The sequence below is a fragment of the Zingiber officinale genome, chromosome 7A (assembly GCF_018446385.1).
Source record: "Zingiber officinale cultivar Zhangliang chromosome 7A, Zo_v1.1, whole genome shotgun sequence".
Classification (NCBI taxonomy): domain Eukaryota; kingdom Viridiplantae; phylum Streptophyta; class Magnoliopsida; order Zingiberales; family Zingiberaceae; genus Zingiber; species Zingiber officinale.
Window position 1 is genome coordinate 112,196,431 of NC_055998.1, and position 60,262 is coordinate 112,256,692.

General features: G+C 40.5%; 4 protein-coding genes across 7 annotated transcripts; all 4 read left to right on the forward strand.

Moving 5' to 3' along the window:
• The first annotated feature begins 27,917 nt into the window (after positions 1-27,917).
• Positions 27,918-29,694, forward strand: LOC122002029 (benzyl alcohol O-benzoyltransferase-like). Its single transcript, XM_042557053.1, has one exon. The coding sequence runs from the start codon at positions 27,965-27,967 to the stop codon at positions 29,324-29,326; it is 1,362 nt and encodes a 453-aa protein (XP_042412987.1). The 5' UTR covers positions 27,918-27,964; the 3' UTR covers positions 29,327-29,694.
• Positions 29,695-30,133: 439 nt separating this feature from the next.
• On the forward strand, positions 30,134-36,378 carry LOC122002030 (CTD small phosphatase-like protein 2). Of its 3 annotated transcripts, XM_042557054.1 has the most exons (8): positions 30,134-30,268; positions 31,230-31,355; positions 32,266-32,465; positions 33,037-33,176; positions 34,401-34,503; positions 34,606-35,407; positions 35,523-35,860; positions 35,951-36,378. In XM_042557054.1, the coding sequence occupies exons 6-8, from the start codon at positions 35,122-35,124 to the stop codon at positions 36,107-36,109; spliced, it is 783 nt and encodes a 260-aa protein (XP_042412988.1). In that variant the 5' UTR covers positions 30,134-30,268; positions 31,230-31,355; positions 32,266-32,465; positions 33,037-33,176; positions 34,401-34,503; positions 34,606-35,121; the 3' UTR covers positions 36,110-36,378. The 3 variants fall into 3 exon arrangements, with proteins under 3 accessions (XP_042412988.1, XP_042412990.1, XP_042412989.1); XM_042557055.1 differs by lacking the exon at positions 31,230-31,355 and having other exon boundaries at positions 30,183-30,268; XM_042557056.1 differs by lacking the exons at positions 31,230-31,355; positions 35,523-35,860; positions 35,951-36,378 and having other exon boundaries at positions 30,174-30,268; positions 34,606-35,284.
• A 116-nt stretch (positions 36,379-36,494) lies between these two features.
• Positions 36,495-38,366, forward strand: LOC122002032 (major pollen allergen Ole e 10-like). Of its 2 annotated transcripts, none has more exons than XM_042557057.1 (4): positions 36,495-37,234; positions 37,310-37,747; positions 37,819-37,849; positions 37,929-38,366. In XM_042557057.1, exons 1-4 carry the CDS (start codon positions 37,177-37,179, stop codon positions 38,152-38,154), a joined length of 753 nt encoding a protein of 250 aa, XP_042412991.1. In that variant the 5' UTR covers positions 36,495-37,176; the 3' UTR covers positions 38,155-38,366. The 2 variants fall into 2 exon arrangements, with proteins under 2 accessions (XP_042412991.1, XP_042412992.1); XM_042557058.1 differs by having other exon boundaries at positions 37,336-37,747.
• Positions 38,367-43,434: 5,068 nt separating this feature from the next.
• LOC122002034 (chlorophyll a-b binding protein of LHCII type 1-like) lies at positions 43,435-51,069 on the forward strand. The gene is made up of 2 exons (XM_042557061.1): positions 43,435-43,806; positions 50,535-51,069. Exons 1-2 carry the CDS (start codon positions 43,450-43,452, stop codon positions 50,979-50,981), a joined length of 804 nt encoding a protein of 267 aa, XP_042412995.1. The 5' UTR covers positions 43,435-43,449; the 3' UTR covers positions 50,982-51,069.
• The last annotated feature ends 9,193 nt before the right edge of the window (positions 51,070-60,262 follow it).

Here is a 60,262-nt window from a genome sequence, read left to right on the forward strand (position 1 = left end):
GAGACTCGTTAGTGCGTGTGACCCAATATGTTCCTGGTTTATCTTGGTAGTCCATAATTAATTACTTAATTATAGAACGATCATGAGTGACACCTAGTAGTACATTATGATCCCCAATTAGCCGAAAAATCATAGTTGATCTTAGATTTAATTCTAAACCCTTCAATAGCTACAGTGATTCGTGCCTTGTTCCTTTCACTCGTCTTATACCCACTTGGTTCAGGACATGGTTTATGTATCTTATCCCCACTAGGCTGACTATGTCACACCTAGCCCAAGTAATACTTCTTCGTTCTGCGGATTCAAAATACTCGTACATGTGTACAAGAGTCTCGCACTCTTAACATGTGATGCTTTGGCCAAAGATTTTGAGTAATAATCCTAACGAGTGGCCATAGGGTATACGTCTTCTCGCAAGGAGCGGTGAATCCTTTATGGACTATCCAAACACCTTCGGGCACTTTAACTTATACCCAATCATCCCGAGTCCATACCTCAATGAGATGCTTGCTTAAGATGTCAAAGTATAAATCTCCATGACCAAGATGACTTGTATACCTCAAGTTGAAAGAAACTTGCATTCGTGCTGCAGTAAGAACTATATATATATCTATATATATATATATATATATATATATATAGAGAGAGAGAGAGAGAGAGAGAGAGAGAGAGAGAGAGAAAACCATATGAAGTCTTATAGCGAGCCACTCCAATGAACTAGTTACCATAAGCAACATCCACGTTTAACTCTCGACATCCCAATGTCTCTAGCCAGTGAGAAAATAGCTGCTTAGCCGAACTAAAGAGTATAACCCGTGCTAGTCTTATAGAATTGATAGTGTCCGAATACATCAATTCAACGACTAGGAAAATTTCAATATTTTCATAATTACACATGTAGAGATAATCATTAGTTGCGATCCAATCACAAATTCTCTCATGCCATAAATTATATTACGGACATTCAATAAATGAGTTTAAGACAATCAAACATATAATATACACTCAAATAGTGAATCTATACTTATTAAATAAATAGGAAAAAAATATAATGTGATTACCTTAGGATATCCCTCAAATTTTAACATGTAGTTGAAAAGAAGAAGTGAATGCATACCACCACTTGGAGTGGTCCTTAGAGCGAGAATAAGGAGATGGTGCATCTGAAGATGGCCGAGCCAAAGATGTGGGAGGCAGAGTTGGTGTAGAACTCGTGGACCGATCCCTTGGTCGTGAGGGTGCCTGTTCTTTGACCCGAGCAGGAGGTGGAGAGGAGGCTACGACCTTCAAGGAGGCTAGAGTGCTTGCCCGAGAAGGAGTTCTGGCCAGTACAGGCACCCGCCTCAAAGTTGGTCTCTTGGGGGAAGATTGGATAGAAGGACTAACGCGTTGCCTTTTGCGCTGAAGACGTAAGGGGTGCTCAGGGGCTGGAGTAGAGGTCTTCTCACTAGTAGCAGCGGCAGCGTGAGGTTCCACCGAAGGGTGGGATTCATCTTCGAGGGCCTCTTGTTCTCCCGTCTGATGGGAGGAGGTCCTGGCTGAGGCATTGGCTTGAGGAATCTCCTGGTCGGACATAATCTCGTTCTCGCGATTCCACAGAATGTCATTGGCCATTATGGAAGAGTCGAGGGTGAAAGCTCTGAACATGATGACTTCTGCAGATAGAAGAAGATACTTCAGTTAGTGAAGATAGGAGAGAAGAGTTGTTTTGATCTTACCAAAGAGCGCAACCAAGGACGTCTGGATAGGACTCAACCCAAAGGTATACAATGTTGGATTGATTACACACGTGAGAGGGGGGTGAATCATGTGGTTTTCAAAAACTCATTTTTCATGTTTTGAAATCAAAGTAAAGTACGCAGCAGAAAACTTAAAAATGAAAATTCAATCACCAAAAAATGAAGGCGATTTTACTTGGTTCGGAGCCTTCGGTGACTCCTACTCCAAGATCCAAGTCTCACAGATCTATCGATGGATAATTCACTAAAAGTCTCTTCCAGTACCTCTAGAAGAGGGAATCGAGTACAGAGAGAGTTTGGAGAAGTGTAACAGACTACACTTTCCGTTTGCAGAATTTAAGTACAAATAGAAATCTCGTTACCGACACTTTAGGAATTTATGTGAAGGCGCTCGTGTGTCGGAGTTGGTCTACTGGTTACGATCGAAAGTCCTCAGAGCAGTCGTCAGACACAACATCTTCGTAGCAAAGTCATAGTAGGAGTCCAGAGCAGTTGGAGCCTCAAATGGACACAGCGGGAGCCCGGAGTAGTTGGAGCCTCAAATGGACGCGTAGTAGTTCGTATGTGTGTTGTTGAAGAAGTGTTGAGCGAGCAACCTTAAATAAAGCATGGAAGGCACCTTCTATTGGATCGTGGAAGTCGCTAGAAGGGGGGGGGGGTGAATAGTGATCAAAAAGTTTGAATCGAGCACGCAGCGGAAATACGAAAGACAACGCTAATATAAACCAGTTTTACTTGGTTCGGAGCTTTCGTCGACTCCTACTCCAAGGCCTGCACTCGTTGAGTGCTTTAGTTAGACAATTCACTAGCAGTTCGTAAAATGATTACAGAAATAAGTACAGGAATTCTTTAAAGGAAATACCGATAACAATTGAAAATAAACTTGAGCCACAAGTTGTCAGAGAAGCTTCACAGTGTAGCAAGAGCGTCTTGGAAGCAGCGCGCATGAGAGCAGTCATAGCAAGAAGTGTTGTTCGTAGCTCTGGAGGAAGGCTCCTTTTATAGGAGTGCTCCGGCACCCGGATCCCTTCCGAGCGTCTGGACCGTGACGTTGGCCCAGCCAATCAGCGTGCTCTACGTTGCGACGAGGATGAGTTTTACCTTCCGGGCGCTCAGACCAGTTCTGGGCACCTGGACCAACTCTGGGCGCTCAGATCCCTTTCGGGTGCCCGAACCACCATTTTCTAGAAAATCATTTTCCTACAAGAAAATGTTAGTCCAAGGAAAAAATACAATTTATACTACCCTGCAAAACAAAGTGTTAGCACAATTATATTCAAACAGAGTAGTAATTAGATTATGTCTCTTCGAGACCAGAATCTAGTCAAGATCTCAACTTAGACTTCCGAAATAGATCTAAGTTGGATTGACGCCTACTGTTCCCTCGAACGAGGAATACATCCTCACCAAGTCACTCCCCTCCGGTGACTTACCTTAACTTACCTGCCAGACATCCGGTCAGCCCGTTGATCTGTCTGGTCTTCGTGCCAGCTACCTGGTCAGCCCGTCGACCTAGTTGAATTCCCCTGAAACACTGAGTTAGCATAATAGATAAGGCAAAATAGTGTTAACAGAATTCAAGTATAACCTAGGGTTATCTCATCATAGGGTTGCCTAGCTTCACTCACTAGGACTTCCATTACCTGACTTTACTCACCAGGATTTCCTCCACCTAGCTTCACTCACTAGGGTCTGGCTTCACTCACTAGGACTTCTACCACCTAGTTGTTGGAACCAAATATGTAGCTAGAGGGGGGGGGGGTGAATAGCTCGGTGCGCTCGTCGTGCTCTTCATTGCTTGTTTCTTCAAAGATATGAGGTGACTTGGTATCCACCTCATAAGAGGTGACTAATCCAAGGATCCACACACTCACGCACCCTCCACTAATAAAACACTCCTTTACGGTAACTACCGAAAGCGGAAAAGCCCTACAAGTTCACACTACACGAAGAAAGGGAAAAGGAACAAAATACAAGCAAAAGCTTACAAGTTTGCACAAGAAAACCCTAACCCTAGATTTCTTCGTCTTGCTGTTGATCCGCCTTTTAACTTGGAAATGCCTCCAAGAACCCTCAAGATCTGGCGGTGAGAACTTTGTGGAGTTGCTGTGAAGATCGCTGAAGAAAAGAATCAAAGCCGTGGAAGTTCTGCCGAGAGAACAGCTCGCCAACAACTAAATACGACGCCAACGGTCGGATCCCAATCGATTGGATTGCTCCCAATCGATTGGGGAGGCTTTGGATCGATCGGCTGATCGATCCAGAGTGCCTCTGTGCTCTTAGGAATGGCCTGGATCGATCAGCTGATCGATCTAGGGCTTATCGCGCAGAATCAGACTTCCCAATCGATCCACTGATTGATTGGGGGCTCTGGATCGATCGGTTGATCGATCCAGAGCTGTTCTATGTGATCGTGCACTTCTCCCAATCGATCCACTGATCGATTGGGAGGAGGCTTGTCGCGAAGACTTTCCCAATCGATCAGCCGATCGATTGGGCATGAGCCAATCGATCGGCTGATCGATCCAGCTGATGATTTCTCCCAAAATCAAGTCTAAAGTCTCTTAAACCAACATCCGGTCAACCATGATCTGTTGGTTCATCGTGCCTAGCATCCGGTCACCCTTGACCTGCTAGAACTTGCTCACCAAGTGTCCGGTCAATCCCTTTGACCCACTTGGACTTTCCTCCTCGTGCCAAGTATCCAGCCAATCTCTTTGACCTACTTGGACTTTCCACCTCGTGCCAAGTATCCGGTCAATCCCTTTGACCTACTTGGTCTTTCCAACACCAGATGTCTGATCAGCCTTGATCCATCTGGATTTCCTCGTGCCTGGCTTCACTCACCAGGACTTCCTTTTGCCTAGCTTCACTCACTAGGTCTTTCACCTAGCTTCACTCACCAGGATTTCCAATCTGCTTGGCTTCACTCACCAGGACTTTCCTTCTGCCTGGCTTCACTCACCAGGACTTTCTAGTCAAGTATCCAGTCACTCTTGACCTACTTGATGTAAGTGCAGCGGAGGTCGGCAAGAGGGGGGTGAATTGCTGAAAACAGAAATAAAATATACCCTCCTCGTACTTTCAACTCAATTAGTGCAATAGTGATAAATTAATAAAGCAATAAAAACTAAATAAAGAAATACAGAGAAGATCAGGATTTTAACCTAGTTACAACCAAGAAGGTTGTTAATCCAGGGCAGTAGAAAAAGCGCAGTAGAAAAATTCTCCTTCTCTGAAGGCGGAGAAGCCTTTTACACTTTGGAAGCTCAGAACTATTGCTAGGAAACACTACATAGTTGATTGCTTGAGTTGTTGTTGAATTCCTAGCTCCAGGGGCCTTTATATAGGCCCTGGAAATCTTATCCCGAGTGCAAACGGTCAAACTGGCCTGCTCAAGGTGCCTTAAACAATCCATTCAAGGCACCTTCAATGTGTTTAAGGCCCCTTCAATGTGTTTAAGGCGCCTTCAAGGTTCCTGCTACAGTAATTTCTGCTACAGTAACTTCCAGCCTCTTTTGACTCCTTTTCTTTCTTCACTTTGTCTTCGGAAGCTCCGTTTGTTTGGGTGATTTCGGCCAACCGAAATAGGGCTCACCCGAACCCAATTTCCGGCCTTCTCCTCGAGCAGCCTTCCGTCCCGGCTTCACGTCCCTCGAACGCCGCGCACGCTCTTCACGCCGACCGGAGTACTCTTTCGCAGCTCTCTCGTCCTTCGGACGCACCGAGCCCGTCGGCTCCCTTCCCGTGCCGTCCTTCTCGCTAGCTGCGTCTTCCGCTCGACTTCCTGTGTTCCTAAGCTCCTGCACACTCAGACACAGGGATCAAATACAGCAGGATCTAACCAACTTGGTTGATCACATCAAAACTACCACGGGGTCCAACAATCTCCCCCTTTTTGATGTGCATCAACCCAAATTCAAATTAGGGTTAAAAATGGACATAAACAGTAATTTTAAAGAAAAATTACTAAACTAACAAGTTAAGAATAATTTTTGCAATTAGTAAAATTGTAACACTTTTTATAAAAAAAGATTTAAGTTTTCTCTAACTCCCCCTAAACTTGTACTTTTCTCTCCCCCTTTGATCACAGCAAAAAATGGGGTCTTAAAAATCTTCAAGTAAGATTAAAGTTTTTGAAAATTTTCTAAGTTAAAAATAAATTTTTGAAAAAATTTCTAAGTAAAAAAAATCCTAAGTAAATGTTCAAATGTTCCCCAAAAAAATTTCTAAGTCAAGTGAATGAACTATTAGAATTTTCCAGAAGAAAATTTCTAATTAAAAAAAAAAATTAAGTTAGAATTTTTTTTAAAAAAAAAATTTCTAAGGAATTTTTATTTATTTTAACAAATATTTGATAAAATTTCAAAGCATTATTTAATTCTTGTTTAATGCTTTTTCAGAAAGTTAATTAAACATTTTCTTTCAATATTTTAGCTTCCAGGTCGTGGCGAGGCACTAGGCCTTCTTGGTTATTGGAGCAACAACCACTTTCTTAGACAAAGCTTCCATAAAGAATTTCAATGTTTAATTTTCTCACTGTAAGCTTTTATTTTTTTTTAAAAAAAAAAAATTAATTAAGCACAGATTTTGGAACCCAATAGAGGTTCCTTCCTACAGGATTATTCAAAAATCTAGGGGGTACATAGTTTCTTGGTATTTTTCTAAGTTGACCTTGATGCTTCCTTATATACCAATTTAATTTACCATAAATTCTTAATTTTGAATTTGGAAATTGATTTAAGCATGCATCAGATTTCAGTTTTTCAATTTCTAATTTGAAATTTTCATTTTCTGATTTTAGATGATCATACGTTTCTAACGGGCATGCTCTTGCTAGGTTCAACTTTAGTTCAACATTCTCTTTTTCTAATTGATCTAACTCTTTAGAAAGAGACTTGATAAATTTAAAAGATTGAGTTGAGGTTAGATTGCGTACCTTACTTACCTGGTCTAGTGACGCTCCCCCTTCACTGCTGCTTTCTTCTTCTGATGTTCCTCCCCCTTCATCGATGCTCATCTCTGAGCTGAGTCTTCTTCCGGTTGATGGTTGGCCAATAGCGCTAACCCTGAGAATTCTTCGATGTCCGACTCAGAGGTTGACGAATCTGACCAAGTAGCCTTCAGATTCTTGTACTTGGAGGGTTCTGGTTTCTTGTATTTTGGCTTTTCCTTTTCTTTCTCCTTTCTCTTCAATTTTGGGCAGTCCTCCTTGATGTGCCCTTCTTCGTTGCAGTTGTAGCAACGAACCGTCCTCTTCTTTCGATGATGCCTCTGCGATTTAAATTTATTAGAACTGAAAAACTTATTGAAGCGTCTTACCAGTAGTGCCGCTTCGGATTCATCGACTGAGGCTTCAGAGTCAGAATTGTTCATCTTTGCCTTTAAGGCAATGTTCTAACTTGTCTTCTCTGCTCCGTTGGGTTCTGAAACTCGAGATTTGTGAAGTTCAAAAGTCGAAAATAATTGTTCTAATGTACTTACCTCGAGGTCCTTAGAGATGTAGTATGCATCTACTAAGGAGGCCCACTCTGGAGTTCTCGGGAAGGCATTGAGCGCGTATCAGATAGAATCCTGGTTGGTTACCTCTTCTCCAAGGTTCGTTAGTTGCGTTATCAACTCCTTGATTCTCGCTTGGAGTTGCGCTACCTTCTCGCCTTGGTTCATTCGGAGGTTCGTTAACTGGTTCCGGAGGATGTCGCGCTTCGGAAGTACCTTCGTGAAGCTCCAGGAATTTCTCCCAGAGATCTTTCGCTGAGTCGTAGCTTCCGATCCGATTTACCTCTTGCGGCGGCAGCACACTGAGCAGGTGGAACTCTGCCTTTCCGTTGGCGACAAAATCGGCTTGCTCCTTCTTGCTCCATGTATTTTCTTCTTTGTCTTTCGGCGCTGCAAAACCATATTTCATTGTAATAAGAATATCAAAATCGGTTTTAAAAAATACCTCCATTTTGCGCTTCCAAGTGGCGAAGTCTCCGTCGAACTTCGGGGGATGGATGTTCGCTCCGGCCATCGTCTTGATCGTAGTGCTTCGGTTGGCAGTTAGTCCTTCTGAGGCGATCATGCTCTGATACCACTTGAAAGTGCAGCGGAAGCCGGCAAGAGGGGGGTGAATTGCTGAAAACAGAAATAAAATATACACTCCTCGTACTTTCAACTCAATTAGTGCAATAGTAATAAATTAATAAAGAAATAAAAACTAAATAAAGAAATACAGAGAAGATCAGGATTTTAACCTGGTTACAACCAAGAAGGTTGTTAATCCAGGGCAGTAGAAAAAGCACAGTAGAAAAATTCTCCTTCTCTGAAGGCGGAGAAGTCTTTTATACTTTGGAAGCTCAGAACTATTGCTAGGAAACACTACACAATTGATTGCTTGAGTTGTTGTTGAATTCCTAGCTCTAAGGGCCTTTATATAGGCCCTAGAAATCTTATCCCGAGAGTCCAAGGTGCCTCCAACAGGGTTCAAGGCGCCTCCAACTCGATCTACGGATAAAACTTTATCCGCAGCGCAAACGGTCAAACTGGCCTGCTCAAGGCGCCTTAAACAATCCATTTAAGGTGCCTTCAATGTGTTTAAGGCGCCTTCAAGGTTCCTGCTACAGTAATTTCTGCTACAGTAACTTCCAGCCTCTTTTGACTCCTTTTCTTCTTCACTTTGTCTTCCGAAGCTCCGTTTGTTTGGGTGATTTCGGCCAACCGAAATAGGGCTCACCCGAACCCAATTTCCGGCCTTCTCCTCGAGCAGTCTTCCGTCCCGGCTTCACGTCCCTCGAACGTCGTGCACGCTCTTCACGCCCACCGGAGTACTCTTCCGCAGCTCTCTCGTCCTTCGGACCCACTGAGCCCGTCGGCTCCCTTCCCGTGCCGTCCTTCTCGCTAGCTGCGTCTTCCGCTCGACTTCCTGTGTTCCTAAGCTCCTGGACACTCTGACACAGGGATCAAATACAGCAGGACCTAACCAACTTGGTTGATCACATCAAAACTACCACGGGGTCCAACACTTGACTCTTCTTTACATTCTCCCCACATGAACAATTGCACCTGCAATCTCCATGTGTTATTTATATGTATTGTCAAACATCGAAACCCAAACATTAAAACTCGAGCTTGACTCAATCCAAGCTCAGTCAACTTGGTCAATCTTGACCTGGGGAATATTGCACCAACACTAGCTTCACTCACCAGGACTTCCACCACCTAACTTCACTCACTAGGGCATGTCTTCACTCACTAGGGTCTAACTTCACTCACCAGGGCTTCCACCACCTAGCTTCACTCACTAGGGTCTGACTTCACTCACCAGGGCTTCCACCTTGCCTAACCTCCAGTTAAGACTAATCACTCAGTAGACTTCTCACCTACCTATCCTTTGGTTAGGATTTACATTTTCTAGTCATCTAGTCTTGACTAGACTTCTCTCTTCCAGACATCAAGTCTTGTTTGGATCAACCCTTGGTCAAACTAACCAGACTTAGATATATTGTCAAACATCGAAACCCCAGAGGTCGATTACACCAACTCCTTCCATAGCCATGGAAGACACCTCCAATGAGGCAAGTTTGATCCTGAATAGTCCGGGACTTATCTACTGCGACACTAAAATTTTATCCTGTGGAAAGTGCCTTTTATGAACAGTACGAAGATGCCTTCAACAGTGAAGGCGCCTTCAGACATTATTCATCCGAAGATAATTTTCTTCTTTTCTTCTTTTGCCCTGTAAAATAATGTTAGTCTAAAAATACTTTGCAAAACAAGTATTAGAAAAATTTAATAATAATGCAGAGTAGTAATTAGTTCCTGTTCTTCCAGGACCAGGAACTATTCAAGGTCTAAGCTTAGGAATCCTAAATGGACCTAAACTAGACCGACGCCTACTGTCCATTCAATCGGGACGCGTCCTCACTTGGTCACTCTCCTCAGTGACTTACCTTAACTTACTACTTTGCCATACATCTGGTTAGTCCGTCGACCTGTCTGGATTTTGTGCCAGCTATCCGGTCAGTCCGTTGACCTAGCTGGACTTCGTGTCAGCTATTGGATCAACCCGTCGACCTAGCTGGACTTCGTACCAACTATTCGATCTGCCCGTCGACCTAGCTATATTTCATACCAGCTATTTGGTTGGCTCGTCGACCTAGCTAGATTTCATATTAACTATCCAATCGGCCCGTCGACCTAGCTGGATTTCATACCAGCTATCCGATCAGCTTATTAACCTAGCTGGATTTCATAGCAACTATCTGGTCGGCTCGTCTACTTAGCTAGATTTCGTACCAGCTATCTGGTAGGCCCGTTGACCTAGCCGAATTTCTTGCATACTCAATCATGTGGTTAGATCACAATAAAGCCTAACTTAACTTACTTGTTATTCATCAAAACCCGAGTTAGACCATTAGTGCAAAACTGCACCAACGATCTCCCCTTTTTTGATGCAATGACAACCTGGATTAAGTGAGGGAAAAAATACAAGCATAAATAAACACATGAATATGGTTTAAGTTGTTCAGATTTCGATTATTTCAACTTAACCCCTTAACCCTCCCCCTTTCACATTCATAAAAAAAAACATGAATAGAAAAAAAAAATCGCAAGAGAAAGTAAGAAATATTTTTACAATAACTCTCAGGATTTCTTTTGAGGGAGGAAAAAAATGTTAACCATAAAAACTTGTTAAAACATATATTTTACAAAAATATGTTTAAAGATAGTTTTGAAACCACTTAACCTTTCAAACACAACTTAAAATTTTCAAAGTTAAAAAAATAAGTTTTGAAAAGAACCTTTTCAAAAACTTTTTCAAAGTGTTTTTAAAAAATCTTGTAAAGCAGATTTTAAAGATTTCTCAGGACTACTTTGAGGGAGGAAAGAAGAAAAATATATAACCATAAATATTTTACAAGATATGTTAAAATATGTTCCAAGATAGTTTTGAAATCACTTTAGCGTTTTAAAATGATAAAGAAAACTAATTATTTAGGAATTGCAAAAAAATTTTTTGAAAAGAACCTTTTCAAAAACTTTTTCTAAGTGTTTCAATACATCTTGTAAAGCAAAAAAAAAAAAAAATTAAAGACAATTTTCAAAATAAATTTTAAAACACTGGATATTAGTGTTGGTGCAAGTTGCACCAGAATCAAACCCAAGTTTTGATGTTGGCAAAGGTTCAAATTAAGTCTTATTGTGATCTAACAAGTTGACTGAGTGTGCAGACTGTTTACTCAACCGGGAAAGACCTAGTTGGAGGCTAGGCAAGAGAAATCTTAGCAGATCGTGGAACCCAGGTGAAAGTCCAAGTGGGTCGAGGGGACCCGACGCTTGGTGGTGTGATTGAATGGTCTGGAGGACCGAAGATCAAGAGAAAAGTCCTGGCGAGCCGATCAAAGCTAAGTGAAAAGTCCAAACTAGATCTGGAGGATCTAAGTTTGGCAGGTAGGTTGAGGTAAACAACTGGAGGAGCGACAGTGAGGTCGGGTTCCCGAAGGGAACAATCTTAGGTCGCTGATCGAACTGATGAAACTGGGAAGGTTTCCAAGTTGAGATCAAGATAGTTCTACTGTCTTTTATATTACTCATGCATTATAATATTATTGTGCTAACATCTATTTTGCAGGATGTTTTGTCTAACATTGTTTTGTAGGTCCGGCTGGATCGGTCGACCGAATAGGTGAATCGATCGACCGAAACAAGGAGAAATCAAAGGAGTGTTCAGATCAGACCAGAACAGACCAGAGTCCGATCATAGCTTGATCGGTTAACTGAATAGTAAGATTGGTCAACCGAACCCTGATGACTCAACACAGACAGCACCGATCAGAAGCAGAAGGAAATAGAGGTGCTCGGTCGACCGAACCAATCAACATTAAAGCACCATTAAATGAGGATCTTGGCAAATCTCGATGAACAGGGAAGGAGCCTGTTCGGTCAACCGAAAAGAGGGATCGGTCGACCGAACCCTTAATGACCAGTTAATGAAAAAGATCGAGCCAGCGTCAGACTTAAGCCAGGAAGGAAGTGAGCTGGTTCAGTCGATCAAACCACAAAAATACTTATAAAAAGGGGCTCAAAATATGAGGCTGTACAATACTGTTTTCTGATCATCACAAAGCTCATCTCTACAAGCGGACCGTGCTACAAGTCTTCTACGACTCTTCAAGCTACTCCGTTCGGAAGTACCGACTGCGCTTCAATCTTCATTTACTATTGTCGGTAAAACTTTATTTGTATTGCACTTAAATTCATATAAGATAGTAGGATTGTTACTATCTTATATCTTTGTATCTGTACGATCTGCTTCTTTCCGAGGATTTCAGAAAGAAGGGTTATAGTGGATTGCCCATTGGTGCGATCAAGGATTGCGGGCCTTTGAGTAGGAGTTGACCTAGACTCCGAATGAAGTAAACGAACTTGTCTTTCATTTTACTTTCCGCTGCATGATTCTATTTTCTAAAGAAAAAGAAAAGATTTGAAAAGCGCGATATTCACCCCCCCCCCCTTATCGCACTCATCCGATCTAACAATTGGTATCAGAGCCTCGTAAGCTATGAAATTACTTAACCATTTTTCAAAGCACCTTTTTAAAACTTCTTCTTTTTATTAATTATTTTATAATTTTTTATTGTTTGTATTTTTCAAGCACTACTAATCCCAAGATGAGAGTCTTGGAAATCTGTTTGTTATTCTTTTAAGGATGTTAAACTCTTATCAAGAGGGATACAACACTATCTGACCTCCACTATTCAAAGAAGAAAATTTCAGTTATTGGAAGAATAGAATGGAGTGTTACTTGAAGTCTGATATCGAACTTTGGTTCATGATCTTGAAAGGCTACACTCCCCCGACGAAAGACGGAACACCATTAGAACTAGAAGATTGGACTCCTCCAATGATCAACAAGGCACAACTAAACTACAAGGCGATCAACACCATTCAGTCCGGGCTCACAATGGAGGAGTTGAACTGAGTCGGTCCCTACGACAATGTTAAAGAACTGTGGGACTCCCTAGTCAAACTACATGAAGGGACTGACGAATCTAAGGTAAATAAAAGAGATTTGCTTTTAAATAACTTATTCAATATTAAAATGTTCCCCGGAGAGACGGCTTCGCAACTCCACGCTCGACTGAAGGACATCCTCAACGGTCTTCATCTGATTGGACATAATCTTGAAAATTGTGACACAATAAGGTACGTGTTAAACGCTTTTCCAAGGAATGCTTTATGGGCATTAATTGTAGATGCGTACAAAGTTTCTAAGGATCTTTCAATTCTCAAGTTAGATGAATTATTCTGTGAATTGGAATTGCACGAACAATCTAACGTAAGCTATGTCAAGAAAGGAGTAGCTTTGTATGCAGGTCTAAGCAAGGAAACTAAAACAAAAATGAAGATCGAGCCTGAAAGCGAGTCAGATGCTGACTCAACAAATGAAGAAGAGTTAGTTAACATGGTCCAGAGATTACTGACCAAGAAATTTAGAAAAAGTGCCAAGAAGACACCACTCAACCATACCCAAAACAAATCAGAAGTGATTTGTTACGGATGCAACAAAAAGGGGCATTTCAAAACCGAATGCCGAAATCGGAAGGAAGAAAGACCTAAATCGATAAGATGAAAGAAAGACCTCCAAGCAACATGGGACGAGACCTCTTCTGACGAATCTGACACGGAGCAGACAAAGCATTCGAGCCATCTTGTATTTATGGCAAGAAACGAAGATTCTGACTTCGGATCCGATGAAGAGTACGAGTTCGAGATCGACATCGAGTCCGAAAGAAGCCACGGATCGGAAGATCCAAATATGGTAACGATTTATTCTAAGTCTAATTTGCTTAAAGTAGTTAAATGCTTGTTGAAAAAATTGTCAAAATATGAAAAACAAAATAACTTGTTACTTAAGGAAATTGACCACCTTAAGCAGCAAGTTAACTTGAGTGACTCGACTAACCAAGTTCAAGTCAGAACTCCAACTCAAGCTGAAAAACTTGAGGAAGAAAATTTTGACTTGAAAGGTCAAGTCAAGCGACTCAAGAAAACGTTGGAAAAGTTCGAACTGGGGTCCAAATGTCTAAACATGGTACTTGGATGACAACGAGCAATGTACAACAAATCTGGACTTGGTTACAATCCTAAACAAACAAACAAATCATACTTGTCATTAATTAGTCAAAATGTTAGAAGTCAAGTCCAAGCATGGGTCCAAACAAAACATTTAACCAAATCAATTAAACCAAACCTATACTTAATCCCTAAGAGTCAAATTCATTACTTAGATAGACCTTATCTAAGCTATGACTCAGGGGGAGCAACTAGAAAGACAATTCAACCAACATGATTAATCAAACTCATACACTTAGGATTAGGTTTACTTTCTGCTTATACCAAACCCTACAACATACCATCGGAATAGATTGGGATGATAGTACGTCAAGGAAGCTTTGTCGAAGACATGTCTAGGCTGAATTTTGTGTATTCTACCTGGTGCACTAGACTTAGTGGATATGACTGAAGCTACACCAGTCAAACATGGGCTAGTTAGACCAAAATTTAGTATTAAGTTTTTTGAGCGAGAACAGTTTGGAAAGTCTTCAGCAAGTGGTCCACCGTTGATACACAAGAAGGCCATATGCCTCGCCACTGAACTGAAAACTTATCCTTAGGAAGCTTGCTTGATTAACCCAAAGCTAAGTTTGAATCTAACATGGGTTCAATAACTTTTTTCAATATTTCAAATTAACCTTAAACCTAATTAATATCGAAACCTAATAAAAGCTTAATTAAAGCTATTTTAAAAAACTTAATTAAAATTATTTTAAAAACTTAATTAAAATTATTTTAAAAACTTAATTAAAATTATTTTAAAACATTTAATTAAAATTATATTAAAAACTTAATTAAAATTATTTTAAAAACTTAATTAAATTATTTTAAAAAACTTAATTAAAATTATATTTTTTAAAATAAAAATCGGTTATTCCGTTGATCGAAAACCAGGTTCGGCCGACCTAACGAAAATATAATTTTTAATTTATCGGTCGACCGAATACTTTTATCGGTCGACGATATAGTAAATCGTAATACATTTTTGACCGTTCACCTAACTTGTTTCTCTGCTAGCGTAAATTCATCGGTCGACCGAATAAGTGTCCGGTCGACCGAACATCGAAAACCTGGTCACCGTGTTAAAGGGATCGGTCGACCAAACCTTGGATCGGTCGACCGATCAGCCTCTATATATACGTGTTCGAGCAGAACACAAGCCTCACACCAACTCCTTCTATCCTCTTTTCCTCCTTACCTTCAAAGCCATTTCGCCAGTCCTAGCATCCTTTGGTGTGCGACAATGCCTTGGTATTCTCCTCTTATAATTTTCTTCTTTATTTACATATTGCTCATTTTTTTTATTTTTTATTTTATGATAGTGAAAAAAGTAGAGCAATTGCGCAACGAGAAGCTAGCTCTCCTAATCCCAGTCAGGACCCTAGGTTTTCATCTGAGAAATTGCGCCAATCTTTTCCAAATAAAAAATTTAAGGTGATAGGTACTTGTTGTCTTGATCTTCAATTCTATCAAAGTTACTATCCAAAAGCCATAGAGATCAACCAATACTTTTAGCTAGATAGCATTGTCTTTTGTCGACATGCTTACAAACCCATTCTCTGTTCTGAATTTTATAACAACCTGTGTGAACTTGACCACCATCACTATAGGACTAGAGTAGCCACCAGAGAGATGGTGTTTGATCTAGATATGTTTCTTCGATTTTTATAGATTCGACCTTTGATGAACCGTATATTTTTCAGTGCTTCTCTTCCAGACCTATTACCTGCTCCTTTTGCTCATCTTACTCTTGATCTTATGTATGCCGATTTTTTTGAGGGACCTCGTCCTAAGAAGATGTCTACTGTACCATTAAGTCCAACTGATAACACCCTTTATAAAATGGTTGTTTCGTGTATTCATCCTTTATCGTCTAGGGATCAGGGGGTTATGCATCCTGTTCATCTCTTTTTAATGTATGCATTACGACACCCTCTTGACTTTGACTTAGGATACTGGGTTTATCGTTCTATTATCTACTATTCGGGGTACAACACCTCAAATAAAGTTCACATGATCTAGTGTCATGTCCTCACTGCATACATTGCTTCTTTAGGGGTCGGAGTTCACTGTGGTGAACTAATTGAGTTATCTAATTTTGATCTTGTCGGTATTAGGCAGTTGCCTTTGGCTGGGATTAGGACTAGCGCTGAGGGCCTTGTGTATAAACGGACTCATCCACATTATGTTCCACCGGCTGTTGACGACCCTATTGCTGAAGAAGATCTGGTCCCAGTTACTGCGCCTCCTCCGGTGTTTATTGATCCAGGATTTGCCATGACGCCTTACTTTGACTTTGCTCAGAGCAGTTCATATGCACCTCCCCCTCCGACTAGTGACTTCTTTACCCATCTTCGTGATGATATTTTTAGTTGATTTACCTCCTTAGAGACAAAGATGGATGATCAGTACAACTCCCTTCAGGGTCAAATTGCAGACTTTCATCAAGAAATGATGAATCGTACTGATGCTTTAGAAAAGGAGCAGCGGAGGATGTTTGACTATTTTCGAGATGGTGAGGATGAGGAGGAGTGATTTTAGGGTTTATTATTTCTGACTTGTTGTCTCTATTAACTACCTTGGGTTATGACTGAGTATGATCTTAAGTATTTTTCAGTTATGAACTTCTTTAGTAGTTTTTGGTAAAATTTATAGAATAGGTTTCTTAACATGCTTTCAAAATATTACTTCGTAATTTTTCAAATTATTTTTTTAAAAACTCCCATTTCAAATTTTATTTTCAAAACCTATTTCAAACTTTTTTATCTTTCTAGAGTAGCCTAGATCTTTACCGTAAAATTGCATGATCCTATAGTTTTAGGAGCCAACATCTCACAAGCACAGTAGGATCCCTTGCTTGATAACTTAGAATGAGTGAGATGCTTAGGACCTAACCTAAGATTTCAGATGCTTATGTCAGTGCATCATTATAAATCTGGGCTTTAAACAAAATACATGGATCAATTTGAGTTAACTAGCTAGTAACAACCTAGTTAGTCCTATATACTCATATTGACCAACCTGAGTCAATAGCTACTATCTTGTGGTAGTTAGCCTTGAACAAAGGTTGGACATTTCATCATAAGGATATTTTTTTTCTTTAGTTTTTCTAACCATGCTTGGACTTTTAGGTTGTTGTCAATTTTAGGGGGAGCTTTGAGCTATATCTTTAAAAGTCTATTTTATAAATTTTCAAAAAAGTTCTCTTTTTAATTTCATTTTAAAAATCATTTTTGACAATTTTTTTCGAAATGTTTCTATAAGTTTCAACTTAGTGGAAATTTTCACAATTTTCCACTTCTAAGCCTTTTCAAAATTATATATTCCTCTACTCTTCCTAACTTTTTCTTAAAAAAAAAGGAACATTTACAAATATTACTGTTTTTTAAATTGTTGAACATTTTTTCTATCATTTTAACTTCCTTGACTTTTCAAAGATTCTTTATGTTTTCAAAATTTTACTCTTTATTTTGTCTTTATTTCAAAAATAATAAATAAAATTCTTTTCAGAGATGTTAATGATAATAATACTTTTACATAGAAACAAAAGAATACTTTACCCTTGCTAGATTTTTATCTTTGCTATGTTACTACAATCTTAAACTTTTCCACCAATTACTATACTTTTAGCCTGGTGAAATTTTTTTCCACAGGTTCAAAATTAAACTAAGTTATTAACTTTAGTTTTTTTTGCACTCAAAGGTTTTCTTTGAGCATTATTTATTTTGAGGCCTTCCTCTATTTTTGATGTGCGTCAAAGGGGGAGAGATAGTGAATTCAAGGGGAGTTGTTTAACTCATGGGGAGAGTTAAAAGATTAAAATGCTTTTAAATGCTTGTTTATTTAAATTATGCATATTTTAACTTAACTTTGAACCTTGGTTAACAAACATCAAAAAGGGGGAGATTGTTGGTGTAAGTTGCACCAGAATCAAATCCAAATTTTGATGTTGGCAAAGGTTCAAATTAAGTCTTACTGTGATCTAACAAGTTGACTGAGTGTGCAGACTGTTTACTCAACCGGAAAAGACCTAGTTGGAGGCTAGGCAGGAGAAATCTTAGCAGATCGTGGAACCCAGGTGAAAGTCCAAGTGGGTCAAGGGGACCCGACGCTTGGCGGTGTGATTGAGTGGTCTGGAGGACCGAAGATCAAGAGAAAAGTCCTGGCGAGCCGATCAAAGCTAAGTGAAAAGTCCAAACTAGATCTGGAGGATCTAAGTTTGGCAGGTAGGTTGAGGTAAGCAACTGGAGGAGCGACAGTGAGGTCGTGTTCCCGAAGGGAATAATCTTAGGTCACTGATCGAACTGAAGAAACTGGGAAGGTTTCCAAGTTGAGATCAAGATAGTTCTACTGTCTTTTATATTACTCATGCATTATAATATTATTGTGCTAACATCTATTTTGCATGTTGTTTTATCTAACACTGTTTTGTAGGTCCGGGTGGATCGGTCGACCAAACAAGGAGAAATTAAAGGAGTGTTCAGATCAGACCAGAACAGACCAGAGTCCGATCATAGCTTAATCGGTCGACCGAATAGTAAGATCGGTCAACTGAACCCTGATGACTCAGCACATACAGCACCGATCAGAAGCAGAAGGAAATAGAGCTGATCGGTCGACCGAACCCATGGATCGGTCGACCGAACCAATCAACATTAAAGCACAATTTAATGAGGATCTTGGCAAATCTTGACAAACAAGGAAGGAGCCTGTTCGGTCGACCGAAAAGAAGGATCGGTCGACCAAACCCTTAATGACAGTTAATTCAAAAGATCGAGCCAGCGTCAGACTCAAGCCAGGAAGGAAGTGAGCTGGTTCAATCGACCGAACATAGGGATCGGTCGATCGAATCGCAAAAATACTTATAAAAAGGGGCTCGAGATCTGAAGCTGTACAATACTGTTTTCTGATCATCACAAAACTCATCTCTGTAAGCGGACCGTGCCACAAGTCTTCTACGACTCTTCAAGCTACTCCATCCGGAAGTACCAACTGCGCTTCAATCTTCATTTACTATTGTCGGTAAAACTTTATTTGTATTGCACTTAAATTCATATAAGATAGTAGGATTATTACTATCTTATATCTTTGTATCTGTACGATCTGTTTCTTTCCGAGGATTTTGGAAAGAAGGGTTATAGTGGATTGTCCATCGGTGCGATCAAGAATCGCGGGCCTTCGAGTAGGAGTCGACCTAGACTCCGAACGAAGTAAACGAACTTGTCTTTCATTTTACTTTTCGCTGCATGATTCTATTTTCTAAAGAAAAAGAAAAGTTTTGAAAAACACGATATTCACCCCACCTTCTATCGCACTCATCCGATCTAACAATTAGTATTTTCACTGATATAGTTGAAAATACTTTTAAAATCTACTAACTTTAGAAACTTTAAGGTTTTCCAAAAAAATTTGAAAATGCTGAGTTCTTCCAAAAAACTTTAAAAGATTTAAGATTAAAGTTCTTCAAAACAAAAGTTAAAATACTAAATGTTGCAACATTAAAAATTATTTTAAAGTAGTTTGGAAAAAGTTAAACAGTTTTCAAAATAATTTTTCAAGACATGTAATAATTTTAAAAATTGATTTTTGAAAAAGTAAAACACAATGTTTTCAAGGTTTTATAGACTTATTTATCTTCCCCTGAACTTGAGATGATTTCAAAATAGATATTTGAAAAGTATAATAGGATTTTCAAGCAAAGTGAAGATGGTTTTCAAAATACTTTCCATAAAGATTTTTGCTAATATTTTCAAAACACTTTGCTAGTATTTTTCACAAACTTGAAAAACATGATTTTTGAAATAGCATTTGAATAAAACTACGTTTTAATAATTATTTTTCAAATAGCTTTTCTAAAGTGATTTTTAATATGTTTTAAGTATTAAATATGACTTTTTCAAGCAATTGCCCCTCTTAAATTGATACTCCCCCTTAATTTGATATTAAGATTACTAAAGTTTGGATTTGTTTAACTTACTCAAAATACTACCTCCCCTAAATTTGAGATTATGTTAAAAATAATATTCATTTAAAATTGGTCCTTAAATGTCTTAGCCTCTTAGGGTTAGATCCAAACTAATAGTTTAATAATATTTCCAAGGAGTATTTTCAAAATATTTATGAGGGGACTAAAGATTTTTCAAAATTGCTTGTTTACTTTTAAACTATTTGGAAGAATCTTCAACCCTTCCTCCCCCTTAAGTTAACACCTTCTGATTATCTTTGTTAAGTACAAGAATTTTTACCTAAGTATCTAAGGGATTTATTAAGATATACTTCATCATTAATTAATTATTCTTGGATTAAGTTAAGAAATTTATTACTAACTCAATAATAATTAATTTGTTGCTAACTCAATACTTATTTGATTAAAATAACTTAAATTTCGTATTAATTGATTGAGTTAATTGACTAGTGAGAGTATTAATTTTAATTTTAAGTGTTAATTAAGTTTAACTTAAACAAATTATTGATTAAAGTTGTAAGTTTGAGTTAAATTTATTAGAGTTATTAAACAGAGTTAAATAAAGTTAAAACTCAACATGAATCAATCTTTAATAATTTATGATTTAATTTAAATTAAAGTTAAGATGTTGAAATTAAAGTTGATTAAGTTAAATTAAGGTTAAGTTTTAATTAATTTTTTAATGTAAAGTCAAATTTAAAGTGAATTAGAGTAAAATTAATGTTTTAATTAAAGTAAAGTTAAGTTTAGATTAATATTTTGAGTTTTTAATTCAATTAAATTTTAATTAATTATTTAATTCAGTTTAAAGTTTAAGTTAATTAAATTTTGATTGATTTAATTGTTTGTTAAATAAGGATTAAGTTTTAAATTATGTGCCTAAAGTTTTTTTTTTTAAAATTTTTAGAATGATTTTAAAATAATTTTTAAAATAATTTTTTAAAAATAATTTTAAATTATTTTTAAAAATGTTTTTTAGATAATTCCAAATAATTTTAAAATAATTTTAAAAATAATTTAAAAATAATTTAAAAATAATTTTTAAAATGATTTTAAAATGATTTTAAAATAATTTTAAAATGATTTTTTAATAATTTTTTAAAATGATTTTTTAAAACCAAAATCTTTAATTTAATTTAATTTAATTTAATTTTAATTTGACTTAACTTAATTTAAATTAAATTGAAATATTTTACCTTACTCATCTCACCCGATCTATATTTTCAATCAGGGAATTCTATGATTTTATGAGATGAATTAAATTCAATTTTATGGTTGGTTTAACTTTGTATTAGATTCAAGTTTAGCTTTTGGCTCAATAAATAGATATTTTTTGGATAAATTTCTAAACTATGATGAGTCACTTGTAGGGCCGACCATGACTTTTGGGGGCCCTTGGGCGAAAAAAGTAATTTTCATTTATTATTATCAATTAAATTATTAAGGATAAGGTTTAAATCAATTAATTGAGATTTATCTTGTTTCGTTAAGTTTCATTTATTTAAAATTTCATAATTATTTAAAGTTGTATTTTTATTAATTTTGGAATTATTTGAATTTCAAAATTAATTAATTTATTTAAATTCACTTGGTCAATGTTTTGTTTGATCAAATCAAAGTTGATGTCGATTTGATCAAGGTTTTGATTGACTTGATCAGAATCTAAATTTGTTTTAGAATTTTTTTATATTTAACTCGGTATGTAAATCTAGATTATCATATAGATTATTTAAATCATTACTGATAGGAGTATTTCGGTAAATATTACTAACCTCAAGCGTGACCCTTAATGTTGCAGGCTTCTTCGTTGGATTTGACTCGAGCCTGGATTTATTTCTGTCTTTTCCTTCCAGTTTTAACGACTCCTCATGAAGCTTGGTTAGACAGGTTCAAAACTCGTGGGCATTTTTGACCTTTCCTATCTACAGGTAACTTTGTTAGCAGGTAATAAATCTGAAATCAATTTTATTACCTTTTGGTTTGCTTCCGAGTTCTAAGAAACTTGTTTTAGTGCCATGCCACCATCGAAGTCGTTCATCAGGATAAAGCTTTCCATTTGCATTCTCCATAGGTGAAATTCGTTCTTCTCGTATATCTCGTATGGTGGTAGTTCGTGGATACTCCGTCTTTCTTGAAGAGACATTGGTATACTTGCAAAAAGAAAAATATTGACAAAAAGCAATTTCCAAGACTTTGTCTTGGGGTAAGTAATGTGGGAGATAAGGAAATGAGGATGTTTTACCAATTTCAAAAATAATAAAATAATAATAATAATAAAATATTATGATAACTTTTGTCAAAATGGTTATTTCACTGATTCTAACTAATAGTGAAAAAATAAAGATGAATTTTTCAAAAAAAAATTAGAGGGGAAAAAATGAAAGGCGTAAGAATAATTTTTATACAAAAATGATATATAATTTTCTTTCAAAAAAAGGAACCCCTTGCCTGATTGGTGGTTGCATTAATTCAGAGTGGTACCCACTCTGATACCACTTGTTGGATTGATTACGCACGTGAAAGGAGAGGGGGGGTGTGAATCACGTGGTTTTCAAAAACTCATTTTTTTGTGTTTTGAAATCAAAGTAAAGTATGCAGTGGAAAACCTAAAAACGAAAATCCAATCACCAGAAAACGCAGACGATTTTACTTGGTTCGGAGTCTTCGGCGACTCCTACTTCAAGACCCAGGTTCTGCAGACCTATCGATGGGTAACCTACTAAAAGCCTTTTCTGGTACCTCTGGAAGAGGGAATCGAGTACAGAGAGAGTTCGGAGAAGTGTAACAGACTATACTTTCCGTTTGTAGAATTTAAGTACAAATAAAAATCTTGTTACTGACACTTTAGGAATTTATGTGAAGGTACTCGTGTGTCGGGGTCGATCTACTGGTCAAGATCGGAAGTCCTCAGAGCAGTCGTTGAACATAGCAGCTTTGTAGCAGAGGTATAGCAGGAGCCCAGAGTAGTTGGAGCCTCAAATGGACGCGTAGTAGTTCGTATGTGTGTTGTTGAAGAAGCGTTGGGCGAGCAGCCTTAAATAGAGCATGGAAGGCGCCTTCCATAGCCATAGAAGGCGCTTCCAATGAGGTAAGTTTGATCCCGAATAGTCCGAAACTTATCTGTCACGACGCCAAAATTTTATCCTATGGAATGTGCATTCTATGAACAGTACGAAGGCGCCTTCGAATATTGTTCATCCGAAGACAATTTTCTTCTTTTCTTCTTTTACCCTGTAAAACAATGTTAGTCCAAAAATACCCTGCAGAATAAGTATTAGGGTAATTTAATAATAATGCAGAGTAGTAATTAGTTTCTGTCCTTCCATGACTAGGAATTAGTCAAGGTCTCAGATTAGGAATCCCAAATGGACCTAAACTGGACTGACGTCTACTGTCCCTTCAACCAGGATGCGTCCTCATTTGGTCACTCTCCTCCAGTGACTTACCTTAACTTATCAATTTGCCAGACATCCGGTCAGCCCGTCGACCTGTCTGGACTTCGTGCCAACTATCCGGTCGGCCCGTTGACCTAGCTGAATTTCGTACCAGCTATTTGGTCGGCCTGTTGACCTTGTTGAATTTTATACCAGCTATCCGGTCGGCCCTTCGACCTAACTAGATTTCGTATCAGGTATCCGGTTGGCCCATCGACCTAGCTGGATTTCGTACCAACTATCCGATCGGCCCGTTGACCTAGTTGGATTTCGTACCAGCTATCCGGTCGATTCGTCGACCTAGCTGGATTTCCTGCACACTTAATCAAGTGGTTAGATCATAACAAAGCTTAACTTAACTTATCATTCATCAAAACCTGAGTTAGACCATTAGTGCAAAACCGCACCAACATACAACACGCTCTCCCGTAGTAATGAAGGAAGTTGGAGCTCCACCCCTGCCAATTTCCCAGAAGTAGTAAAGCAATATAGTTCATGTTGGTGGTCGCTTAACTCATAAGAAGGGGGAGACCTGAGTGGCACTCAATGGGCCAAGCTATCGATTCAGGTAGCTGTACATAAAAAAGCGAGACTTCCAATCTTTGTTAGAGGAAGACATGCCCTTAAAAAATGTACACCTGGGCCAAGACTACACCATGAAAACACCGAGTTTCGATCGTTTGAGGGAGTAGAAGTGGTGGAAAAGCTGAGGGGTTAAAGGAATGTCACATAGGCGGCATAGAAATACCATCCCGCATATAGTACGAAAAGCATTGTGAGCAAATTGAGACAACGAGATACAAAAATATTGACTCAGCGCGGAAAAGAAAGGAGGAATGGGAAATTGCAGACCATCAAAAAGCTGATCCTTGAAGAATGTCACAAAACCAGAAGGAGGATAACCAGGATAGTTGTTAGGCCCAAGGAGGTGAAGGTTGTAGGCTTCAGAAAGTTTCAAGCTAGATTACACTAGCATCAGATCACTCCTATCAAAATCAGAGCGGAAGAAGGCATACCAGAAGGCTAAGGTTTCTATAGCCATGATCGAATCGAAAAATGAAGGAGCAAGTGAAAAGGGAAAATGAGTACTTACGAAGGATTCACGGAGGTTAACGTAAACAGGCAGAGAAGGAGAAGTCGGAAGAAGTAGAAGCATCGATGAACAACCGCTTGATGCTTTTAAGATTTTTAAACTAAAACCATTAAGGGGCATAGGGATGTGAGCCAGGCAATCGAAACGACACTGAGAAGGATAGCCGTTGGGTCACTAGAAGGGAAGCACTATCGAGTCCCGTGTAGAAAGCGTTCGTTAGGCATCGTGTCAAAAGGAGTCACAGAGACATGTGTCAGCTTCCTATGAAACAACATTTATGATAGAAGAGACAGGGAAATCATGAGGCTGATATGGGGTCATCGGTGCCATCCCTTGAGGATCGACAATTCCATGCAACTGCATTGGGAAAGGAGTAGATGGTGGAGGGAATTGTTGGTCAGGACTTGGCACCTCGCCCCAGCCTCAGAACAGGAGTGGGATTCAAATTTGGCTAAATACCAAATTATGCAGTGGAAGTCGCAATCACATGTTTCTCTAAAGGTCGTAGAGGTTAAGTCTGCGGGCGTATTTTCTTAGATCAACAACGACCTCTCGAGTGGCTTTCCAGACTCTCGTTCCAGCATGAGTTATAAGCAAGCATACTCTCGCGATCAGTGACCTCCCGGTCGGGTTCTAAACTCTCGCCCCAGCGTGAGTTATAAGCGAACATGTTTTCGCGACCAAAGACTTCTCAGTCGGGTTCTAGACTCTCACCCCAACATGAGTTATAAGCGAGCATGCTCTTATGACCAACGACCTCCTGGTCAGGTTCCGGACTCTCTCCCCAGTGCGGGTTATAAACGAGCATGCTCTCGTGACCAACGACCTCCCGGTCGGGTTCCAGACTCTTGCCTTAGTGCGAGTTATAAGGGAGCGTGCTCTTGCGACCAATGACCTCTCGATCGGGTTCCAGACTCTTGCCCCAAGGCGAGTTATAAGCGAGCATGCTCTCATGACCAACGATCTCTTGGTCGAGTTCCAGACTCTCACCCCAACGCGAGTTATAAGCGAGCATGCTATCGCGACCAACAACCTCTCGGTCAGCTTTCTAGACTCTTGCCCTAGTGCAAGTTATAAGCGAGCATGCTCTCGCGATCAACGAGCTCTCGGTCAGGCTACAAACTCTCGCACCAATATGGGGTATAAGCAAGCACGACTCTTGCGACCACTTGTTAACAACATGGGCATTAGTTTTGCTCCCATATGTTCAAACATTGCGCCAACGTCACCGGGCTAATAGCAACACTGGGATAGTGATGTTTGTTTAAACATCGCCACCGTCACCGGACTAATAGCAACATTTGGACAGTGATACAAGTAGGATTCGACCTTTGCAAAGATAGTCAGCCACATGCCAGTCCCTTGTATGCAGATTAAGTCACAAGCGTACCAGAGTTTAGTCAGTCGGACTTGAGACTCCTTCGACTAGACTTGGAGGGTGGCTTGTGATACAGTGCGTAAAGGAGGGGCCCGATAAAGCTAGGAAGTCAATAGTCAAGAGGACGTGACAGTACAGTCAATTGTCAAGGGAAGATGGGAATCAGGGCCACTTCACATCACCAACTGCATAATTACTGGTCGGCCGCAGACAGGGCAGGTCCCCGGGTCTAAGCCTTAGAATAAGACAATCCCTGACTGGGTCTGCAGTAGCCAGATCATGATGGCTGGATCCTTGGCCACCGTCTCCGATAAGCCCCAGCTGGGTCAACATAGCTCAACCTCTTCATCAAGGCTCAATCCTTGTAGCATATCTGAGCTATCACCTCGACCTGTTTGCAGCTGAACCCGTGCGGAATGGATAATGCTAAGCGACGACAATGTCAGGGAATCATAACCTCCTGTCAAAGAATAGCTGCCATCAGTTAAGGAATATTCAGTGGTCTGTCACACACTGAAGGTGGAACCTTGCTCCGGCCAATGGGAGGCTGCTAGAGGTCCTCCCTCCCCCGACATAACCTAACACCTGACATCCTCTAGCAGCGATCAGGCTCAAAAGGTAGGCAGAGTCTTATAAAAAGGGAGATCCTCTTCATTGGCCAGGTACGCGCACATTCGCACGCATTTTCAACAGTTCTTTTTTCCTTCCTTTGTTCGAACACTACTTTTCCGAGGAAAAAAACCCTGACTTGAACGTCGGAGGATCTGTGCCGAGGACTTTTTTCCTGATTTCTAGTCTCTAACGCTCGATGTGCTTGTCTGCGCAGGGCCCAAGTACCACCGACTTCGTTACTATAGACCTTTAGTACCACGTGGGGGTTCACTTTTCCGATGTATATATACAGAGTGTGTCAAAGTCGTCTTTTCGTTAACATCGACATCACCTTCACCGACCTCCGTCCGGATAGGATCATATAGATTTCTTTGTATTTGTCAAATAAAAATATAGATGAGTAATTATATATAAACCATTAACTCGTGATGGTATTAGTTTTAAATTATCCTTACATATATACATGTGGCGGTTATCGTACAGTGGAAGGTTCTTATGAGTTACTGAGAAGGCTTGTGCCAAATACCAGGATCCTCGACTTCTTTTTCTCAGTAATGGCTGTGCTTCTCCTCCAATGACTTTGAATTATCTTGACTTGTAGCTAGCCATCAGTGTGAATCTTTTACAATGTGCATCGATCTGTCTTTGTGAACAAAAAGAAAAACAAAAAGTCTTTCTAATTTCTGGGAGACATATCACATCTCCTTCTCTGTAATTTCGATCCTTAAAGTTTGTTTAATTTAATGAGGATTGACCGACTCATTTCAGGATTTTTATTATTATTAGTAATTAGTTTTCCCACTGACCTTTGAACTTTGACCTTTGACAAGTCAAGAATAATATCAATAATGATAAAAGAAAGAAAGAAAGACCCACAAGTCCTCAATATTTATAATATATAACACGAAGCTTAACCACAATAACTACGAAACACTCACCACAATTTCAGTGAGAAAACAAATAAAAAGGACCACCACAATAACAACAAGCATGGCACACGAAACGCTTTGTCGTTTCCCTAGTCAATCAGAAACCATTCACTATCACAAACGTGAGACATGGCTAACGATAACTCTCAATAACCTAACACATCAACTGGCATTCAATCAAAGCAAAGCTTTCACCTGTGCCCTGGTAGGCAGGATCGACCTTTCTGAATTGCAGGGAAAGAGTTGGCGCATTAATTAAACAGCGAAGAGTGAACGCTAATGGTTTCTTCCTCTTTTTCAGACATATAGATGCGCATATCCACTAGATTTTCTTTGTGTCTCCAACTCCAAGTCAAGATTCCAAGTCTGCGAAGAAGCACAAAACTGGTGACAAATGGAAATTAAAGAGCCTGAGAAGTCGAGAAAGACCCTGGTATTTGGCACAGTCCTTCTCAGTAACTCATACGAATCTTCCCCCATTACATTCAACATGAAGTTATGATATAAACTTAATATTATTAATAATAATTAATATCAAAGAGTAATCGGAAAAATACTGACAGAAAAGAATAATCTCTTTGTGGTTACAGTCGCCATCAGATTGTAGGGCAACCAGCACAGAGCAACGGATTATAAGTAGGGCGACACATGCTTGTTTCAAAGGGCAAATCACAGAGCATAGTAGTTTTAAAGCTCTCGCAACAATTACTCTGCCATGGCATCCTCTTCCCTGAGCTTCACCGTCCGCCGGCAAGAGCCCATTCTGGTGGCCCCTGCATCCGCCACCCCTCACGAATTCAAGCGCCTCTCCGACGTGGACGACCAGGATGGGCTGCGGTTCCACATCCCGGTGATCCAATTCTACGGCAATCACCCTTCGATGGCAGGACGCGACCCCGGGAAGGTGATCCGGGAAGCCCTGTCCAGAGCGCTCGTCTTCTACTACCCTTTCGCCGGCCGGCTGAGGGAGACGGAGGGGAGGAAGTTGGTGGTGGAGTGCACCGGGGAGGGCGTGTTGTTCGTCGAGGCCGACGCGGATGTCAGTCTCGAGCAGTTCGGCGACGCCCTGCAACCGCCCTTCCCCTGTTTGGAGGAGCTCATCTGGAACGTCCCTGGCTCCGACGGCGTCCTCGATTGCCCGTTGCTCTTGATCCAGATCACGCGCTTGCTCTGCGGCGGCTTCGTCTTCGCGCTCCGCCTCAACCACACTATGTCTGACGCGCCCGGCCTCGTCCAGTTCATGAACGCCGTTGCAGAGCTGGCTCGAGGGGCGGCCGTTCCATCCTTGGCTCCGGTGTGGGCGCGTGAGATACTGGAGGCGCGGCAACCTCCCAAGGTCACGTGCCTTCTCCGTGAGTATGAAGACGTCGCCGGCACCATCGTCCCCTTCGACGATATGGTGCACCACTCCTTCTTCTTCGGCGAGGCCGAGGTGGCTGCGCTCCGGAAGCGCGTGCCGCCGCACCTCCGCAACAGCTCCACCTTCGAGATCCTTACCGCCTGCCTCTGGAAGTGCCGCACCGTCGCCATCGGGGCTGCCGCCGACGAGGAGGTCCGGATGATCTGCATTGTCAACGCCCGCGGCAAGGCCGGCCTGGACCTCCCGGCAGGGTACTACGGGAACGCCTTCGCGTTCTCGGTGGCGGTGTCTACGGTGGGAAAGCTGAGCGCCAACCCCATCGGCTACGCGCTGGACCTGATCAAGAAGGCCAAGTCGAGGGTTACCGACGAGTACATGAGGTCGCTGGCGGACCTGATGGTGCTGCGGGGGCGGCCCCACTTCACGGTGGTGCGGTCGTACCTGGTCTCCGACGTGACTCGAGCAGGGTTCGAGGACGTGGACTTCGGGTGGGGGAAGGCGGCCTACGGAGGTCCGGCAAAGGGCGGCGTCGGAGCCATCCCCGGAGTGGCGAGCTTCTACATACCTTTCAGGAACGGGATCGTTGTTCCAGTGTGTTTACCAGGCCCCGCCATGGACAAGTTGGTACAAGCAATGAATAGAATGATCGGGGAAGACTACAATGACGCAAAGGACCAACAGCCACATGGCAATACCTTCATTGCCTCTGCACTTTGAGCTCAATTATTTTCATGGATCTAATGATCAGATAAAAACTACGGATTTAGTATTTATTGCTGAATGATGATGGCAGGAACAATGTCAGTGTTCGGCAGATAATAAATTGAAACAATTAAATAACTCGTTTTGGCTAGGGTGAAGTCTGAATATCTGAATGATGAACAGTTGCTATCTCATCTGTTTGATAGTAATAACTAAAGAGATGAAATGTCCGACACTGATTATTTTTTAATACGAAATATGAAATGAAATGAAATGTATGGGGAAGGAGATTTTGTTTCAGGAGTTGCGTTTGATGAAGAAATTGTGTTGGAGATTGTATCTCTAGATTGAGATCATGGAATAATTCAGTGTGGACTTGTTTTCGCTTATCGATTCTCTCAGTTGCTTATTTCCTAATAATATCAATTTGACTGACTGACTGACTGACTGACTGCCAGCTAACAATTAATATAAACACCACGGACGGACGGGGAAACATGGGTAACTACCAGATCGGAGTCCTGCATCTTCGAATTGGCTTCCGCAGCCGACGCGTGTCCACTGGAAGCGTAAACTCCCAAAGACCGGGCACGAGTCGATATGTCATCGGATACTGCGCCAGGGCCAACCCACCCCGGATCGCGTGCTCGCGGCGGCGGCGCCTTGGATTTGCTGGTTCGCTCGCACGTGCAGGGCGACACGCTTCTGAGTCGGCCCCCAGAAGTCCACGCGTCGCCAAATTAGCGGCTGGTTGAAACGGCCGACGCCGCATCTTGGCCGTCTATTCGTGGTCCCCGGGATCGTATCGCCGTCGTTTTATATAGTGGAAGAGACGACGGTCTCCAGCCCTGCTCCCTCTTTTGCTCGCCTCTCAACATCTCTCTCTCTCTCTATCTCTGATTCTGGTTTCCTCGAGGTGTAGAGAGGGCGAGAGCGGGCAGCGAGCTGGGATTTTTGGTGGGTGTTCTTTCTCCCTTGGTCTTCTAATCTTTATTTCTCGTTCCCCTCTTCCTGTGGCTCCAATTGATGCCTGTTCTGTTTGTTTTTGCTGCTGCCGGATCCACTTTTTGCTTTTGAAGTTTCTTTATGGATTTTTCCTGCGATGTTTCTTATTTCGTAACATAGTCAATTGAATTCGACTCTGACTTGGGTAATTCTGGCCCAGACACTGTGTTATTGCAAGTGCGCCTGTGCCCAGTCTCTTGATGTCTTGAATCTCGTGGTAGAGAAACGGGCTCGGTTTACTGATGCTAAATTTTGTGGCTTTCTTATCTGGGTCTTCTGTTGATGAGCTTTCCCCCATTTGCTGGACTGATTTTGGTGTTCAAATTGGGTTTTGGTTCTGCTCGCTGATGTAACTATAGCGTTAGGGTTTACGCTAACTTTGTTTTTTTTCCTCTTTAGATATTGCTATTGCTTAAATACCGGAATATAATTTTTGGAAATAGATTCAGCACTGCAAGGTTTACTGTTAAGCTTATGATGATTATGCCAGCTGATCCGATTAGTAATGATTATGTAGAGATGTTAGCATTTCTTGGTTTGACTAATTGATGATTAGTTTCTTTGCAAAGTTGTTCAGAAATTTGTTCTGTGGTAGTAAAACCTTGTTATTACTTGTTGTGGAAGCTAAAGAACTAAACCATATTATTTGAAATTCATGAACATACTCTGTTGAGTTATGACACCAATTAGAACACCAACATCAGCACTGATTGTTTGCTTTTGTGATGTTTTTATCTTGTTAGGATGGGTTTTAGAAAGAGTGCTTGCATATAATGGCAACTTGAAAGTACAAGATAACATTGTTTTTTAGATATATACAAGATCTTTTTTTTTTTGGAAATTACAATTATTTCTTTTACTTTATAAATATTGGGTTGTCTTCTTAACCAACAAATTGTAATCATGAGTCCAGGTAAATATCCATATTCCAGACCCAAGAGGAAGGTTTATTGAGAGGAGAGCAGCGTGACACAAGGCAACTGTAGCATCTTTCTTCTTATCTAAAGAAGGAAAACTTCTGCCTGCATTGATTTTTGTCGTATGTACAATCACAATAACTGGAGCTGCTTTTGCATTTTCTCTTTTTGTTTGTTTATTCATATAGCTATGCTATATGGTTTTGGGTTACATGATTTATTGATAGTAAGCTAATCTTGATTCATCGGAAAAATAGTCCTACAACTTTATAATCTATCAAGTGTTCTGCTTTTAGTGGTGGGTTGGTATCATCTTTACTATTTTTCCATGTAAGTTCATGGAAGAGAATAAGTCTGTTAAATGTTATATAAATGCAGAAGCTTTATTTATCTTTCTATTTCTATGCTGTGACAAACTATTCAAGTCATGTGAATCTGTGGAATTTCCCAAAATCAAAGATTCTTTTTGTTAAGTGGTCATGTAGTCAAGTAATTGTAGTCAACGATTACTAAGATTCTAATTTTGAAAGTTTACACTAAAAAGAGTATGGTTTATGCAACTTACTGATGCTTACAGTTGCATAGGAGACAAAATTACGGCAGGTTTGAACCCCAACTTGTCTGCAAGTAATAATATCTTGATCATTGATAAACAATTTCTTCATGTGCCATTATTGGCATAGTGTAATGATCTAAAGTTGTCATGAGTAATATTCAATGTAGAAGCTTACAACAATCTTACTGTATTTGTCCACTGATAATTGTTCTATTGAGTTTAATTAAAAATTCAAAGATGTAATATGGTGTTTTCTTCTTTCAAATCATGTGTAAAATTTCCTGATTGCATGGCGTTATTGTTTGTTTCTTGTCAGGAAAGCTACATCTCCTTCCATTGCAAAAATGTAATTTATCAATGGTTCTAACCTGATTTAATTTTTAGTTAGTCCTATTCATATGTTGATGAACATGTTCATGTTTATCCTACATTTTGTTTATTTTTTTCCCTAATGCCTCATGCCTATCTGGGTGTAGTTTATGTTCATCAAGTTGAGCTCTAGTACACATTGTAGCTCAAATGCCAGCATTGAGCATGAAGAGAAAGTCAAACGAGGGATGTCTAAGATTGCACAGTGTTCATGCTCGTCAAAAGTTAACCAGGAGATCAGAAAAATTTGCTTCTCAGATTAATACAGATGTAGAAACTTCTGATCAATGTTTCCAAGATGATGATGGTGAGTTATGTTATAATTGTCAAAACCTGTCTTACCTAATTTGTCTTTTCATTTCTTTCCTTTACTGAGTTGAATTCTTTGATCCCTTTTGAATGAATTAACTGAGAGTTCCTCTTTTCCCTATTTATTACTCGAACTGAGAGGAAAAACAAAACAAACAAAAATCAAGGTTAATACCTGTATATTGGTTTTCTATGGTTGGAAAATATGTTAGTATTCAATCTCTTTTGAATCATCCATGACTTTGATATGCCATCGATTGTCCCATTGCTTTGGCCCCTGACTGTCCTCTAGCTCTAGAACCATCAACTAATATACTTTTGTTGAAACATATGCTGCAGAATTTCTGCTAATGTTGAGTTTGCTTTAATCGATGAAGTATTGTTATTATGAACAGTGGCATTTATAGTCATGTTTTACACCACTATTCATATTTTAGTGCTTGGTGAATGTTTGATGAGCACATACCAGCAACAAGTTGTGTATCTGTATGTTTTGTGCATCAATATTTTCATATGAGAGATATTTATTTGATGGCTAATTGTTTTAATTTGAATTTTTAATGCTACAGGACAGCAGCATCCAAAAGAAATTGCTACAAGTACAGAGGAATCAGGGTGTCGCTCAAGGACAACAGAATCAGATGGAGCATCACCTCTATTGCTGAACTGGTCCTCGTTATCATCTGATGTTTTATCCATTGAAACAATGGTATCTGTTTCTTTTTCTGAAACTATAATACGTATTCAATCCTTAGAATAGTCAATTTCACTTGTTCTTCCCCTCCATTTCAAGCACTGCATTGTTCTATCTGAGTTTTTATCTAGCCATCACCTTTGATATGGGAATTGCCACTTAAATAACTTTGGCACCCACCTGTATATTCTCTATTGATTTCTCTTTGAGCTAACTTTTTTAAAAATAAAAGATAAAATGCAATCATACACAACCATAAGTGTGTTAGATTCTTCTGTTGTGCTCTTGAGAATGGTATATGTGATAATCGAGGGAAATGGGTAGTCTAGTTGTCATGACATTCTTAGAGTCAAGTTAGTTAAGGGCAGCCTAGTGCACAAAACTCTCGTCAATACGGGTCCGGAGAAGGGTCTATTGTATGCATCCTTATCTTGCTTTGCAAGAGGTGGACTCCGATACTCGAACGCATGACCTCTAAGTCACACGGCCGTTGCACCAAGGCTCCCCTTCAGAGTCTAAATTAGTTGAAGAGAGAAAATGTTGGAATTGTCTACGCCAATCAGAGATATACAACAATTCTTGTTGAACCAAGTTTGACAAGAAATAGATTCAAACTTCTGCCAATGATTATCTAGCTAGTTAGTTCCTGTTAACTTTCTGAAAATCTGTTACTCTTTTGTTTAGAAAGAGTTACTGATTGAGAAACACAAACTAAACACTAGTTGCTATTCAATGAAAATATGTACCTCCGTTACTCTCTTTGGGTTCTCAAACATTTTTACTCGAATCAGAAGAAAATAATTAAATGAAAATTGAAGATTATTTGAAGAACAGGCAGGCTTCTCATAATTTTTTACACAAATGAAAACAAAAGAATCTGCAGTGAATAAGTTTTAATTTATAAGTGTCTATTTCTTTCCTCAGATAAAAGTTGGAAAAAAAAAGATTTACAGGATAAAAATCTTGGTGCAATAACTCTTTTTTTTTTCATTGGTTTTTATTAAGAAGAAAATTGATGAAAACAACTTTTTGTTACATCCTTGAAGAGGTTATAATTTCTATCAGCTTCTAGAATTCATTTATAGAACACATGACTTCTTAGAATTAAGCCATATAGATGCTTTTGCTGTTGTTTCCTATGCTTGTTAAGTTATTGCTACATTTGCTTGTTTCTATTGTATGCAACTTTGGACTAGCCTATGTTAATTTTGTCTTGTGACTATTTATATCCACCTGCAGGGTTCTCTAACAACACTGTTAACGTCTGAAGAGGAAACAATTTTCTCACCCAATTTTGAGGATGGTGATTCACAGTTGAAAATAACTAATCATGGCGATGGAGGTTATTAAGCCCTTCATCCTTTTTTGCTACTCCAAATGACTCCAGTTTTACTTATATTTATTTTCTTTGATCTTGTGGAGTAAAAGATTTTATTATATGCAGTTAAAGATGAAACTCCTGAATTGCCAAATCTGGTTGCGGATGAAGGTGATGATGGAAACAGTGGCCTGACTGATTATCAAGCTTGCAGTTTGTTGGATATCTGCATCTCAGACAGTGTTCCTTCTTTACCATTTGACAGTAGCATGGGATTTACAGATGTTTCTTTACATCATTATGAACTCACTAATTCTGACAGACTTTTTGATATGGCGGAGAAGTGTGTGCAAAGGCGTAGTCAGGGCTGGGCTTTGCTGGGTTCTAGCCCAGTGAAGCCTAGCAATGCCTAGCAATTTTAGGCCTCACCCAGCAAGTAATGCCCAGTAATTTTAGGCTTCAACCTTGCTATGCTGGGCTAAGTTTTACTGGGCTCAGCAGTTTTAGCCCAGGCCAGTTGTTCAGCCTAGCAATGTCCAGTAATTTTAAGCTTCAACCTTGCTATGCTGGGTTAAGTTTTACTGGGCTTAGCATTTTTAGCCCAGGGCAGTTGTTCAAGCTGGCTACGCCATTGAGTGTGTGATGCTGCCATTCCTTGAGAAGACCATGGAAACCAGTGACATTCACAGTAATGAATCAATTGAAGAAATGATGTTTAACTCAGATGATGCATGCTTTTACTTAGCTACTCATCAAGAATTCAACATGAATTGTCTATCTGGTGATTTAGGAGAAACAGAATGCTTCAGTCCGCAGTTAGATTTCAGATCCATGCATGATATACAGCCAATTCCATCCAGTTGTCCTTTATTCCCAGAGGACGAAACACAGGAAAGGAAGCCCATAACTCTTGTGCTCGACTTAGATGGTAGAATACCAAATTTCTTTACCTTTTCTTTATCATTATCCGCAATATTATCAAATGATGTGCCTGAGATACACTTTTGTCTACTTAACATATAAAACTAATCTTTTATTTGCAGAAACTCTGGTTCATTCTTCGCTAGATCACTGTAACGATGCAGATTTCACCTTTTCAGTTTTCTTTAACATGAAGAAGCATACTGTATATGTAAGGAGGAGACCTTTCCTACAGATGTTCCTCGAGAGAGTAGCACAAATGTTCGAAATTGTTATTTTCACAGCCAGTCAAAGCATCTATGCTGCACAATTACTTGACATACTGGATCCAGAACAGAAAATATTTTCTAGGCGCATCTATCGTGAATCTTGTATATTCGTGGATGGCTGCTATACGAAGGACCTAACTATCTTGGGAGTTGACCTAGCCAAAGTTGCCATAATAGACAATACTCCACAGGTCGAATTCCTTATCTCTATATCATAGAGGCTCCTAGACCTTCAAACGACCTTTTGCTTCTGACGCAGCTGTTTTGTTTTAAAATTTCAGGTTTTCCACTTGCAAGTTAATAACGGCATTCCAATTAAAAGTTGGTTTGATGATCCATCCGATGATGCTTTTATTCAATTACTTCCTTTTCTTGAATCCCTAGTCGATGCCGAGGATGTTCGCCCAATTATTGCGAAAAAGTTTGGTAATAAACTGTAGCCTGCTTTTTCTTGGGGATGCCATTGTCTCCTTGAACTCAGCATATCAGCTTGCAGGCTCACTTCTTCCTCGACCTAATCATATTTATAGATTGCTAATTTATGCAAATAGTTTTTTTTTAAAAATTTATTTAGATTTGATCCTGTTCTCACGCTCAACTACAAACGAAATTGTATCTAATTTATTCCCCATTGAGCTGTATATTATGTTCAGACGCAATTGGTGGCTTGAGAATTTTGTGGAGGAAATAAAAGTGTTTGTTTATACCACTTACTTGCAAACTTGTTTTATGCGTCTTGAATACCAACCAATTAACTAATGATATTACTAACTAGATTCTCCTTCCTCAACCCCTCTTAAAAGTGCAAGTCCAAGTTTTCTTATTATCTATCTGTATGGTAGATTTCTCAGACGCAATAGTTTGATTGAGGACAAATAGTTGACTTGTAATAATAAATACTACCTAATAGTGCTACCGTAACTCTTGTATGATTCTATACACTTTCTTCTTCTAATGATCCCTCCCTTTGAGTTCTTTGTTAAACCAGTTGGACCTGCCTGCTTTGATTGTAAACACTGCTTTAAACCACTACCATAGATAGTCTCTACGGTTACGACTTTAGACAGCAACCAACAAACAGGATCTTAGCTACCAGCTTAGAGTGAGACTTGCTACACAGAGAGCAAGAAGCTGACAGAATCCAAATTCTAGCTTTTCCAACGTGCATGATTTACACCACCATAAAGTAGAGGTTCTACCTCCACCACTGCACCGCCCTCCACCACCTCCCCTCCCTTTCCTCATCATCACAGCCATCATTACCCATCCCACACAAGAATCAAGAATGAACTCTTCACATACAATCCATCCCTATCCTCATCTTCCTCTCCTTGACTTTCCTCTCCATTCTTTTATCCACCTCCCAAGTTTCCTCTTATTCTTCTTAACCTCGCCAAGGAACCTCCGATTCCTTCCTGCTATATATTTATTGCGAAGCTCCTAACTGATCCCTTTTCCAACAGCAGCATAAGTACGGATTGCATGAGCCCTGTTAATTAAGAGGGAGATGGACGTGAGACAAGTCCAGTATCTGATCATCCTACTGGGATTCCTCTCCAGCTCTGGTTAGTTTAAGCTCTCACTGTTTTGACTTCTTTCTTCATCAATTTATCAGTTCATAAAAACACAATCCGTGGCAGCACTTGAACAACACACGTTGCTGCAGTCTGCAAAAACCTTGCCTGAAATGGACGTCGTCACCCCAATAACCACACTTCCGGTGGCCAATCCTGCTACCACCACCACCCCTCCTGTCTACAATCCATTTCCGACGATGACTCCTACCACGAATCCATATACAACACCAGCGATGGTAACTCCGGCTTCTTCCTCGTTGGGGCAAAGCTGGTGTGTGGCGAGACAAACTGCGTCCCAGACCGCGTTGCAGGTTGCTCTAGACTACGCCTGCGGATACGGCGGTGCAGATTGTGCAGTCATTCAAAAAGGCGGAAGCTGTTTCGATCCTGATACTGTTCGTGACCATGCGTCCTATGCCTTCAACGACTACTACCGGAGGAATCCTACACAGACAGACTGTGATTTCGGAGGAACAGCCATCATCACCAATGTGGATCCTAGTAAGTAGCTAGATACTCCGACAAATATGATTCATCCTCTTTGCCAACCCTTATGTTGTTCAATCTGACAGGTACTTCGACATGCCATTATCAGTCAACAAGGTAAACTTATGTAGATCTATTACTTCATATGCAATTAGAGTTACGAAAAGGAGTTAACTCTGGCACTTTGCATTTGCAGCACAAGCTCCACTGTTCTCAACACAACTTATCCTTCTGGATCAGACTTTTATGGCTCATCTGTTCCTCCAAATACAAGTAGCTCCACCTCAATCTCAAACAGCATATCATTGCTTCATATCTCCCTGATCTGCTTCATACTGTCACTCGAACTTCTTTCACTCAGCAAGGAATTAAATAGAGTTGATGGCGGCTGTTTTGTCACACCAACTACAGAGTTTTCGTAAGCAAAGAGGGCAACGAAATCCCATTATGCTACGAGGTGAGCATATATGAATTTGGAAAGCAAGTTCTTGCAATGCAATGCCGTCACCTTGCAGAGGAAGTTGTGTCATAGGAAAATTTACTTTTGTTATGTTAAAATAAATAACACTATTGTTTTAGCATTTTTTTTCTTATTTAATTTACTGGTATGATGAAGCTTCTTCAGTAACAGGAACTTGTACAGACTTTCAGATTGGTAAAGTTTGAGGAAGTAAAGATTATAATCTAACATGAGTTTGTAGACTACTAAACGAGTAGCTTGTTCAGACAGACTACTGATTAGGGAACAATCAATCTTCTTTTCTTGCCAATGGCAGATGCAGCAAAAAGAGTTGTTTGAGCAAAAAGCTAGAGTTTCTTAGCGTAATGACTTCAACACAAGCACTGGGTTTCCATCGAGCACAATCAATGGAAAGTCTGGTATATATGAGTCGATCTGACTTTTCAACCAAAGATGGTGGATCTGAATGGAATGCCTGGGTTCAAAAGGCTACTGACTCATAAAGCTGACATTTGAGAGACTCACAAAAGCTGACATTAATGTCTTTGTATGAGTACCTCAATCCTCAAGATAGGGTGAGAAGGTATATCTCAGCTAATAGGAGCATTAATGTTCCCACATTTACAATGTATATATGCGCAACTAAATGAGTCATTCTCATCATCGATCAACTCTTCACCCCTTAGTGCTAAGGCCTGCAGTATGAAGTCGATCATCCCTATGGTCATTCGGACTTAGGGAACTTATCACTCTACCCAGAGCCCAAATATATAGAGTAAACTTGAACGACTCTAGCATCGATTGGGCACACGGGATCCAACTCCCCATTTTTACAACTCAACTTTCAGCATACAGTCAATCGGACTTACAGAGCATTGTTCCCGGTCTTTCAGCGTTAAGATAACTCTCAGCATATGACCTGTCGGTCAAAGAGTCGATCGGACTTAAGGGACTTTGTTCCTCACTTCTCTTGCTAGTCTCCCAGCATACAGCCGGTCGATCACCAGATCGATCGGACTAACTCCAGGAGACAATATTGTCAGGGAATCATAACAACATGTTAGACAAAAATAACAACTTGATAGAGAATATTCTGCCACTAAGGCATATGCAGGAAACGAGACCTTCCTCTGAGAGTGTCCGTGCAGCTTCCATTGCCTGGTATTACTTAGCATATTCTGATATCTGGCATTCTCAGCCGCCTCATTAATACGAGGGTTACAAAAGATGATGCATGTGCATAAAACGGAACCTTCCTCGAAGGATGACTATACACATTCCATTACTCAACATATTCTGATACCACGTTCTCTGACACCTCATGGTTACGGGAGTTCTGAGGGTCAGTATAAAAAGGGGGTCCTCTCCGTTGGCCAAGTATGCTTTATAATGTTAGAAGACGCACACATCTATGGTTCATCTTCTTTTCCACTTTTTGCTCGACTATTATACTGATTAAGCATCAGAATGCCTACACTAGGGACACCCTCCTTGATTCTTGCTCTAACACTCCCTTTTACTCTCTTTGTGGTGAGTGTAGGAAGGAGTGTCAGGTGTTGCCTTTTCTTCATTTTAGAGTCTTCTCCCAGTCAACGACAGAGCCATTTGCCCAACACGCTATCTCCACCGCTTTTTGACAGAATTAAATTTGACATCGTTTGTGGAAACTTCGCTTGAATCTAAAACGCATTGATGGATGAGACTAGATGATTCACTACAGTCACTTTGTCATAAGAAGATTTGGAGTTGCTAATAGCAGCCCAAGCACAAAACTTAGTGCAACAATAGCAACAACAAGTAGCAGCCGACAACTCCTTGTCACACGACCCAGCTGCATCGATGGCGGACCCTCGCACTGAACGAGGGACCCGAGTAGAAGGTCCAACTGGATTCCAACAAGTCCCTCCACCTACGATTGACATCATGCAAGCATCTACACAACCAATCAGTTTGCCGCTTGTGCCATCGTCCCTGATTACATATTACTGGACATTATTTTGCACGTATTTCGAGAATATATGCCTAGCAGAAAGGTCTCAAGCATCATCTTCGGGAGACACTCCCATTCGATATCCATGAAAGGGAAAGGTTCTAGTTCCTAATGGCTCTCCCGAACGGATTAGCTTGCAGTTCTCCCAAGAAATACTGGGGGACAAATTGTCGAGCCACCTCTGACCCTTGACGATAAGGGAATATGGAGGGGCAATAGACCTAGAGTACCACTTCTTTAAGTTTGAAAACATAGCTATCCTTCACCAGTACATGGATAATGTAAAGTGCCGAGTGTTTCTTACAACTTTCTCCGGTTTGACACAAAGATGGTTTAACTGGCTCCCAATTGAGTCCATCTACTGCTTTAAGGATTCTCGCAAGGCATTCCTTCATCACTCACTAGCAACCGTCAATACCACAAAATCACGTTGAACTTATTCTCCCTTAAACAAGGGCCTAAGGAGACGTTGATGACCTATATTAAAAAGTTCAACCAGGTGGCCATGGATATTCCTTCGGCCACCTTGGAGATTCTAGTGAGCACATTCTCTCAAGAGCTCATAGATAGCAATTTCGTTTGCTCCCTGATCAAGAAGCCCCTCAGAGACTTTGATCACCTACTTAGAAGGGTGACCAAGTATATTAATATGGAGGAAGCCCAATTCGCTCAAACGAAGGAGGTAATATCGTTTGCTCTGCCTTTTGCCCTCGAACGATGAGTTCCCCGTCCTCCTCTACCGCATAAAGGACCATGAGCAGGTCCTCCACCATATCCCCATGAGAAAAGGCCTCACACTATACATCATGTAAAGGTTGAGCGAGTATGATTCCTCGAGCCCCCACGATGGGTTCCAAGGTTCTACACTTACCATTGGTCGGAGATGCATAATACATAAGATTGCTATCACTAAAATCAAGAGAAGTGTCAGGCGGCTAACTAAGGGTTCCGTGAGTGCTCATTGTCTCCCAATCATCGGCGTTATCCACGACCGAATGGACCACCTTGAAAGGACCATTGAGATGCCGAGCGACGTAGAAAAATGCCCCAACAGTAAGAGAACTGGGCCGAGGCCCCCACCCCGGTTGAACAAGAGCATCCCCAAATGCGGAAAGAAGAAGGCCGCAATAATACCGCTGGGGGATATTGGTATGATTGCAGGAGGTCTAATCGATGGATACTCTAATTGAGAAAGAAAGTCACACGCTCGTCGGCTAAAAATTCACACAGTCGGTTGTAGCTAGGAACATGCACAAGGGTTCGAGATTAATTTCGGGCTTGAGGATTTGGAAGGGGTGGAAATACCTCATGTCGATGCTTTAATTATTAAAGCTATTATAGCCAATTATAACATATACAATATGTTTGTTTACACAGACAGCTTGGTCAATATTATTTACATGAAGGCGTTTGAGTAGATATAGATAGAATAAATGAGCTCTAACCCATGATGGTACCTTTGTACAGATTCACGGGCAATGAGGTTCAGCCGCTCGGTCAGATTAACCTGGTCATATCCTTTGGGGAGAAGCTCCTAATGAGAATGTGGCAATCGACCTTCATGGTGGTAGATGTGCCCTCAGCATACAATATAATTTTGGATTGGTTGGCCTTATATGAGTTCTAGGTGGTTAACGCCAAGAAAGCAGAAGTTAGGTGGTTGACCTTCATGGTCACTTAATAACTCTATGTTTCGCGGAGTCATCTTACAAATGATCACCGAATAATAACTATATGTTTCGCAGAGCAATCTCATGAGACACGCCTTGCAATAACTCTATGTTCCGTGGAGTAACCTTATAAAGGATCACCAAGAAATAGTGCTAAGAGTGCACAGGACAATAATATGAAGATTCGAATAACAATATGGTCAAGCCAGACCTTCATCTTCTAGATCTTGATTGACAACAGATGACAAAAAAAAAATCGAATAGAGGGAGATACAAGGCATTTCCTTTGGGCTATTCCTATCTTATGTGGCAACTGATGATTAGGAGACAAGTGCCAGAGGTTAGAGGTGGTTTTCTTGATTCCTTTTTCATAATACATCATAATTAGCGAATAGTGGTCGAACATTAGTTGTCAGATATGGTCTTTTTAGAACCCCCTTCACTCTACTTGGCAATCAGGAATTGGGCACACAATAATAAATCATCAGAACTACGTCCTCATTGACTTAGGCAGGAAGAAGTGGAAAGATACGAAGACGGGTTAAGTGGAGATTCCATTTCTACAGTTATATAAATATTTCGGATGGTAACTCTTAGGTATGATGGTATTTTTTTTCTAACCAGCAGAAGCAACTCTTTTTTTTTCAAGTCATTTTTCTTCCTTTATTGCTTTCTCTCCTTATATTTAGATCGATTACTGACTTAAACATCGAAAAGATGGCACCGGAGGAGCCAACCCAACTCTAACTTGTGTTCTCATCTCATATCCATTTGTTCATACGACATAAGAAGACATGCGGAGAAGGAAGAGCCCGAGCAAATAGAAAATAGAGCTATCGGGTAGTAATTAAATTTATTTTTTATTTACTAAAATTTAAAACGATTTTAATTCTATTTTAAAAATAGATCCTTGAAATCTGTGCTCTTATAGTGAGCTCTCGGACGAGATTATCTCGCCGTGAATAAGGTCCGACCCACGACCTCACCGTGAGGTGCGGGTGAGGTCCGACCTCGTGATCTTATTGTGAACTCGCCACTAAGGTGCTCGTGAGTCGCAACCTCATAGCGACTTTGCTACGAAAATGTTTTGCTTTCCTTTCCCTTCTCATTTACTTTGTTCTTTTCTTCATCCACACCTTCGAGTATATAACAAGGCCTCTCTAAATTTATAATTTTGGATCCATCCTTAAGCTTGCAGGATTCAATAATTCTATTTGTGATTGCCATCTTAACTATGCCCCAGAGCGGGACTGGTTCTATTCTAGCTTAATCAAGATATCAAGATGTAGTAAACTGTCTTTGAAAAACCCAAAAATTAGGGGAATCCAATCAACAAAAGACATGTAAGATAACAAAGTACCCAAACGATCTTGCGGCTCAGATTCCCGGATTACCGTTCCGCCACGTTTGCTACGAAGATCTCTCCCCGTCAAAGCCCTAGCCAATGAGGGAAGATATACAAATGGCACAAGATAAGTTGAAATCAGGTGGCCTTGGGCTTTAAAACGATGCCCCAATTCCAATTCCAATTCCAAACGCAGCAGAAGCCTTTGCTTTGATCGAGCACCTCTCCTCCATCAATCAACTGCTAGCTTAAATGGCTTCAACCATGGCTCTCTCCTCCCCCTCCTTCGTTGGCAAGCCAGTCAAGCTCGCCCCCTCACTCTCCGACGGCCTTGGTGGCGGTGGCCGGTTCACCATGCGGAAGACCGGTGGCAGACCCAAGCCAGCAGTGTCAGGGAGCCCCTGGTACGGCGCCGACCGTGTCAAGTATCTAGGTCCCTTATCCGGCGAGCCCCCGTCCTACCTCACCGGTGAATTCCCTGGCGACTACGGGTGGGACACCGCCGGCCTCTCTGCTGACCCCGAGACGTTCGCCAAGAACCGAGAGCTGGAGGTGATCCACTGCCGGTGGGCCATGCTTGGCGCGCTGGGCTGCGTCTTCCCGGAGCTCCTTGTTGGTTCCGGTAAATTCCGGAGTATGCAAACTGATCGTTGAGGCTAGTGTTCGACACTATCTCCGTAAACGATATTGCTCCGCTACGGTGCTTAACGGATTGTTGCAATTCGTTCCCAAGATACAACGACGACAATCGTCTCGGAATCGTAGCACTCCAACTTCCGAGACCAGCGAACCTTCTCGTAGGCTTCTTGGACTCTTGAATGCACAAGATGAGTGAGTGAATACTTGAGGAAGAGAAGATTAAGTTGAGTGATATGATTCCAATCTGGAGGGTTCTATTTATACAGAAGGAAGAGGCTTTAGGGAGGGGTGTGACCTTTGGGTGGATTAATCTGGGCCGTCCGGACTGAAGAGTTATAACCCTTCACATAGCCCATTTAATCTCATCCATCAGATCTAAGAGTTGTGACCCTCAGATCTATCAGCCATCGGATCTGGATCCATTGATCCGATGCTTCAGATCATGTCTCATCCCAAGCCGTCAGATCGTGACTCATTGTGATCCAATGCTCTAGATCGCATCACAAGCGATCCACCATACTTCTTTGATCAACGTTGATCAATGGCTGCCATCCGTTCGCCCAACCAACTGTCCAGTCATCTCCCTTTGCCCACGAGGATGCCACATAGGCACTGCCATGTCAGGTACTAGCCTGACACGTCACCCGAGTGCCATGTAGGCACTGCAATGTCACCTGGAGCATAAATTTAAGCTCCTCAAAGTGCGCCTACAAAGCGCCCATTGCGCACGTGCGCACGTGACGGGTGGCGGGCTCACAGGTGCGAGCACCTGCTCGCCCCTGAGCAGAGAGTACCTGGTACTTTTCTGAGTTAACTCCAATAACTCAACATCATTAATAAGTAAGGAATGCACATCGGAAATTTCCGATGTGGGACTATTCTCCCTTGCATTTCCTTAATGAATAACCAACGTTATTTTGGGCCGACTTTGAACATTAATTTCTCATTCACCCTTAATCGGTTTTGAGCAAATTAATAGTCTAAATCTATCTACGCGAAACGTAGATTTCAATTTTGAAGTCAATTACGACTTTCAACAATTGATGGCTTCTGATTTTTCCTCCTCAAAATCGTATTGGTCCATTTAGGCCCCAATATCCAACAATCCCCCACATGAATGGAAATTAATGTAATGCGTGTATGCATGCTGACACTTTACAAGAGTCCAATCGATAAGTCATTGCATCGGGAGAGGTAGCTTGTGGCTTTGAACCTTCCGTAGTGGAATGCTATCGAGTATACTAGGCTGCGCAGTGAACGTGATGTCTTGAACTGCTCAGCTGTTTGTGTATACTAAGACAATAACACCCACACAGAGACCTATCTCACCTACTTTAGGTTCTCATGGTTGGTTCCGTTTTGGCCATGGACACCATCTTGGATTCATGAGTGTTTCATTGAAGCGACCTGTCTTCACACTCACATAGGTGACACTTCTATCAAGAGTATCCTACCATACTCCACCTTATAAGGTATAGAAGTCACTAAAAGCATAAGCTTAACCTCACTACATGAGGTAGGACAACACAAATTCATCCTAGGATTGGGATAGAGATAAACTATCTCCTGTGCTGAACCACAACTTCTGAAACTTTGTTGTCCCATTGAACCAAGATCTTGGGATCTCCAGTCAACAAGGTTGGGTTTTCCACTTCAGTCGTTTTCAGTTGTAGATTTTTTAATCCCATTCCTCTTGATGAGCAGTATACTTGATCTCGACTCAACCCTTTCGTAAGAGGATCTGCCAAATTATCTTTGGACTTAACATAGTCGATTGCAATCACTCCATTCGAGATCAACTGCCTAATGATATTATGTCTACGACGTATATGTCTTGACTTCCCATTATACATACTACTCTGTGCCCTTCCAATCGCCGATTGACTATCACAGGTTTCTCCAGCTCGGAATATCTTCCAAGAAGTTCCGCACCATTCAACTTCCTCATTGCTTTGTCTAGTGCTATAAACTCGGATTCCATAGTTGACCGAGCAATGCACGTCTGCTTAGTGGATTTCAAGATACTGCTCCCCACCGATCGTGAATACATATCCACTAGTGGATTTGGAGTCTTTGTATCCGATATCCAATTAGCATCACAATATCCCTCCAACACAGCGGGATATTTTCCATAATGTAATCCATAGTTCATAGTATATTTCAAATATCTAAGAACTCGCATCAATGCCTTCCAATGGGCGTCGTTTGGATTACTGGTGAAACGACTCAGCTTGTTGACCGTACAGGCAATATCCGGACGTGTGCAGTTTGTAAGATACATCAAACTGCCTATTATCCGAGAGTATTCCAACTGCGATATAGTCTCACCATGGTTTTTCGCTAAGTGTTGACTTAGATCCATAGGTGTTTTTACAGTAGAAAGATCGTACGCATTGAATCTTTTCAATACTGATTCTACATAATGGGATTGTGTTAGAACTATCCCCTCTGATGTCCTGAGAATTTTAATTCCCAATATAACATCTGCTTGACCCATATCTTTCATATCGAAATTTTTGGTCAACATTTTCTTTGTAGTCATGATTACATCATGATTACTGCCCATTATTACCATGTCGTCTATGTACAGACAGACGATTATATAGCCTTTGGGTGTGTCTTTGACATAAATGCATTTGTCACATTCATTTATTCTGAATTCGTTTGACAGCATTACTTTGTCAAATTTTTCGTGCCATTGTTTAGGCGCTTGCTTAAGTCCGTATAACGACTTAACAAGTCGACACACCTTTTTCTCATTTCTTGGAGCTATGAACCCTTCGGGTTGCTCCATATAAATTTCTTCTTCCAACTCACCATTTAAGAACGTAGTCTTAACATCCATTTGATGTATTTCAAGGTCATACAGTGCTGCAATGGCTATTAGCACTCGTATGGACGTAATCCTTGTCACTGGTGAGTAGGTGTCGAAGTAATTAAGGCCTTCCTCTTGCTTGTACCCTTTGGCTACAAGTCTGGCCTTATACTTGTCAATTGATCCATCAGCTTTATACTTGCGTTTTAGTATCCACTTACAACCTAATGGTTTATTACCAGAAGGAAGGTCTACTAATTCCCAAGTATGATTATTCATGATAGACTCAATCTCACTATTGACAGCTTCTTTCCACATTGGAGCATCGGGACTAGAGAGAGCCTCACTTAATGTTCTTGGTTCCATTTCTGACATGAAAGTCATGTAATCTGGCCCGAACGATTTCTCAACTCTAGCCCGTTTGCTACGACGTGGCTCTTTGTTTTGATCGTCAATAGTTCTTTTATAACAGCTAAGTTCGGTAACGACATTCTCGTTTGAACTTCCGTTGTTATCATTTTCAACATTTCCCTTCTTATTTGGGAATACGTTTTCAAAGAATATTGCATTCCGAGATTCTATGGTTGTTCCCACATGAATATCAGGAATGTCTGATTTGTGAACTAGGAAACGATATGCACTACTATTATGGGCATATCCGACAAATACCGCATCGAACGTTTTAGGTCCGATCTTTACTTGCTTTGGTTTAGGTACTTTGACCTTTGCCAAGCACCCCACACTTTCAGGTATTTGTACGATGGCTCATGGCCTTTCCATAGTTCATAAGGAGTTTTATCACTTTTCTTATGAGGGATTTTGTTGAGAATGTGATTTGCCGATAATATTGCTTCCCCCCACAAGTTTTGAGGTAAGCTTGAATTTATCAACAAGGCATTCATCATCTCTTTTAGTGTCCGATTTTTACGTTCGGCAACACCGTTCGATTGAGGTGAGTAAGGTGCCGTTGTTTGATGAATAATGCCAGATTCTGAACAAAATTCATTAAACGGTGCACCATATTCTCCACCTCTATCGCTACGAATTATTTTAATTCGTTTGTCAAGTTGATTTTCAACTTCTGTTTTATAAGTTCTAAATGCCTCTAGGGCTTCGTCTTTACTTCTTAAAAGAAAGACATAACAGAACTTTGTGTAGTCATCGATAAAAGTAATAAAATACTTTTTACCTCCTCTAGTTTGCACAAATTTCAAATCGCATAGATCACTATGTATTAACTCTAGAGGAGTCGTTGACCTTTCCACCGAATGAAAAGGTAGTTTCGTCATTTTTGCTTCCACGCACACTTCACATTTGTGTGTTCCGTCAACATTGACGTTTGGTAATAAATTTAATTTGACGAAACGTTTAAGAGTATTATTATGCACATGTCCAAGTCGATCATGCCACAAATTAAAACACTCAACAACATAGCTGGAAGCATTTATTTTATTACCATCAATATTTCGGAGTACAGGCATTACAACCATTTTGAATAGACCCTTTTCTAGGTACCCCTTTCCTACGAAGATATTATTCTTCGTAAGTACAAAGTTGTCTGACTGGAACACTAGCCTAAATCCGGCCTTAACTAGTGCCGCTCCAGAAACTAGGTTCTTACTGATGTCGGGAACATGGAGTACATTAATGAGTGTTAGCTCCTTTCCGGACGTCATCTTCAGAACAACTTTTCCGAGTCCGACAATTGGCGACGTCGTGGAATTACCCATATAGAGCTTCCTGCCATTTATCGGAGTATACTTGGAGAACATCGCCTTATCGGAACAGATATGACGAGTTGCTCCAGTATCAATGAACCACTGCTTCGGGTTGGTATCCACCAAGTTGGCTTCAAATACAACCGCAGTGAGATCCAAGTCCTCAAGAGAGGTTGCGACGTGGTTCGCAGCATCCTTTGGCCCCTTGGTTGGCTTTTTCGGGCGTCTGCAGTCCTTGGACAGGTGTCCTGCCTTTCCACAGTTGTAGCAGGATCCCTTGAACTTCTTCGCTTGTGCCTTCTTCTTGAACTGTTTCGGCTTTTTAGCGTTCGGCTCGACCAGGTTGGACATATCGTCTATAGTCCGCTTGGTTCCTCTGCAGTCGGATAACTTTCGATTATCCTCCTCTATTCGTAGCCTCAGGATCAGGTCTTGCAGTCCTATCTCCTTTTGCTTGTGCTTTAGGTAATTCTTGAAATCCTTCCATGACGGAGGAAGCTTCTCAATTACCGCAGCAACTGCGAATGACTCGTTCAGCTTCATTCATTCGGCGTCCAGATCATGCAGTATTAATTACATATCTTGGACTTGAGATGAGACGCTCTTTGAGTCCACCATCTTGAAATCCAGAAACCGGCCGACGATGAATTTCTTCAGTCCGGCATTTTCGGTCTTGTATTTCTTCTCAAGCGATTCCCACAAAGATTTCGCTGTCTCCAATGAACAATACACGTTATACAACGTGTTGTCCAAGGCGTTGAGAATGTAGTTGCGACACAGAAAATCTCCGTGCGTCCACGTATCGCAAGCAACCTTGCTACCGTCCGTAGCGACTGGCGGGTCTTCACGCAAAAATCGTACAAGGTTTAGCGTTGTTAAGTAGAACAGCATCTTCTGCTGCCATCTTTTGAAGTCGGCTCCGGTGAATTTCTCCGGCTTTTCTCCGTGCGGAATGGATGTCGGAACGACGGTCGGAACGGCCGTCGGAACAGCGGTCGGAATGGCGGTTGGAACGTCGTTGGTAGCCATATCAGTTTGTACGGAATATCGGGTAGATTCTAGAGTATGCAAACTGATCGTCGAGGCTAGTGTTCGACACTATCTCCGTAAACGATATTGCTCCGCTACGGTGCTTAACGGATTGTTGCAATTCGTTCCCAAGATACAACGACGACAATCGTCTCAGAATCGTAGCACTTCGACTTTCGAGACCAGCGAACCTTCTCGTAGGCTTCTTGGACTCTTGAATGCACAAGATGAGTGAGTGAATACTTGAGGAAGAGAAGATTAAGTTGAGTGATATGATTCCAATCTGGAGGGTTCTATTTATACAGAAGGAAGAGGCTTTAGGGAGGGGTGTGACCTTTGGGTGGATTAATCTGGGTCGTCCGGACTGAAGAGTTATAACCCTTCACATAGCCCCTTTAATCTCATCCATCAGATCTAAGAGTTGTGACCCTCAGATCTATCAGCCATCGGATCTGGATCCATTGATCCGATGCTTCAGATCATGTCTCATCCCAAGCCGTCAGATCGTGACTCATTGTGATCCAATGCTCTAGATCGCATCACAAGCGATCCACCATACTTCTTTGATCAACGGCTGCCATCCGTTCGCCCAACCAACTGTCCAGTCATCTCCCTTTGCCCACGAGGATGCCACATAGGCACTGCCATGTCAGGTACTAGCCTGACACGTCATCCGAGTGCCATGTAGGCACTGCAATGTCACCTGGAGCATAAATTTAAGCTCCTCAAAGTGCGCCTACAAAGCGCCCATTGCGCACGTGCGCACGTGGCGGGTGGCGGGCTCACAGGTGCGAGCACCTGCTCGCCCCTGAGCAGAGAGTACCTGGTACTTTTCTGAGTTAACTCCAATAACTCAACATCATTAATAAGTAAGGAATGCACATCGGAAATTTCCGATATGGGACTATTCTCCCTTGCATTTCCTTAATGAATAACCAACGTTATTTTGGGCCGACTTTGAACATTAATTTCTCATTCACCCTTAATCGGTTTTGAGCAAATTAATAGTCTAAATCTATCTACGCGAAACGTAGATTTCAATTTTGAAGTCAATTACGACTTTCAACAATTGATGGCTTCCGATTTTTCCTCCTCAAAATCGTATTGGTCCATTTAGGCCCCAATATCCAACACTCCTCTCTCGCAACGGCGTCAAGTTCGGCGAGGCGGTTTGGTTCAAGGCCGGGTCGCAGATCTTCTCCGAGGGCGGACTCGATTACCTCGGCAACCCCAGCCTGATACACGCTCAAAGCATCCTGGCCATATGGGCGTCCCAAGTGGTGCTGATGGGCGCCGTGGAGGGGTACCGTGTGGCCGGTGGCCCCCTGGGGGAGGTGGTCGACCCGCTCTATCCCGGAGGGAGCTTCGACCCTCTGGGTCTCGCCGACGATCCTGAGGCCTTCGCGGAGCTGAAGGTGAAGGAGATCAAGAACGGGCGGCTGGCCATGTTTTCCATGTTCGGCTTCTTCGTGCAAGCCATCGTCACCGGAAAGGGGCCGCTGGAGAACCTCGCCGACCACCTGGCCGACCCGGTTAACAACAATGCATGGGCCTACGCCACCTACTTTGTTCCCGGCAAATGAAAACGCCCTGTTGAGATTGTAAACGCAGATGTACATTAATGTGCCAATTTGAATGGGAATTTGTGAGCGACTTAATTGAAGTTTGTAATTTAATCTGTTTTTGTAATTTACGTTTGACTATCCACGTGAGTTGTCCTATTTTATATTAAATTTTGTATAGTATTATTTAAAAATATTTACATGAGTTATCCTATGTATTTTTTAAACTTATATTTATTATCAAACATAGAATAATAAAATAAATATAGACTCCCATTAGATAAATTCTTCTTCCATAAGGACTCATATATCTACAACATATGCATGAAATACTTTAGGCACTAAATCTTTGATGAGCGGATCGACCAACATGGAATCTGTGTTTATGTGCTCTACCATGATATTTTCTTTAACCTCTAGAAACTTAATGTCGATTGATGTGTTTAAACTTCGGTGAACTGCAATTGTTCTTGATATAAACTTCTACAGTTTTATTATCACAGTAGATCCTTAGTGGTCTATCAATATCATCAATGATCTGCAATGTTGTGATGAAGTTCCGTAGCCAAATCCCATAATTGCATGTTTCATATCATGCTATTAACTCTGTCTTCATAGTAGAAATGATTACTAGTATCTGTTTGATGCTCTTCTAAAATATAACCCCTCTAGTAAATATGAAAATATAACCTGAAGTAGATCTCCTGCTATCCAAGATCCAACAAAATTAGAGTCTAAATAGCCAATTACCTCCAGGTGATATGACCTCCGATACGTAAGCATATATATATTTTTAAATTTTTTGCAAATAACGTATCACTCTCTTAACCATTTTAAGTGCGACAATCCTAGGTTCCTAATATATCTGTCTAATATCCCCACTATAAATGCTATATCTGGTCGAGTACAAACTTATGCATATACGGACTTTCCACTGTTGACACATATAGAAATTGTTCTATCTCTTTTATTTCAAGTTCAAGCTATGAATATTGTTGCAAGCTGAACTTGTCACTTCTTGACGCAGGTGTGTCACCAAGTGTATACTTTTGCATGTTATACTTTATAAGCACCTTTTCAATATAAGTTTGTTGTAAAAATCCAGAATGTCTCTTGAATGATTATGACATATTTGTATGCTTAAAACAAAAGATGTTTCACTAAGATTTTTTATTTTAAGATAGAAATAACTTGGTTTTATGCAGCAGACCCTTATTGTTAATTGCAAGCAATATATCGTCCATGTACATATCACGTATAATAAATTTACTTCCACTGAACTTGACATATATGCACTGATCAACGAGGTTCTCTTTAAAACCATATGAGGTAACTGTTGGAGCAATCTAGGTGCCCTAAGTTTTGATGTTTGAGCAAAGGTTTAAGTTAGGTTTATTGTTGTACTTGATATGTATTGTGAGTGTGCAGGATACAGGTACAACAAGGAAAGTCCAAGTGTGATCTTGGCAAAAGAGGAAAGTCCAAGGATGAGTCTTGGCGGTGTAAGTCCAAGTATGTAGTCTTGGCAACGTAAGTCCAAGTGTGACTTGACAATGGATGAAGTCCCGGAGGTGAGGAGCCTCTTGGCAAAGGAAGACCCGATAATAATGACAAGGCCGATGGAAGTTCTAGAAGGCAAGACGTGAAGGATGGGGAGGCATCCGAGGGACGCAAGGCTGATGAAGGAGGCTAGAAGGTTAGGTCTAGGTTGGTCGGGCGAGAACGAGTGCTGAGTGAATGTACTCGAGGTAAAATCCTAGAATTAGGGTTTACTGTAGAGTTACTGTAGCGTTACTGTAGCAGTCGACTGGTGACTGTAGCAGTCGACTGGTGCACTGTAGAGAGCCGTTGGGCTGACACCAGTCGACTGGTGCAAGGACCAGTCAGTGGTAACGGGCAAATCAGCTTACTGATTTGTTCCAAGCTCTATAAGAAGGTGCTTGGGATGGCCGGCCAAGGTGACGAAATTAGACTTGGTTAAAGCCTAATTAGTAGTCACCAAAGTGCTCAAGGATCTCTTGTGTCCAAGTGTTCTTGGTTGAAGTTGTGGTGAGGTTTCTCCACCCACAAGGAGCGGTTTGAGCTAGCCGGAGTTTCCGGGGACTAATCCACCGACGGATTGAGGGATCGTCCACCTTACGGACAACCGTGGAGTAGGAGCATCATCTCCGAACCACGTTACATCGACGTGCATTGGTTTGCTTGTTCTTTTCTTTATCTTTAGCTTTCGTATTCGTAATTTGTATTGTATTATTCCGCTTGCGCACTAACGAATACGTAGGAAGTCATCGATTTGGGTGAGACGCTATTCACCCCCCCTCTAGCGGCCACTGATCCTCCAACAATTGGTATCAGAGCGAGGTCGCTCTTCTACAGACTAACCGCCAAGAGAGCAAGAAGCTAGAGGAAGAGGAAGATGGAGTCCGAAGGACCGCTCGGATGGGATATCCGAATTCCACCTCCGTATGACAAAGAAGACTTCAATTATTGGAGGAAGCGGTTGGAGACATGGTTCCAAATGGATTGGAATCAATGGGTTGTCTTGAGTGACCCATTTGAAGCTCCTACGGACAAGAAGGGTAAACGCCTCCGACCTCGGCATTGGACCGAAGAGCAACGAGAGCAATCGGAGGCGGACAAGGAGGTAACGAGAATTTTGCATAATTTACTACCTTCTAATATCATTGTGAGTGTAGGTGAATGCACAAGTGCATGTGATCTTTGGAAAAAGATCATTGCCTATCATGAAGACCCGTCACAATTCCAAGGAGTAGAGGAGTCCAAGGAGAAGGGTTCATTGGTCCAAGAAGAGAATGACCAATCCGATGTTGACATAAGGTCAACATCCGAGGAGGAGAAGGAAGATGAGGAGGTATCATCCACATATTTAAGGGAGGAAGAAGTGGAATCATCGACATCTTCAAGTGAAGAGGAAGAAAAGCAATCCAAGGAAGAGGAGATCTTGGAAGCTCAACCCTCCACCTCAACTACCAAGAAGAGCACAAAGGACCATATCAAATGCTTTGAGTGTGGTAAGATGGGGCACTATAAGAGTAGGTGTCCTTCACTCAAGAAGGTAAAAGAGGTAAATCCTAAACTCACTAAAGTTAATTTAGAAACTAATGTGAGTTGTAGGAAGAAGAAGGAGGAGGAGAAGAAGCACATTAGGTGCTTTACATGTGGTGAGTGGGGTCACTACCACACAAAGTGCCCAAGGAGAGGAGAGCTCAAGAAATTGGTGCACTTGAAGAAGTGGGAGAAGAAGAGAGCTCAAGAAATTGGTGCACTTGAAGAAGTGGGAGAAGAAGAGAGCTTCAAGGGTAAGGGAGGTAAACCCTAACTTAAATGCTAGTTCAAATTTAAATCGTTATAATGCTATTTATCATGAAAATAGAATGCATGATAAATCTAAGGATAAATATATCCCTCCTCATGCTAGATTTATCACACCTAAGGCTAGGAAAGTAAATAACAATTTAGGCAATAACTCTAAGGATTATAGATATATGCCTAGATATAGAAATACTCATAGGGGTCAAGAAAAATCCAAGTCTATGGATTCAATGACGGAAAACCAAGTCTTGAGGTCAAGACTTGATAATTTAGAAAGAACCCTAGCAAGAATGGAAAATATTCTTAGGGGTCAAAATGAGCATAACTTAGGAAAAGCTAGACAAGAGTCATCCAATGGCTATATAGGTTTGGGATACAAACCTAAAGCCAAGAAGGATGTGACTTCCTTTCATAGAGTTCCATATAGTTATGAGACCAACCCTAGGTTTAGTGGTCAAGCTAAAAGTACAAGGGAAGTTGTCCCTAAGAGTACTTTTGCAAACACCAATGTGACTAAGACTTCTAAGAAGTCTAATAATGTCACAAAGAAGGTCACAAGGGAGGTCATCCCTAGAGTTGACTTAGTAAAGGTGACTAAGGCTCCAAAAAGGCTAAACAAAGTCACAAATAAGGTTACAAGGGGAGTTAGCCCTAGAAGTGACCTAGTGGAAGTGACCAAGGTTTCTAAGAAGCCTAGAAAGGTCCTTAGGAAGGTATCTATGGAAGTCATCCCTAGTGAGTACCTAGAGCATCCAAGGAGCACCAATAGGTTTTGGGTTCCTAGGAGCATATTCTCTACACCCTAGATAGGTTAGAGAGTGTCAACTCCAATTGGAAAGGTAGTTAACCCAACCTTTGTAAAGTTGACACTTGAGAGCATTTTCAAGGTTATTGTTAACCTTTGAAAAAGAAAAAAGTTATTGGGTTACTCTTTGAAAGAGTAATATATGTGTCAAAATTTGAGGAGTTAAATATAATTTAAATTGACACACTAGAGAGAAGCAAAAGTAATGCCAAATTTGGAATTCGACATTTTCTTATGGAATTAAGGAAAATGCAAACCTTAATCCAAATTATCACTCTTGGAAAGAGTAACATGTGTCAAATCTTAAGGAATTATGTTTGAATTAAATTGGCACAATGTGAAAAACATAAGAAATACCAAATTGGGGGTTTGGTATCTTCTTAGGGTAATTAAAGGAAAATCTAGGTCCTAATGTAAGATGTTTACTCTTTGGAAGAGTAAAATGTGTCAAACTTTGAGGTTTTGAACTTAATTTAAATTGACACATTTAGAAAAGGATAAGAAATGCCAAGTTGGAGTTTTGACATTTTCTTAGAAGGTTAAAAGCGAATCTAAGTTTTAATTTGATTTCATTTACTCTTGGAAAGAGTAAAATGTGTCATACTTTGAGGAATTTGTTTAACTTAAAATGACACAAATTTAAAAAGAAATTAAAGAAATGTCAAGTTAGGGTTTGATATTTTCTTGATAAAATTAGGCAATCTAGGGTTAAATTTTGAGTTAGCTAGGGTTAAGAATACTTAGATAGGTAATCTAGGTAAATTTTATTTATGCTAACTTGCCATGATTGTTTGCCCATCATATGTCATGACATCATATTTAGCATTCACATTTTATTATGAAAAATATAAAAATACCATGTCATGTCATACATACATCATGTAGCTATAACATGCTTTGCTTTTGAAAATTGTTTATTTTGATGTATGTCATTAATCATCATGCAATATGTCAATTTCCTTGTGATTAAGGACAAAAGGCATTTATTATGTATGGAAGTGTTCCAACAAGAGGGATCATATCAAGTGACATCCTAGATGGATGATCATGATTTTTACAATGCTTAGATAGAGATGCATGATCCCTTAGTTTAGGGCAAGACCAAATATACATCTCACAAAGAACTATAAGGTGACTTGTATGTGTTTTAATACACGTTAGATACAAGTGAGATGTTAAGATGGTGAACAAAACTCAAGATGTTGATCTAGTGCATCTTGTTGAGTTTTAGGTTCATCAAAACACATAGTTATGTGTCTTCCAATCATTGGGAAAGCTAATGTACAAGTCATGTGCATTGAGCCCAAAGAACGTGGTTGGATATTTGTTTTGAAAATGATTTCAAAATACTTTTGAAAAACCTTTGTGAAGACTATCTTTTGATAGTAATCATCATTGAAAAGTTAGACACAAATTAGGAGAAAACATTGAAGTTTTCAAGAGTTTTCAAATTTGTGTCAATATTTGAAAATAGAAAGTATTTTCATAGAAAATTATTTTTCCCTGATAAAGTATACCCTAAATAATGTCTACATGAGTTTTCATGATGAAAACAAGTATGGATTGGTTAAGAAAAACTAGAGTGAAGTTTCGGTTGAAGTTTAGTTTCATTATTGAACTTTGAACCTCAAAACTTTGAGTTTTGGTTTTCCTAATTATTTAGGAACCCCAAGTCATTATTGGTGCAATGATGGAAGTTTGACCATATTTTTAGGGGGAGTTACGCTTTGGAAGCATAAAAATCTTTTCCAAGACCAAAAGGAGGTCAAGTGTTAAGGTAGCACATGACATTGGTATGAGAGGTGTTACCAAGGACAAAGGAGAGTCATCCAAGGCCAATAAGAAGGAATATGCTAGGATAGCATATAATTATAGTAAGGATGAGGTGTCCAAGATTAAGGACAAGAAGAAATTAATCAAAGACAAGGTGTCTACGGTTAAGAAGGTGAGTTTAGTAGGCCAAGTGTCACCCGAGGTGCATCGAAGTGACCTAGACATAGTGGATGAGTCACCAAGAGAGGTGACTAAGGTTAAGATTCCTAAGGATAGGAAGAGATTTTGGGACCCATGATAGATGGATTATCAAATGTGCCAAGTGGTTAAGATACAAACTTAAGTCTCTAACCTAGTGGGTTGACACAATTGGGATGTGTTTCATGCATGAAAATATGACATTGGGGGGTCATATTGCATAAAAATTAGTTTTTGATGTATAGATGTCATATAAACCTATGCTAGGGAAGTATTGTGATTTAGTATGGGCAGATACATCAAGAGGAAGCCAAAACTAGGACTTTAGGTCAATGTTCAATTGAACTATTTAGCTAGTTTTGAATTTTATGTCAATCTTGGGATCTGTGATAAATATATTTTTATATATATTTTTCCCAAGTAGACAAGGGTACAATAGACCTCTCCACAAAATTTGGAGATTTTTGGAGGTCTAGGGAATTTCTGGTGCATTTATGAAGTTGGCCTGAAAAGGCTGATTTTTGCAGAAATAGGGTGCCAGTCGACTGGTGCAGATACCAGTCGACTGGTAATAGTGTTTTTGAGCACAGAATATTTCTGTAATCTCATTTTGTCGATACCAGTCGACTGGTGCCGATACCAGTCGACTGGTAACAGTAGATTTCGACCACAGAATGCTTCTGTAAGGTTCTGTCGAAGGGGGCAGTCGACTGGTACCTAGTTCAGTCGACTGATACCAACCTAAAAGTGTTTTTCAACGTTGTTCTTGACCGTGTCAACTCGTTTAAATGTATGAGATCCATGGGGGATAAATACATGAGTTTAGGGTCAATTTGGATGATATGTTTTCAACAATTGGGATATTGTTGGAGCTCTTTTTGATGTATGGAAAAGGGGGAGAAGTCTAGGTTTAAGTGGGAAACCTATACACTTTTGCAAGAAATCCTAACTCGAGGGAGAGCTTAGGTGAAGGGGGAGCGATTGTTTAGGCAAAGGGGGAGAAGTTTACCTTTGCGGGAAATCCTAGCTCAAGGGGGAGCTTAGGTGAAGGGGGAGCCTAGGGATTTAGGTTCCATTATTTATGCATGAGTTGATTTGCATATTTATTTGCATATGTATTGCATTTATGTTTCCCTAACTTAAACAGGTTGCCAAACATCAAAAAGGGGGAGATTGTTGGAGCAATCTAGGTGCCCTAAGTTTTGATGTTTGGGCAAAGATTTAAGTTAGGTTTATTGTTGTATTTGATATGCATTGTGAGTGTGCAGGATACAGGTACAACAAGGAAAGTCCAAGTGTGATCTTGGCAAAGGAGGAAAGTCCAAGGATGAGTATTGGCGGTGTAAGTCCAAGTATGTAGTCTTGGCAACGTAAGTCCAAGTGTGACTTGGCAATGGATGAAGTCCCGGAGGTGAGGAGCCTCTTGGCAAAGGAAGACCCGATAATAATGACAAGGCCGATGGAAGTTCTAGAAGGCAAGACGTGAAGGATGGGGAGACATCCGAGGGACGCAAGGCTGATGAAGGAGGCTAGAAGGCTAGGTCTAGGTTGGTCGGGCGAGAACGAGTGCTGAGTGAATGTACTCGAGGTAAAATCCTAGAATTAGGGTTTACTGTAGCGTTACTGTAGCAGTCGACTGGTGACTGTAGCAGTCGACTGGTGCACTGTAGAGAGCCGTTGGGCTGACACCAGTCGACTGGTGCAAGGACCAGTCAGTGGTAACGGGCAAATCAGCTTACTGATTTGTTCCAAGCTCTATAAGAAGGTGCTTGGGATGGCCGGCCAAGGTGACGAAATTAGACTTGGTTTAAGCCTAATTAGTAGTCACCAAAGTGCTCAAGGATCTCTTGTGTCCAAGTGTTCTTGGTTGAAGTTGTGGTGAGGTTTCTCCACCCATAAGGAGCGGTTTGAGATAGCCGGAGTTTCCGGGGACTAATCCACCGACGGATTGAGGGATCGTCCACCTTACGGACAACCGTGGAGTAGGAGCATCATCTCCGAACCACGTTACATCAACGTGCATTGGTTTGCTTGTTCTTTTCTTTATCTTTAGCTTTCGTATTCGTAATTTGTATTGTATTATTCCGCTTGCGCACTAACGAATACGTAGGAAGCCATCGATTTGGGTGAGACGCTATTCACCCCCCCCCCCTCTAGCGGCCACCGATCCTCCAACATTAACCACTTGATCAAATTTTTGGTACCATTGACGGGACACTTGTTTTAAACCATAAATGGACTTTTTGAATGAATATATTAGGTGCTTTGAGTCCTTAGACTCAAAGTTTTCTAGTTGCACCATATATATAGACTGCTCTATGTCTCTATTGAGGAATGCAGTCTTTACATCTATTTGATGTAGCTCTAAATCATAAAGAGCTATAAGTGTTATGATTACTCTAAGGGAGTCTTTCATCGACATAGGTGAGAAAGTATCCTTGTAATGAATATCTTCCTTCTGAGTGAATCCCTTGGCAACAAGATGAGTCATATATTTTTCGATATTGCCCCTTGAATCCTGCTTGGTTTTAAATATCCATTTGCAACTAACGGGGTTCAAACCTTCAAGCAATTCGGTAAGTTGCCAAAAGTCATTTTCTGTTATAGACTTTAACTCTTCTTGTATGATATTAATCCATCTTTCAGAGTTAGACCATTTTTTGACTTCTTGGAAAGATATAGGATTACTTTCCAATCCTATGTCAAAAGCATACTCTTGGAGATAAACATAATCATGAGAATTTGCAGTTCTCTATTCCCTTGTGGATCACTTTAAAGACACTAGTGTTTAAGATGGTTGAGGTACTTATCAATATGAGGTAATACCTCAATTTCAGTGGCAAACTTCTCCAATTGCATTAGAGATGTCATGAGAATATTTTAGTTCACTACACTCTGGATGAGCAATATCCATAATGTTCGGTATGGTAATCATAACATTACTGATCGCACTAGTAGTGACCACAGAAGTATCACCAATATTTTTCTCAAAGATATTTTTCTGATTTTATCACTCCCACTATCCTCAATGAATTTAGTATTTTTCGTTTCAAAGAAGGATCTCTTAGAGTTATCATAAAATTTATGCCCCCTTGATTTCTTAGAGTTGCGTACAAAATTATAGCTAACTATTCTTGAATCCAGTTTCTTTTTATTATGCCTATAAGGCCTAGCCTTAGCTGGACAACCGTAG

Coding starts and splice junctions, on each gene's coding strand:
- LOC122002029 (XM_042557053.1), top strand. CDS start 27,965: ATGGCATCCTCTTCCCTGAGCTTCACCGTCCGCCGGCAAGAGCCCATT.
- LOC122002030 (XM_042557054.1), top strand. CDS start 35,122: ATGCTGCCATTCCTTGAGAAGACCATGGAAACCAGTGACATTCACAGT. Junction 35,408..35,522: donor TCTTGTGCTCGACTTAGATG/GTAGAATACCAA, acceptor TTTTATTTGCAG/AAACTCTGGTTCATTCTTCG. Junction 35,861..35,950: donor TAATAGACAATACTCCACAG/GTCGAATTCCTT, acceptor TTAAAATTTCAG/GTTTTCCACTTGCAAGTTAA.
- LOC122002034 (XM_042557061.1), top strand. CDS start 43,450: ATGGCTTCAACCATGGCTCTCTCCTCCCCCTCCTTCGTTGGCAAGCCA. Junction 43,807..50,534: donor GCTGCGTCTTCCCGGAGCTC/CTTGTTGGTTCC, acceptor TATCCAACACTC/CTCTCTCGCAACGGCGTCAA.
- LOC122002032 (XM_042557057.1), top strand. CDS start 37,177: ATGGACGTGAGACAAGTCCAGTATCTGATCATCCTACTGGGATTCCTC. Junction 37,235..37,309: donor GGGATTCCTCTCCAGCTCTG/GTTAGTTTAAGC, acceptor AATCCGTGGCAG/CACTTGAACAACACACGTTG. Junction 37,748..37,818: donor CATCACCAATGTGGATCCTA/GTAAGTAGCTAG, acceptor TCAATCTGACAG/GTACTTCGACATGCCATTAT.